Below are 72,089 nucleotides of genomic sequence, written 5' to 3' on the forward strand. Positions count from 1 at the left end.
CAAAGAATACACCTTTTATTTATCCGGTAGCACTGTCGTTTCCAAAATAAAAGCACAGGCCCGCATGTTTTGTCCACACAGGTGAACAAATTGGCTGAAGGGGGGACTTATGGAGGCCGCCACTTCCAAATTCATGACATTTTTTGTCTCATAATGTTTGAGATTTTTGGAGAAAAGTTCTGTTGTGATTGACGTGAAAATGAGTGAATGTATGTCATGTAGTGCATTTCACTGTTACAGATGCCAACATATGGAACACTGATGGGACATCAAATAGTAATAATTTCTACACAGGCGACAAATTAAATCAAAAAATTAACATAAAGTCCAAATCTGTAGCTTTTTAGTTCCTATCTTGTAGTATAGCTGATTTCATCCCACTCGAACCGTCTCACAGACTGACACATCCTTTTGATGATGCACTCAGCGGTAAAGACATTTCAGACCACATCCCTGTATTTCAACTGACTTCAGCAACTGGTGGCATACTTTTATCAAAAGTGGTGGTAATTCATCGAAGCTCCTGTGAAAATTCCATCTCGATGCACCGATGGTGACATTTCCTTCACTAACCCCTCTGATCCAGAAAAAGGACTGAGAGATTGGATTGGAGAGGCTTCTTTGCTAGTGTGGGTGGCACTCACTCAAAACAATAATCAACCAGATGAATGTCCGATAGATACGATTACTGGTCATTTTCCCGCCTTGCGTAGATTTGAAGCTTGTACATCCAGAGAAGAAGTCACCGTCACCTTCAATGACTCTGCAGCAGGTCGTGATGGAATCAAGGCCAAGCTTTAAAAAGAAGTAACGTAACTCGTGTCCTCTAGGTCTCTTTGAGAACCAGGACTGTCCTGAAAGACCTGGAGGTTGCAAAGGACAATCGGTTATTTAAAATAGAGGATCCGAGCCTTCCACTAATTACCGGCCAGTTTCTGTCCGACCTTGCTTTTGCAAAGTTTTGGAATATGTCGTCTATGAAAGAGTGTTAGATGACGATATGTATATAATATGGACTTCGACAAAATCCCTCAACACGCACGACTCTCACAACTTAAAAAAAATCTCTGCAGCTTTGCACAATAATAAGTTCGCAATAGGGATATTCTCGGATTTATTCATTTCCAAACTGGCGATGGCCTTCAGGAGGTTGTTGTCAGTTGTCTCAGTGACTACAGATCAATATATACCTATAAACGGTTGTATTTCTCACAGGATCAAGCTACACTGTGGAGTTCCTCAGGGGTCTATTCTTGGGCCATTTTGTATCTGTGTAGTTGAGTTTGCTTGGACGCCTGATTCTGCATCGCCCATCCTGTTCGCTGATGACACAATACTGTCAAAACCACCGATGGATCCAAATGAATGAACCTTCCCTGAATGTCAACAAAATCCAATTTTTTTTTTATCATTTTCAGAAGTAAAAGTTATCCACATGAAGACTTTTGGCATCATTAGAAGAAGTTTGTTCACTGGTAATTCAGTCCAGTCTTCTAACACTGTTATACTTTATTGAATCCACACTAACTCGCTGGTTGGGTTAGAATCAGGTGACTGTGACGATCATACATCCACATTCCTTTATTCTCATCAAACCACTGATTTGTCACCTTTCTGTATATTTGCTTACATTGTAATGACAGGACTCAGCTAAGTCCACACAGACTGGACACTTTAGTGTTTGCATGATGCTGCGACCACACAGTTACACACAGGCCTCACAGAGTGTGTAAATCTCTCCATATATTGGCCTTATTAAAGGAGGGAGCAGGTGTGACACCACCCTGCAGATGGAAGATGATTTGTGTTCGCTCACCCTCACAGAGAGCAGGACAGACTCGTCACCAGCAGCCGGATTAATGGAGCAATAATTTATTGATCTCTTGTCGTAATTAGCAGTGAAAACAGGATGGTGGGGTTACCGTCAGTCAGCTGACTCTGATGTCATTAAGATATAAGACATCTCACTCTGCTGATGCTGTGTGTATCTTAAACGTTGTTGGAGATGCTGAATTTGAGGATTCAGCATTAAAACATATTATTAGTTTGCCACGTGTGTGAAACAGACAGAATATTGCAAAAAATATCACCTCAAATTAGCACGAGATGACGTTTATGATCAGATTTGACGCACCTGTTTATCCCATAAATGTTTTAAAATGTTTTAGTAATTGAAGTTTATTATTTATAAATATACATTGTCAAATATTCAGGATCTCACACTGTGAAAAAACTCTCAGATATTTATATTGTCTTCATTTGGAAATGAGAACTGCGAGCAGCGATATCTCTTTAGCACTGAAAGATTCACATCCAGTAACAGCGCATGGCATACAAGTACATTTACTCAAGTACTCTGGTTAAGTACAAATTTGAGGTACTTGTATTATGATACTTCATACTTCTGCTCCAGTACATTTCAGAGACAAATGTTGTGCTTTTTACTCCAAAACATTTGTTTGATAACTTTACTGACAGCTTACTTTGCAGATTTAGAGGATTAATAGAGAATATAATGGCAGTATGTAAAGTGATGAGTTCCATCTTCACCAGCTGCAACATTAAAGTGATGTACACATGAATGCATCACTAATGCACTAAAATAATGTGTACTTTTGGTGCTTTAAGTATATTTTGATCCTAATACTTGAAAGCACTTGAACCAGAGTGCTTTTAATCTGCAGTACTGCGACTTTTACTACAGATCTGAGTACTTCTTCCACCACTGCCTGCATCACATGACGCCACAAGCAGAGGAAGACATAGAAAACTGTGTGCGTTCCCTTTAAATGAGGCTCCTTACATTCAGCACATCTCCAGAGTTACACCACGAGCTGCACCCATTTTTCAACAGTTGACACTCTTTTTTTCAAGGCTTGATCATTAATCAATGTGATCTGCATCATTTCTTCATGAAGTGTACCTGTAAAACAAATGAACCACAAACAGGAATAAAAAAATCAGTGATCAGAGGTGAGAATTTGTCCAAGTGTGTGTAAACTGCTCCCCCTAGCGTCACAACAGTGTACCTCCATCCATCAAAGCTGTCCTCTGAGACGGTGACGTCCTCTTGTTTCTAACTCAAAAGGCTTCAGTAAAGTTGAGTATTTTAATTATTTATGATTTAAGTGTTTCCTCAGATTCACATAAATGAAATAAAGGAGATTTTAAAGTCAAATCACAGACAGTTATGAAGCTGTTTCCCTCTCAACGAGACAAAACTGAAAGATTATGTTGTTTACAGTAAGAAATGGATTTCTATAGGAGGAAATGTGTGTGTGTGTGTGCGTGCGTGCGTGCGTGCGTGCGTGCGTGCGTGCATGCGTGCGTGCGTACTTATGTCATAGCTTGACATGCAGGGCAGAAAATTGCTGCCAGGAATTCAATTTGTGGCTTTTGAAATTAAAACCTGCACAGCAGCTTCAGCCCAGGTGGCAAAGTTCTGGAGGTCTGGGTCGAGTTCAGATGTATACATCCTAATGAAGGCTCTCATACTGTCTGTATTTGTGTCAACACACTCCTGTAAATGTGTGTTTTCTGCGACGTGGCTGCCATCGTTGAACTCCTTGATGTTCGGTGCAAAAAGAAAAGAAAAAGGAAAAACGGCCACTGAGGATACCAGACATGAATGTTTAAGAAGCACGGCTGTTCCCATGTTCTCTGGAATGACCTGCTGCCAAAGATTCACCCATCCTCACACACACACACACACACACACACACACACACACACACACACAGGCACACACACACGGCAGGGCATATGACTGTCAGCGATGACAGATGTCCTGACAGTCTGGGAGTCTGGAGGCATGGTCGTGGTGGTCGCCCTGCAGGGCTTTGACACACGATGTATCAGCATACATTACACACATGGCGCACTAATGCTGCTCTATCTGCTCCCTGCCTTTTGTTTGCAACCATCGCGGCAGAGGAGTCACGTCCATCTTCACTTTTTCGGTCAGGAGGAGGGCGATTCCACCTGTTCCGGCCTCTCCGGTCGCTCCAAACAGCACGTCTGTAAAGATCTTTGTGTTTCAGCCTTTAGATTTGTTCGGGGCCGAGTCTCATAGCTTGTGCCATCATGCTTTGATTCACATTCATGCATTTACACGCTGTCGTTGAGGTAAAAGTAGCACAACACGTGTGGTGGATAATTGGCTGTGAGGCTGGAAGACAGTGGTGTAGTCCTTCAGTCGTTTAGTTTCCTCTTACATGTGATGGCTGCTGACTGAAAACTGAAGAAACTGACCCCAAAGACACTGAATCAGATTTTTGCTTTAACCTTTGTGCCGTTGCTTCTGTCTTTGCAAACAGAACTGTAGTGCTTTTATGCAATGGCATTAATATCTGCAGGTACCAGTAACATGATGTGGTGCAGTGTAATGTGACCTCTTTATTACAGCATCACTGACGTGGCTCGACAAAACCCTGCAACAGAAAATCAGTTTATGTTTGACTTTGCTCACTAACTGCCTCAAAAGCCTGGAAAAAAGGTGTTAGATTGATTGTTTATTAGTATTTCTACTGGTTATTCCTGGTATATTTTGTTTTGGACATAAAAACCTAAAAATGAGGTTGTGAAACTAATCTTTATTACCTTTTCTTGGATCTTCTTAAAAAATATGCAGCCATTTTCATCTGGCTTATATGACTTTGTGCATCCATAACATCATAATAAACACTTCTATCATCCATTCACTCTTTAATACAGCATTTTAAGATACAAATTCCCTTTCTGTGTCCATCAGGACCTCATTTTCTAACCTCATCCAGTCACATCATGTCCTGAAATTACTCAGACTCAAGCTGCAGTTCAGCTGTTGGCCACTAGGTCGCACTAGAACACCGCAGAAAAGAGATGCAGGCCGAGAAAGGAGGCAACAGCACGGAGGGAAGAGCCTGGATGTAATGAAACGGACTGTGAATGTGAGCGATGGATCCTGACTGAACCGCAAATATTTGCAAGATCCAAAATGTTATCAGAATATTTTTTTAAAATGACATTTTGGCATGTCACAGTAGGAAAATCACAGGCGTGCGTATTAAAATGAATGACGGCTGAATTCCATTTAGCTGCTTCAGTTTCAAAAACAAATCAAAATATCTGCCGCTCAAGACAACACAAGTAAGCCCCTCATACAGCAGAACCCTTCAATCAGCAAAGCCCAGTTCTTCATCAGTGTTTCCTTTCTGGCAGACGTCCAGAGACAAATCTGATGTCCACGGGAATTTGGGAGCCATTGCTGGATTTTTAAAGATGAGGGAAAGATAAAATGACTAAATGCTAGCTTTGCATCCCAAAACAAAAGTGCTGCATCAATAAAGCCCGAGACAGGAGCTGCACCAAACCCCATTACACCACATTAGAAACGAAGTGCAGCGTCCACCTCAGAGTCCCTGAAGCAGCAGAGGCTGATCGGCACTGAATGGAGAGCAGGGCGCTCCTGCCTCCCCGGATGTTGGACAGTCATGCAGGTTTGAGTGAGTTGCAGTAGCCTGTGTGTGTGTGTGTGTGTGTGTGTGTGTGTGTGTGTGTGTGTGTGTGTGTGTGTGTGTGCTGACGGAGAGTGACGGGGACAGGCAGGACGGCAGCTGAGGAGAAAAGGCCTCGAATGTTCCTGAGACTGAACGGGATCAGGACAGAAGAGGAAGAGGTTTTAGCAGAGAGGCAGGGGAGGAGGAGGAGGGTTACAGCTTCAGAGGGGAGGCACTGAAGGGATGGGGCTTAGAAGTTAGCACAATTTGGTATTCGTGACTGTGGGGCTCAGTCAGCAGGAGCTAAAGTCCCCCTGAGACCTCAGACTGTTTCATTCAGTTCTATAGAAATGGCAGTATTCGTTGCATGCGTGTCTGGGCTGAGCATGTGCATTTCCAGTGTGTGTTCTGGATGTGGAACCAGGCTTCCACATATCCAAATATCTGCAGCGCACCGAAACGATTCATGGATTTAATTAGATTCAGTCATGAATGCGCGATACCGCACGCTGGAGTCTGGACTGGAGAACGGCGGAACTGCAAATGTGCTTAATGTGCTGATAACAGAGTGCCACACTGTAACACGATCAATAGGCCCGCGTGAATAATGCATCGGCCGCCCCGTCACATTATGCATCGCTGATGTCAAACCTGTGATTCATTCTTGTCCGTTTGTCAATTTCCAGAAACTCCGGCACAGGCGATGAATCGATTTCATTTTCCAGCTCATTTTCTATCACGCTGCTCATTATTCTGATGCGGCCTCATCCGGGACGTTACGCGTTCATCAGGCAAGTAATAACAAACCAAAGTGCGACTGAGTTACTTTCTGAGTGCGTGTTTGCATATGGATGTGTGTGTGTGTGTGTGTGTGTGTGTGTGTGTGTGTGTGTGTGTGTGTACAGTATGTACGTTCAAGCTTGTTTTTTTTTTTTTTTTTTTTGCTGCTCATACCCTCCAGTGAGATGCAGCAACCATCAAAGAGCCAATTTAGAAAGCTGCTTTGCCTCATGCGCATCACTCTGTGACATCCTCAGTGGTTGAGATGCATGAGTTTGATTATACATCAGGATGATTCTTCCACATGAAACCGATGAAGTTCCTCCCAGCAGCCGAGACTAAAACGTGCAACTTTAAAAACTAAAGCGAAATAAGAGAGCGGGCTTCATCTCTGGTCTGGCAACTGGCAGAAAATGCGTTCAATTGAATTTTTAGATGTTAGTTTAGCTCTTACGAACTCGTTTTTGTACCAGAAATATTGGACTTCCTGTCATTACAGACTGCTGAGTATAAACATGTCAATCAGCCTCCTGTTGATGAGAAGCAGGATGTGTGTGGATGCTTGTCAGGCTCCATCTTCTTCACTGTGGCTTGTTGGAGCGTTGCAGCAAATATATCCAGGAAACCACCCGAGTCAGGAGCAAAAAAAAGGGGCTTAAATATCAGAATGAGAACTTATGAAGCTATAATGGGCTGGAAACTGGTGCTGAAGTTTGTTTTTGATTTTGAGAGATGAGTTTGGATCATGATGTTCTAATGAGTCGAAGCCTGCAGCTATGAGCGGCGCTTCTTCTGCTCCTGGTGCCGAGAGCCTGAGTGTGCTCAAGAAACTGAGAGTGCAGAAGTACAAAGGCAACGCTGGCTTTTCATACCCGAGAAATGATGATTAGAAGCAGCACGGGGACTATCAGCGAATCATTGGATTTGGTTTTCGAGTCGAGGAAATGTCAAAAAATAGTGAAAAATCTCTGTCTGAGCAGAGCAGAGGTGGCGTCTTCACGCTGCTCGTCCGAGTCTCAAAAATATCCCATTTGCACTGAGAGAAAAGCAGCAAATCCACACGACTGACGAGGCAAACAGAGAACTTTGCATGATATTCTCAGTCAGCTGACTAATCAGATAACTGAATAGAATTACTGGCAGTTATGCAGAAGTTTGGTTGCATTGCGCAGAATGTGTTTTAATCATTTTTGGCTTTAGCTGCTGCAGGTTTGCTTCGCTCCTTGATTCTCACGTCATGACAGAAACGCTGTTGTTGAGTGTACCGACTGCACAGTAACAGGCAGCAGACAGCGCAGCGCTCCTCTGACAGTGCATCGCTGTAAGAGCTGAAAAACACATCAGGTGAAACCATAATTTACCGTTTGTCATCATGCATTCTTTTTGACATTTTGCGGCGCGTTAGCGGTGGCTCAGCTTTGTCCCAGCATCATAAAACATTGACTGCAGGTGTGTTTATTTGGGGGATAACACCATCTGTCAAACCAGACCCAACAATAACACCACCCGTGTCACTTCCTCCCTTTCTACCACGATTATTTCTCCACCTGAGGCTTCACTCGCATTGATTGAGGGTGACAAACCGGTGCAGGCGTCACTGTAAATGCATCCTGTCTGATTATGTGTTTTTGCGCTGCGCCGTGAACGTGACCTCCTTTTAAATGACTGGAATATTAAAGAGCGAGCAGAACCTACGGAGCCCGGATGGAGACGCCAGCAGGCAGCTGCTCCTCGCTCTGTTTCATCGTCACATTTCGAAATATAAATAAGCAGAGAAACCTGACAGAAGTCGCTCAAACTGAAAGAAAACACACATGCTCAGGCGCACAAAGGAGGCTTTTGAACTGTTCTGTAGGTATAGCCTCCTCTCACAACATGAGAGAGGAACTCTGACTTTCTCTCATTCTAACACTGTGAACTCGTATGGATAATTCACCCTCGCCGGCTTTGATCCACGCTGCCTCTCTTTAGTCTGCTTCCTCGTCTGCCTCCTTCTGCATGTACATTTATGTGTGTGTGTGTGTGTGTGTGTGCGTGCAGCATCTTTAAAACCAGAGCAAATAGTAGAACACGTAGCAACTGTCTTTATTGAACACCAGCATTTTAGAAGGTAGGGATTTAACATATATATAGTTGAAAGCCTACAAGAAAAGTAATTTAAATATTTATATATATCTTTACAAATGTTCATGAGCGAGTCAGAGAGCTCGTGTCGGCTAAACTTGCGATCTGGGGAGTGTACAAAGATAGACATGCACAGGGAAGAGTAACGACGGCAACCGCAGAGTCACCTTTTACAAAATGGCTGAGTTGGACCCTTCTCTCTCTCTCTCTCTCTCTCTCTCTCTCTCTCTCTCTCTCTCTCTCTCTCTCTCTCTCTCACACACACACACACACACACACACTCACACTCACACACACCACGTTGTGTAGCCCACCCCAGGCGGTGGTGTCACTCTCACATCCAGAAACACTCTTTCTCTCTGTCGCCCACATGGTAAACACAGGAGATGCAGCAAACATGGCACTGATTGTACGGCGTAAACAAAAAGAAGTCTGCTCGGTGGGGCTCAGGTGCTCTCACAGGTACAGAGAGGGGCTGGAAAGGTGTGTTTTTTTCAGTGTTTGCATGGATGAAGTTTAGGGTCAGGGCCATTTTTTTTTTTTCCAATTTGATCTGTTAAAAATGTTTGGACGGTGATATTCTTTCAGTTCAGTCCACTGAGGATTGAAGCAAAACCAGACGTTTGGTTGGGAACGACAGATTTCTCTCAATAATTTGACACAAAGTAGATTAAATGAGCCTTCAGGGGACAAAAAAAGTGTTTCAGTTCCTGAATTCTTGCAGAAAATCCAACCTGAATCAGCAGGATTGAGATCAAATTGCCCCAAACACACAAATGCTGTGTGTGTGTGTGTGTGTGTGTGTATGTGTGTGTGTGTGTGTGTGTGTGTGTGTGTGTGTGTGTGTGTGAGAAATGTGTGTGTGAAATGTGTGTTATGTTGTGTGGCCTCCCCTGTCCTGGAAAACTGATATCAGCATGTCCATGTGTCCAGAATTAATAAATAAACAAAAAAAAAAAGTCTTGAATGAGTCACATGGTGAGGCTCCTCCTTGTCATGAGACACACACACACACACACACACACACACACACACACACACAGCATGTGTTACTGTCACTCACACATCAGGTTGTCTTGTGTGGGACAGTTCAGGTTAGTGTTTCAACATAAGATAAATAAATGACAATAAATAGGAACTGTCCCAAAGAAGACACAGTAATGCATGGAGATTAACAAATCCTCTCTGAATGCACACACACACACACACACACACACACACACACACACACACACACACACACACACACACACACTCACTCCTAAATGCAGCGCTCCAAGGCACGGGGACCGGTGGGTGGGGGGCTACTCAGTCTTTTCCGTTTTCCCGTCTTTGCTCTGGGGCTCGGCCGTTTTCCGTAGCTGCGTCTTTTCCGAGCTGTTGTTGATCTGTTGGTCGGTCGGTCCGCTCGTCTTCCCGCTCGAGTTTTTGTCCAGGTAGTTGAGCATCTCACTCAGGACCGTCTGGAAGGTGCTGAGAGCTGCGCAGACCGCTGGCGTGCCGAACCCGTGAGTGATCAGGCTGTCGGGGAGGCGGCAGAGACGAGCATGAGAGCAGTGACAGAGCTTTGCTTCATTCAGGTGCAGAGAGGACACAGAAAGCAGCGAACAGCTCGGGCTTGTCTGCAGGCACCTGCACACAAACCATCCTCTGCCTGCATCATGGAGCTTCTAATCCTCCTAAAACAGCTTCTTTAGTCGGGCTAACCCCTGTCAGAGCACACTTTTAATGTCCTGTGATGCTCTAAATGCTGCTTCCAGCCTGTTTCTGCAGTAATTTACAGGCAAACACTGAATACTGCAACTGACTTAGCAGGTTCCAGGCCTGAGCATTGCCAGATTTGAACATATTCCACACAGATTAGAGCTGGATTGATTCAATAATTAGTTAAAAATAAGCAGCAACTATTAAGATAATCAATTAAAGTCTTTTATAGTAATTTTTCAAGCAAACATAGCAAATATTCCTGTTTTACCATCTCATTTGTGACAATTTGCTCCTTTTCTTTGTCTAATGTGATCATAAACACATATGACAAATGAAGGCCTTCAGAAAATTGTGACGAGCATTTTCACTATTTTCTGACATTTTATAAAGTAAGAAAGAAAATAATTCTCAGTTGCAGCCCAGTTTTGCAGGTTTATTAAGCAAACCCAGATCTCCTCTATCAAAATGCTCTTTTAATGCTATTTGAATCCAGTACTGACACACAGCAGAGTCATGATGTTAAAGGCAGCAAACGCTTTAAAAGCAGCACAAGACTGCAGGGTAACCATAAGAGGTGAGATCAGCTCAGTTTACAGTGCGATCAGCTCTCAGCTCAGACCTTTAATCTGCCGGAGTGACGCCGCCGTTCAGCCTGCGTTCATGCAGCCGAGCTCGCGTCTCGTTTCTCTGCCCGGCGCTCTGCAGCATCGCTCCCTTTGGAGGTTCGATAAAAACTTTTGTATACTCTGCAAAAGGATGACGCCACAGATGTGACATTTCTGCTAACAAGCCGCTGTTCCCTCCTCCTCTGTCGTTTGTGCCAAGTAACAAACTGCACAGCTGCATCTTTGGAAAATGGCAAAGCGGCCTGAGCCAAAACAGGGAGCGGCCGGCTCTGCAAGAAAACTGCCTCCGCTCGCTCGCTCGCTCGCTTTAATGGTTTCAGAATGGAAATAATGTAAAGAAAAGCGTGCATAAACCCTGCATAAAGAGCAGGCGTGTGTTACCTGAAGTGTGTGAGGTGTCTCTGGATGTCCAGGTCCAGGATGGGGGTCGGTCTGGAGGAGCCCAGAGGAGAACGATCTTGGCTCAATAAGTCCTGGAACTCCTTACAGATTTGCCTGACAGACAGAAGGAGGGAGGGGAAGAGGGTTTACCATCTGTCTCCAACTCAGCCGTCGCAATTTGTGCCTTTTTTTTTTTTTTTAAACTGTTTTTCTTCATGCACCCATCCTCATCATCGTGGATCAACCCACACGTGAGTTCCTCCATCAGGAAACAACTGAAGGAAGCAGCACGAGCAAAAGAAAAACAAGCAAAACAGCTAAAGATTCAGCACTGGTTCAGGGTGTCTTTCTGGACTTGATGCTGGATTTGATTTTATTTGGAAAGACGATCAGCTGGAAACGTGTGGGAGCTGCTTCCCTCCAGCACATTCAGCACTGCCTGTGCCACAGTGTTTGAATTTAGTGTAAATGCAGCTCAGTTAAACACGAGCCTGGTGGCCTAACGTTTGGAGCGAATCTTAAAATCCAGTTTAAGATGTTTGAGTTTAGATCTTCATCACGTCTCCTCTGTTGTCTGACTCTCACAAACATCGGCTTCTTGTTGGTTCGCAGCTTTTTTATCAGAGAATTTGTGTTAAAATGATGGATTTTTCTTGCTGCTCTGGAATCGATCGCGGTTTTCACCTGCACCCGCAGCCCTGAAGACAAACTCCAACTTAAGCCCGGACCTTTTGACCTGACGGGCCCGCCGCGACCAGGAAATGAAAACACCGACGTCAGGAGAGTTTCAGAATAAAACCCACCGTATCCTGCCGGAAACAGTTTGAGCAGCTCAGTTTGTGTGTGTGTTTTTAAGTCTCACTTTGTAGCCAGGACCATTTTCTTGCGTGCGCTGGTTTCTTTCGGCTCGCTGTGCTGCCTCGCCAAATGTTCCCCCACTGCCTTGCTGGGAAACTCTGTCTCACAGGTGTAGCCAAAGTCCCTCGCCAGGTGGAGCGCCTCACCTGAGCAGGAAACCAGGAAAAACACAGGTGAAACGAGCCTTAAATGAACATATCTGAATGGTTTTTGGAGCGTTTTTCGGATTAAAGGGCCTCACCTTCCACCAGGGAGGTGAGCAGCGTGACGTTGGCAGCTTTCCTCCGTCCTGCCGGCAGGTTGAGGCCCAGACGGTCTAATTTCTCCCGAAGACACCGGCCTCCGTTCTTAGACTTCGCTCTGTGCAAAAGGAAAACGGCTCTTTTAACATCGCACTTTACACTTTCGAAGACCAGGTATCATCGCTGATCATTCTTCACTGAACCGAAACCAGAATAAAACAACGTGGCCTCCTTATTCTACAGAAGTGTTTAATTAAGCTGCAGTTAAGGATGGAGGAATATAGATTTGCTTTGATTTGACAAAAGCATAAAATCAAAGGGTGTAAAATTAAAACATGTCACCTGATTACAGATTAAATGTGCTTTCTTTACAGGTAGATAATGGCTGCATGTCCCCTTGAGTTTCCTCTGTCATTTGTCTGTCTCTACACCCAAAGTGAGAAGTTCTATTTTGGAAAACGGAGGAACGACGCTCGCTGTCACTTCTTCATCTTTAATACAAAATTATTAACGCCTGCGTTCTCACTTCCTGTCCGACAAAACTTTAAAGATCCTTCAGGGACATTTGGAGTGAAATTTCTGAGGGGTTTCTAACGCTGCGGAGCAAACCAGGGCTGTGAGTGACTGTGACACGATACCATCACACACACGTGAAAACAGCTCAGATCTGATGCTGCAGGTGTGATTTATTCTCCTCCAGATGAGGATCAACACCTCTATTTGCACTTTTTTTTTTTTTTTTTTTTTGCTTTGTTGATGCCTCATCTTGTAGGACCGGCCATATTCTCTCTGCTCTCTCTCCTCTTCCCCCCTTTCCCTTTCTCTCCGCCTCATCAATAATACAGCGCTGGCAACTCTTGCTTTCCCCCCGGTTCCTCTGATCCTGGCATGCTTTGGCCTGGTCTCGCCTCCCTCTGGCTCCCTGGGCATGGCGGCGCGTGCAGCCTCGGCCCCTCGTTCGCCTACAATAGCCTTTGTGGAGGCTACTGTATATCCTGTGTTTCATCTGAGGGCTACAGAGACTCGGGCAGCGCTCGCCAGTGTTCACCAGCCAGATTTACACTTTAAAACCAATGTTTTCTCTCTATCGCGCTCGCCTCTTGACTTCAGTGTTAGTTTGCTGTTGTAACAGAACATCTTGATTAAACAATGTAAAAACAGCAGAAAACATACATCTCTCAGTCTCACAGAGCTCCATTTGTCATGTCTTTGCCCACAGTTTGCTGATTTCTGAGGGCGTATTTTGTCATTATTGGACCCTGTTGGGTGCTCCCCGCTGTTCTCCACCTATTCACCATTACACACTTTAATGCAAATATAACCCCGCTGCTGCCAGATGGACTCAATGCTCTTCAGGTTTTGTCTATCTCATTTTCCACATATGAAAATTGGTGCGAACAATTCAGTGAAGTTAACACACACTTGAACGTGGAGCCATGAAGCTGCACTGAGATGAGACTGAATCTGAACATTTAGCATGAAACCCTGATTCCAAAAAAAAGTTGGGACGCAGTAAAACTTAAATAAAAACAGAATGCAATCATGCAGTGATCTCCTTTATCCAGTCACGTGTTCACAAAGTGGTGAACCTCGCTCCATCCTCGCTCGTGAATCACTTTTGAACCACCACCTTTCATACCCAATCATGATCCTATCACCTGTTACCAATCAGCCTGTTTACCTGTGGAACGATCCAAACAGGTGTTTTTGGACCGTTCCACATCTTTCCCAGTCTTTAGTTGCTCCTGTCCCAACTTGTTTGAAACGTGCTGATGCATCAAAGTCAGAATAAGCAGATATTTACGAAAATCAGGAATTGGAATCAGGGTTGTACATGTTTCGTCTGTAAGTCAACAAATCAGTATTCCCTCGTGTTCCCTGTGTGTGTTTGCACTGACCTGCGCAGGATGCCGCCCAGTAGGGAGGCGTTGAGGCACTCTGGTGGGGACAGTCTCCTTTTCACCTCGGCGATGGTCACTTTGTACTTGGAGGTGGAGCTGAGCAGCGACAGTCGGCCCGGTACCGAGCAGAACAAATCTGTAGGATTCACCACGCACGTCCCCCCTGCACACAGACACAGCAGCCCCGTCAGAGCGAGGCTCGGCGTGGACGAACGGCACCGCCGTCGTCCCACAACCGTTAGCTGAGACGCTGGCAGAGCTCGCATGTCAGCAGAAGTGACAGTGAGGAGTTAGCACAGCTTCACGTTAGCCTTCAGCTTCAGTGGAGAGTCCACATCTCTGCACACACAGCCTCTGAAGCTAATGTAAATTAAAGATGCAGCCTGTCTTTGTCATATATATATAAAAAAAAGTATCTCCAAAATGTCACCTTTTCTGTTTTCTGCTTTTTCACATCATCCAAAAGGTTTATTTACCTTAATAATGTTTCACAGAACAGCAAACAACCAGTTAACAACCGTGTTATTACACACAAACTCCACCTGTGTTTCAGCTGATACAGGTGTGAGTGCATAATGAGCAAACTATTCCTCTAATAATGCTGCATGTCAGGTTTATTAATCCAAGCTCGGGTACACGCACCATTTGTACTTCTGTGTACTACTGCAGCGGCTAATGATGCCAAAACATCAGTTAACATGAACACAGGGCTTCCATACAAACACTGACCCGACTTGAATGACTTATTTAAAGCACATTAAAATAAAAACAGGCATTCTGGATGTTCACGTCCACTGGTTTTGCATTTAAACACACCAGGGCCTTCACCTGCATGTTCAATGTTCAGCCCCAAACAGCAGCTGGAATCAGTCGATCCAAAGGCGATGATGATGAGATGAAGGCAAAAAATACAAAATAAAAAAAAAAGGAAAGAGGCCTTTAGTTTGAGTGATACTTTTGAGTGAATGCTGCAGGTAATAAGGGTTTTGTTCTGCTGCACAAGCTGCAAGAGCGCCGTGCAGGTGCAGCTGCTTTCAGGTGTGTGCTGAGCGGATCCAGTACTGGTCTGAAAAAGAAGCAGTGCGTGAAAGTAGAAATGTAATCCTAGTTCTTTTGCAGAAAACGCTTACATTTGTCGGTAGTTTTTGGCCTTATTTTGCTCCTTTTGTGGCTTTAGCTGTGTGCAAACGTTTCCCTGCTTCTTATTTGAAAGAGTCGCTCACATCAGGACATGACAGCAGTTAAAAACTACAAATCTGCGAGCAGAGCAAACAGGAAGTAGAAGTTTCCACGGCTCACAGTGAACGGCGCACAGATGCTCAGCTTGTGTTAGAAAATCAAAATCATTTAGCAAAGCTGATATTCTTACATTAGCTACCCGTCTGTGCATCTCCAAAATGTCCCTTTGTTAACGAGGCAGGAAAAGCAGCCCTGCTTTCATCTGTGTGACGACACATTTTTCAGATAATCCGACGCATTTTGGAATGGCTTATTTATCTTAAGGAGTGGGAGAATTTTATTAATCCCTCAAAGAACACTTAATCCTTTAGTTTGTCTGAAACGCTCAAAATCCCCAAAACTTGGAGCTGTGTGTTTTTCGCTGGCCCATAGCCTTCATCACCCTCGTATCCTCTTCAGTATAATTTAAATGAAGAAAGAGTGTGATGTTAAATGCACACTCGGTCCATAGAAATGCATATGATCAAGTATCCTCAATCAGCTCTGGCAAGATCAATGTGTTTCACTCAGCGCTCCTTTATTCCAGTTAAATATTACATTTCTATGTACATATATTTATATTCCTGTTTCAGCTCAATATTTGTCTGTATATGAGAAAAGCCGGCTGTGGTCCCAGGAGTGGAAAACAAAACCTTCCATTAATCACCTTCCACCAACCGCCGAGCTGGCTTCATTGTGGACTTGAGGCTCCTGAATGTGTGAATAAATGATTGTGGTTGTGATAGTGAAGGCTCTTTCACATTATTAATTGCATCTGAATCAGTGTTGCTGGGTCCTCCTGGAATATATCGACTGCTCTGTGTAGGCCTATTATTATTAAACTTTCACTTGAACTAACGTCCCAAGCAGCTGAAACGCAAGGTTTCTGTCTGATGTACTGTAGGCTATATTCTATTATTCATCTGCCTCATTATCAAATCTAACAGCAGGGTGTGTCGCTTTGTTATTAGGCCGCGCTGGAAATGATGGAATGAAGAAAAGGATGCCATTTAGGCCGAATAGAACAACGCTGCGGGCGAACTTCGAGCTGCACACGCCAATCTATTCCAGGCAAAGTGGACAATGTGGCCACCAGCAAAGCCTTGAAACGTCCGGCTGTAACCTACATTTTCACCATCAGCAGAAATGTGCAGGCGTCGTGTTTCTGGCCGCAGGAGGCACGCGCACCTGCGGCTTGCCGTCCAGGTGGAGCGCGGCGGACTGCCGCTTCCGCCTTTCATTTCAGCACCTGGACAGCGGCTCGTGCCCCCACGGCGCGGCTGTGACGTCATACAGGTGCGCTGACAAAAGCTTGTTGTAGCGCAGTGGGCAGCGCGTCGCGCGTGGCTGTGTGGGACATGTATTTCACTCAGGCTGTCAAACCTGGACGACTGCAGGTCGAAGGGCTTTGATTGATATTATTGGTTAAACTTGGACTCCTGTGTGTATGTGTGCGTGCGTGTGCGCGTGTGCCGTGCGCGTGTGAAGTCCGGCGCGTCTGCGTCTCTCTGTGTGACACGAACCGGGCAGACCTGTCTGTCAGGCTCACGCGCTCTGACAGGGGCGCGCGTCTCTGAAAGCCGCGGGTTCACATCATATTAATTCCCCTAAAAATGTTTTGATTCAAAGTAGTTTGTATTTTATGTTGCCAAGGGCAATCGAAAAGAGCTATTGCCGGTAGTGCAGTCAGTGGAGCGCGCGGGCCCAGAGGCGATAACGGTATTTAAGCAACGGAGAGTAGCCTCGGGCTGCGGCGCGAGCGGCGGGCGGGATCACACGCGGAATCAAGCGCCTTTTACGAGTTTGGCGCGAAAATTAAAGAAAAAGAGACACGGGCCAAATGTCATTCTCCTCATATTTTAACAACAATGTTTATAGCTCAAAAAAAAAAAGAAAAAAAAAAAGAAAGCCCGCCAATGTCTTGACAGAAAAGAGGGAGGCGCGTGCACGTGCTGTAGTGGCGGGGGCGCGCGCCTGACAGATCGGCTTGATCCGCGCGGCAGCCGTTAGAGCTGAAGTGGAAGAGGGATAGCAGGGTGATTAAAAACACAGACGACTCCTCCTAAGTAGGATCCGCGTTTCTTGAGTGATTTTCTTTTGAAAAAGGTTATGTGAATATTCATGCCGCCAAAGCCGCAGTCAGAAAGAACAACATTAATATGATCTCGGCTGAATCCGGGGCCCCGCTCGGCATTAGCATATCAAAGCGTCCGCCCGAGGCGAGAGAAGCTATCGATACGGGAGCGGGAGGTAAAGCAAAGATTATTGGTTGTGATGGTTGCAGCGGCTGAGCTCAGGGCCAAATACGGCGCACCATTAACCGAAAGTGATAGCGAAGGGATTCCCGCGTCAATCCGAGAGAAAAGCCCCAACACCTAGGCAGAGCTGATGAAAAATTAAAGCCGAGACACAGCCTTCCTCTCTGTATGGAAAACTACACATAGTCCCGACTGAAAAACAGCAGCGGGCTTTGATGGGCCAGCAGCAGATCCACGGCGCGTTAAAGCCCAGACTCATGAGGAAACTGGCCGGTGTGCCGCGTGTGGATGCAGGCCGAGTCCACATCCGCATCCGCCCCCGGAAGAGTCGACCCGAGCCGGCTGCACGGCCCAGCTTTAAAGCGCTGCACGATTAATCCTGCTGTCTCTCATTAAACATCCAGGTACAGACAGAAAGCACAGACAGAAAGCACGAGCTGGTGATTCCTGTGATCGCGGTTTACATCACATCCCACAAATAGATCTAAAAATAAAAATAAGAGCTAATAAAATGAAAATATCCAGCAGAAATCAGTGAAGCAGAATTATAATTATTCTCCCAACAGCTAAATAAAGATTATCTCCTTGATTTCTGCTTTGGTTTCAATTAATTTTCTAACCTTATTTACTGTCAGCCCATCACATCAATCGAATTTAATTTAATTTAATCATTTAAAATTGACATATAGACCTCTAATCAATTACTTTATTAAATGAATCCTCAGACTCTTTTAAGTGTGCACTATAGTCCTGTTGTGACATTACAAAATATTTTAGAGCATGTAAAATTGTGGTTTATATATTAAAAATAAATAATTTGGCTCTTTTTATCCGATTTCCTACTTAAGTTTATTATAACAGAGTGTTAATATCATTAAGGGCGATGTTTGCTGGCTATGATGGATTTATGATCTCAAAATAAGGATTAATATTGAATTAAAATGCAGTGTTTATCTCATGGAAACTAAGTCAGGCCGTCAGTGTGACGATGGAGCCCAAAGGTTTGACTTGACAAAGGAAGCGTTTAACTCTCGTGACAGACTTTAATATGTCAGCGTAACATGCGCGAGCTGTGTCAGGCCTACACGATCAAATCAGCGGCTTATTAATTCATGCCTTTATTGACATTTTAATTCCCTCCAAGTGTTTAGAGTGCGTGGTTTAACTAATAAAAAAAAGTGGTAGGTGTTGAGTGACAGTGCGTTTTGCACCGTCTCTGCAGCGTTTGAACAGGCGAGAACGCGGCGCCGCTGCCGCTGTAACGCGCTGACAGCCGACAAGACGGGAGCGGTTCCGCCTGTTTGTCTGCCTGCGCGCTGTCTTGTCGTGTCGAGCCGGGAGCCGCTCACGGCCTCCGGTGGTGCCACAACAACAGGGAAGAAAACGGGGCCTTACCTCTCCGGATGACGCCCCCCTGGCCGTTGAGCACGAGCCCACACTGCGCCTCCACGGAGCCCTGCGGAGACACGCACTCATTAGCACGAGCGGGGAGGTGAGCACACTTTACCCGGCTGTCAGGCTCCAGAAACGGCTGCATCTCATGGAGCTGATCCAGCAGAGGTGTTTAGTACAAATCACACACAGAAAAGCAAACTTTCTTATTTGGAAGGAATGTTATTTATGGAGTAGCGCAGGCTGCGCGGTGTCAGAAGGAGGAAGACTCCACCTGTCGTTGTCTCGTCACAGCAGTGGCATTGTTGCTGATCCGCTGTTTGTTTAGGTGACACCGTGAATGTCCTGCAAATCTCACAAATTGCTCAGCAGTTCCACTTAAAACGCAGCAATTTTGACCCTTTGTTATGAGTAAAGTCCACCATGAATGATTTGGCCCTCTCAGGTTGTTTAATTTGATTAATTATTAGAAGCCTGAAGGGATTTAAATCCTTATCTGACAAGAAAACCTTTAAAAAAAAAGTCTTAAAAAATAAACATGCCTGTGCAGTAGAATAAGTTTTCCTTTTTATTCTCTTGTATGCAATTAGGCTGATCATCCTGTGACCCCTCAGATGGGTCTTGAAACCCCTTTGCAGGCTTTCTTTGCAGCCCTGTGAAGTTTAGCAATAATAGCTCGCGCACTTCACCTTCCAGCTGCTGAAAACTGGCCCTGTTGCAGCCTCCTTGAGCAATTTTCCAGCGGCGGAAGCCTTTTTGTTAGAAAGTGCGCGTCACTTAGCAGGCTCTGAGTAAAATTGAGGGCAGGGTGGAATAAAGGATGCAGCTCACGGCTCACCCACAAACGAGCTTAATTTGAAAGGCTCCGGGGCTGCAGGCGAGGACGGCGGCGCTCGTGCAGACTGAGAAATGAGCGCGAGTGTCCGGAGTTTGTTGCAGCCACCAACCTGTTGGGGATCACTCTGCAGCGCGCGCAGGCTGCAGACCAGCACGCAGGCCTGCATGCATGTGTGGAAACCTGTTACCGCCGCCATTTTGCTCCGGATCACACTCGCGTGCTATCAACAATGTCATCAAGAAAGGAGAACACGCGCTTTTTTTTTTTTATTCAGAAAACACTTAATCCCCCGTGCGAGCCTCGAGGCCAGGCCCACGCGGAACCCCCTGATTAAAATAAACCTGAAAAAAAGGGGGAGCTTGTTGCAGCTCCTTCTTAACCAGCTCCTGCTCTGTTTCTTTTCTTCTATTCCGAAGCTAAAGTGATTATAAAATCAATATACAAAACGCAGAGGTCTTGCATGAATTAGCTTAGTGACGGGAGAAAGGTGTGGCAGCTGCTTTTGTTCAGCATGAAAATCTCTTTAACGCGCTCAAAGATGCGACCGGGCTGCACGAGACCATGGGCGCATCTGTTCGGTTCACGCGTCCGCCGCGTGCGAGCTCAGGTTCACGAGCCGTTCCTTTCTTTTTGCCCATAAAGGGTCAAACCTGTGCGCTCTTTATGTGCCAGCAGCTTTAGAGAAATATAGCATTTGCTCCAACAATGAGCAACTTACGATCCTAAAGCTTTGAAAAATAAAAATAAAGGCCACGTTCATAACAACAAATGTTTGTGGTAATAAACTGCATGTTACTGTCTTTATCACGGGATTTAAATTATTACATTTTGCGCAGAAATTGCAAAAATAATTGAAAAAAAAATAATGCAGGCACAATTATAATTCAGTAAACTCGCTGTAATATTTCAGCACAATTAACGTTATTTTTAATTTAATACGCATCATCATTCCCAGGCTTTAATAAAGTAAAAATAAATGCATTAAAAAAAAGAATAATAATAATAATTATTATTATTATTATACATATAATAAATAATCAGATTATTCTTCAAATGTAATAATTTAGCGCCATTAAAGTAATTTTGCTGTTGTTATTAATATTAGTAGTGTTTAAAAATTTAGCAAATATTAAAATACTTTGAGTGTAAGCAGCTAAATTGGATATAAAAATGTGGATGAAAGCGAAACTTCGTCTGGATCCGAGCTGGTAAACAGTTAACTTGACGCAGAGGATGTGTCGCCGTCTTAAACTGTGTTTAACTAGAGTCGTGTTTTAACCAGCTCAGATGTCGCTGCATAAGTAACAAAGTTGATTGACGTTAAGTCGGTAATTGGATAAACTACGGTGCTTTATGGCGCTCGAGCTGGCCATTGTGTCCTGAACCCCGATCCGTTAATCCGCCCTTTACCGGAGAATAGAGCAACCAGCGGCTTTTCTTTGCCTCAGCAGACAGCCGGACACACACACTCACACACACTCACACACACTCACACACACACACAAGAGCCGTGCGAACCCGTTTTCATCTCCACCATTTCTTTACATCGAAAAGAATTATGTAAAATCTGGGTCACGTGTGTTTCTGGGGGGGAAATAAAGGGCGGATTTGACAATAGGATCGTATAGACTGCCAGTCAATTAACCTTTAGAAACGGGCCTGGCTCTCGCGTGGCCCTGACATTTACTCAGCCTGGTGTACAGTCACGTTTGGTTCGGCCCCAAAAATCATCTCAAGATCATCTCCAGTATGATTTACTCCGAAGAAGGACACAGGCAGTGGCTGGGGGGGGTGTGGGGGGGAGGGGGTGGGTGGGGGGGTAACCTACGGGCCAAATGTAATGCAGCCTCGTCAGTGTCAGAGACAACAGACAGATGAAGCAGACAGGCAGACAGACAGACATCTGGCGCTGTCTTTCTGTTCAATATTTTGGAATTGCTGTGTAGCTGGTACAATAGAGGCAGAGGGAGGGGGGTCAATGGCAGGCCAGTGGGGCAGGGATGCTGGGCCTTGTGGCAGCTTTAAGGGTCTTATGGAGCAGTGTTAATAAACCAGACATGAGGAGCCTCGGTAAAGGGGAAGGGGGACAGGGAGGAGCTGGATCTCTGGCCTTCAGCTGACGGGAGACTGTGAACTAGCGGGGGGGGGGGTGACGGAGGCCGCCGGTACCTGCAGGTCGTCCGACGCGGTCGTGGGCAGACCCAGGCCGGCGCCTGGCAGCAGCCTCTGGTCCGGGTGGTGCATGCCGACGCCGTAGGCCTGGGAGCCGTGTGACGTCATCAGCGACAGGTCATGGCGCCGGTAAGCGTCGAGGCAGCCGAGCTCGCGCCGCTGCTGCTCGTCCAGGCACGAGGACTTGAGGGCCGAGCGCGCGTTGTGCAGGTTGATGAAGTCGGCGGGCTCCCCGTGGTGGATCTGCTGGTAGTATTGGCCCGAGTGCAGCGAGTTGAGCCCGTAGGCCTCCGGGGCCACGGCCGGGTGGGAGTGCTGGAACTCGTAGTGGAAGGACTGGTGGTGGAGGGGCGTGTACTGGTGGTTGGCCGAGAAATAGGGCGAGGCGAACTCCGTCCCCGCCGGCGCCGGGTAGGTGAGCGGGGAGGAGGAGGAGTAGGCGACCGAGGAGTTGGCCACGGACTCCAGGCAGCCGAGCTGCATGAGCCGGTAGCTGTTTGATCCGTCGTGACGTATCTACAAGATAATAAAGAGACGGGGAAATATATGAGCCGTGTCATTTAGCATCAGCCGGTGTCTCCTCTCTCTGCCTCCCAAACACTCCCAAAAACACAGCTCACACACTCAAAGCTTCTTTTTTTTCCCACTTTAAACCACCTGAAGGAGATGTCATTTCCACACGCCCGGGAGGGGAACGAACGCACGGCAACAGGAGCCATCGGTATTTTTCTCCCCTCCTCCTCCTCCTCCTCCCTTCGGCATGCCTGTCACTCTCTTTGCAGCGTTTTAAAAGTCGTGCTGTTATATATTATTATTATTACCGAGCTGCTGGCAAATTTACTGTCCCGGCTCTCTCGCTCATTGTGGATGGGAGGTGAGCGGAGAGAGACGCAGCGGAGTGTTCCGCCCTGAAATGTTCTAATCACACTGTTACCGGCTCACACACGAGCCTCACCCGCTTCCACACACAATAAAAAGCCCACTTTTTACCGGCAGCTGCAGTCAGATGCACCACTCACTTCTCCATCCATGTGTGTATATGTATTTTTTATTTTTTTTTTAATCCATGCAATACAGTATATTCCAGTTTCCTGAGAGCGGGCGCTTTGCGGAAATGCCTCCGTAACTCAGTTTAAAGCAAACATTATTTCTCCTCCTGCACACCGTCTGTAATTTCACGAATTAAAAGGATGTTGAGGAAATAAATGAGCCTACCTCTGCGTCGTGGACAAGTCCGGGGAAGGTCGCTGACATTGTGCTTTCTCCAAAGTAACCCTTCTTTTTTTTGTTTTCCTCCGCTCTCTGGCCCGATCGAATAAAAATAAAAATGCGTTAAAATCCTGAAAAAGCCGGAGAAATGGAAAAGTCCCCCCTCGCGCGCTCTCGGTAGCGGCAGAAAGCTGGCGGAACGCGAGCGTCTCCCCTCTGCACGGACGGGGCTGGCTCACGGATTTTGTACTTGCAGGGTATTTCTCGGCTGATGTCGTAGGTCCCTTGGTAATATAGAAGTTTTGAAAATTAAGCATCAGCACTGAGGAATGGGAGGACAATAGACGGAGCGGAGCATCCCAGGAGACAAGGAATAAATATTGTATCTTCGCCTTAATAAGGAACCAAGTGCTTCTTTCAACATTTTCTACGCTTTTTGTGGACATTTTCCTTTTTGACCCGTTTGTATTTTCACCAGGTCTTCTTCTCGCTTTCCCCGCGTTACTATTATTATTCTTTCTTTTTCTTTTCTTTTTTTTTTTTTTTACTCACACAGGCTAAGTCGTTTTACAAAAAATGTCCGGATTTTCAACGGAAATGTAAGTTTGCTTTGAAATGTTCTGAAGCCAATTTCGACGATTAGCAGCGGAATAAAAATGGATTTTCGTTTGTTTCTTGAACCGCTGTCGTGAATTCGCTCAGCTTCGATGAGGACTTTCGTTTGGAAACGGGCTGTTTTCGATGCTTTCTGCATGCCTCACATGGATTAAGATGACTTTTCTTTAGTACTGCTTTTAGGCGTTTTTAATACTGCGGTGTTTGTGGATTTCAGAATGAAAGAAGCTCATATGAGGACGCATTTTTCACTCGATTCATTCGATGTGATCACTGCAATAGAGATAAAATATTATCCGTTAGAGAGTTTATGAATTAAATAGCTTAATTTTAAGAAATAAATCAAAAACAGTAATATTTATGGCTTAAAATGTCATTTTTTTTGTGCGTATGTGCTGAAGAGAATCGACGGCTCTGCGCATTTATTTCTTTTTACTTTTTCTTTTTTTCTTTTTTTTACTCATTCATGGAAAACAGCTTTTGCTGAACATTATTTATTTATTTTTCTCGTTATGGTGGGGAGGGGGTTTACTATGAGCGCTGCCTTTGTGAAGAACCGACAGAAGAGCACGAGACCTTTTCTCCTTTCAGATCACTATTCAGTGTGTATGTGTGACCAGAGGCGCGTGCATGGTTGACTCGAAGAATGACTGATGGCGAGTGCTGCTTTCATTATTATTGTGCTCGTTTGTTTATTTGTGCATTCATTTATTGGTATTATTAGCAGTACTATATTATTATTATTATTATTATTATTATTATTATTATTATTATTATTATTATTATTAGTGGCACATCAGAAGTGGAGTTTTTTTTCGGTCAGTCGGTCAGCCTCGTGACCTCTCTCTCTCTCTCTCTCTCTCTCTCTCTCTCTCTCTCTCTCTCTCTCTCTCTCTCTCTCGTTTCTGCCTTTCTCCTCGTGCTGTAACTCACCTGAGCACGCGCCCTCGGGGTGGTCCTGCCCAGCTGAACCGAGCCGTTGTGGCGTTGTAGAGGAAGATGATAGATGTTTTTTTTTTTTTCTTTGGAAAAATTAGATAATACAATCAGGTCAATTCTTTTGTTGACGTTTTTGTGAGATAGTGACAGTCACAGGTGTACAGAGTGTGTGTTCTGCAGCCTGTGTTGTATGGGAGTGGGTGTGCAGCACAGTCTATTGCTGCCTTGCCCTTAGGCCACCCGGGAAGCAACAGGAATACAAAACGAAAAAGCTGAAGCCCAAAGCTTGTGGTCACAGCCTGAAGAGGAGCGAGGGGAAATAAAGGAGAGGGGAGGAGAGGAAACTGAAGGAGGAGAGAGGAGTGTGTCAGATTTCCTGCCATTCAAAACAAACCAGAGAGAGAGAGAGAGAGAGAGAGAGAGAGAGAGGGAGAGAGAGAGAGAGGGAGCTCTAACCCATAAGCCCTAATCAGTCTTGTTTTGGATGTTTTTTTCCTGCTCAGCTGTAACTGTAACCAAAGCGACTCCCTGATATTATTAAAGTGCAGACTGTGACCGCGCTGACGCCGAGACGCCGGGATTGACTCTGCACTTTAATTAAGCAACTATTTCCCCTCCATCTGTTACTGCATGCGTCTCTCTCTGCCCTGTAGTCACTTATAATAATAATAATAATAATAATAATAATAATAATAATGTTTATTAAAAAATACAATAAAAAAGGTAGACATTTTTGGAGCCATTTCTCCAACTAGAATATATATTTATTCCATTTCATGGCTGGTCACAGCTAAAAAATGCCCCCAAACAAGATTCAATATTTTACAAGCTCTTCCTTTTCTTCTTGATCAAGACTATTACAGCTCATAGTTTTGCAGTCACATGGAAAGAAGAAGAAAAAAAAAAAAAAAAGTCCTCATAACAAACACAAACGACCCGGGCGGAGACGCGGGCGGTGCGGGGCCGCCTTAAATAGCCTCCTTTAAAAAGTTCTCAAGGCCTTTTATATTTTAATTAACCGTTACCGATTGTTTAGCCTCGGGGCTCGACGTGAAACCTCTGCACGACGAGACCGGTGAAGGCCGGTTGTCGCACACCAGGTACTGAAAAACGAAAGAGAGAGAGGGGGTGAGGGGGGGAGTCGGGGGGAGAAAGAGAGGAGGAGGAGGAGGAGGAGGAGGAGGGATGAATAGGAAGGCCACCGGGCAAAGAGAGATGGAGAGAGCTTTGGTGTCAATTAAGGTGCTTTATGTGATTCTAAATGTGATCATATGATCATGATTTTGCAAAATTTGTCTCATTTTGGACAAAAATATGAGGAAAAACTGGCCCAAGTGAGGTTTGGAGGGCAGAAACCCACTTAAATGACCGGGAGGGGCACATGATTTCAAGTCTGGGCAGGAAATCATGCTGACATTCAGCGAGGCCTTCGGTGGAGGAACAGCAGCTTAACCTGTTTCCTCTCATATCATCATCAAGACCGGATCAAAAGCCTCCGATTTACCTGAGAATACAGCCCAGCTCTGCAGAGCCAGACTCAAGCAGGCGTTCATTCAGATGTGAAACCTGTCAGTCTGCTCAGGTTTTAAAACGACTTTAAAGCCATTCAAGTGAGTTTCCCGCAACCAGAAGCGATGCAGCCTTAAGGTTCACCCCGAAATCTGCACACTCCATTTACCGGTGATCACTGAGCGCGTGAGACACAGTTAGTTTGTCAAGAGGTTCCGGGGGCGAACGCTGTTAGCTATGTCTGCAGGGTGTGCAGCCACCATCGCCGCCAACCCGAGGCACCAGTTGCACGGTAGACGGTCCTAATAGGGCTTAATGCCGACGAGTGGCCCCGCTTTACCGGGGGCTGGGAGCGCCGCACCAGATGCGCACTGATCTCCGGACAGGGGCCAGTCCATCTGCCGCCTGACGAGGCAGGGAAAGGCCCGAAACCCCGCACAGTACAGCCCAGAGGCGAGAATTTAGATCAGCCCCAAGGTTTGTGGATGGAGCGCTGCTCCTGCAGAGAGCTGCCGGCTCTGTTTTCAGGGTCTTCAGGGCGTCAGTGTCAGCGGCAGGCAGAAATTAAGATTTGGCACTTGGCGATAGCCTAATTTGTGACTGTTATTATTGTAATTTAAGAGTAGAAATCTGAAAGAAAAGTTCCCAATTATCGTGTCAGGGAGAATTAAAGGCCACTACATTCATTTTGCTCCTAGAAAACGATGATTTTTCTCAGAACTAAGTGGACTGACGATCAGTTTCGAGCACTTTTGATGCTACATAATATAACAATAAAAGGCCTCTAAGGCAGCCTAATGCGTATTATTTTCAAAATCCACCACTTTCACTTAAACCAAGGAGTTAATCATGTATAATAAATAAAAAATAGAATATCATCGCGCCACCATGCAGGATGTCTCTTGCCGCTGCCCCTCTTGGATTTACTATGAGTCCTGATTGGTTTAAATGGTTTAGCGGGCCACAACTTATTTATAATAGATCACTATAGCCTGCAGTCATTTAGCCTACCAGAGTGAACCGTAATCCTCTTATAGGCTATAAGGCTTCTTCAAGTCTGTTGTGTCAGACTGTAACACTTACAGCTGGTGATGGTGCATTTAGTGGGTGTAGGAATCCACGCTGAGAGGTAATGGGCCTATAGGCTATACAGGCTAATGTTTATTTCCTATTTGCGTTTTGCAAGAGGCCGTTTGTGTGCATGTGTATCTTCCACCAGTGTCTAATCATGTGTGGTGTGAAGTTCGAGCAGTCAGAGGAGAAACTCAGCAGTGCTGTGTGCGTCCATGCGCACATGTGTTGGCCTTGTTTGTGAGTCTGTTGTGGTTTTTAATCAGCCCCGGTCAGACACCGGCCTCATATGGCCATGAGCGTCCGTTAACTCGGTCCTGCAGTGTGTGTGTGTATGTGTGTGTGTGTGTCTGTGTGTCTCTGTGTGTGTAGGCCTGCACCTTTCCAGCCAAACCAACGACTGGCATAATGAAGGCGAACCAAAACAAACGGCCCAGAAAGATGTTTGTCCTCCATCAACAGTAAAAGCAATTAAGAAAACGGTGTCTGACCTACATAAAGGAAGCGCCTCGGAAGGAAGCACAGGTTAATATGCTAATATGGATCTGCTAATTGTGGGGATTTACTTGTCGGTTTGCGGAGGGGAGGGGCTCGGGGCGTCACTGCCTTGTTTAAGCCTTCAAGATTTGCAGCAAATTAATTTCTCCCCATGCAGTGCGTGAGGTGAGGAAGCGGAGGAGGCAGGAAACAGGTGGTCGCTGTTAAATGGACAGTCAGACCAGTAAAAAGTCCAGACTGGCAGAAAAAAAATAAAAAAAATAAAAATCTGGATTCCCCCCCCCCCCCCCCCTTCTTTTTCACATGTTCTCCATTATCTTAATTTTCAGGGATTAAAACAAATATCCTTTAAATAGGTCTCTGTCCCGTGAATGCATCATATTAATTATTACCGCCCGGGGGTGACACCCCCTCCTCACCCCAGCCACTCACAAACAGAGCCACGGGACGTTAAGGCTACTTTAAGGACCCCCCAGCTCCTCAGGAAATTCAGAGTTTTAGAGAAAAGTCCCTAAATGCTGGAGAGCGACGTGGGCGCAGCCACCGGGTATCATCGCCGGTTTGTGTTGTCAATTAGCGCCTTTAATTGTTGTTCTTTGTGGCTGTAATTACTCCTGAAGTCAGTGCCGGAGTTCAGTTCAGGGCAGACACGTGTCAGCTGCTGCGAAAACACCGAAGAAAAGGCCAATCTGCTGCCAACGGACGGACAGCCACTCACAGCATATTGGACACATGTAATCCTCAGGCCTGAACATCACAAACAACAAGCCTTCCTCACGTCATCATCATCATCATCACCATCATGCGCGTTTATTGTGGACATTTAAAAAGTGCCCTATTTTCTTTCACTTCCGGGTTTCACATTTTTAATTTTTTCGTTTCTTTTTTTCAAAAATTTGGAGAGAGGCTGAACTAAAAAACAAAGTAAAATAAGGCGCGCGCGCGCAGTGAATGGCTGTTAGGACGTCTGTTCAGGTTTCTGCTCCGCTCAAACAATCAATTAATGGCTGAATGATTAACAGTATGTTAAATAGACGATTACAGCCATCACTGGGCCACAGCCGATGCCAGAAAATTGATCTGTAAAACTTAACTTCAGCAGCTGTTGGATCAGAGGCCTGGTGTGTGTGTGTGTGTGTGTGTGTGCGCGTGCGCGTCGATCGATGTTCATTAACTTCTCTTTTCAAGAGTTTCTGAAGTGCTCCTGAAGATCACACGCGAGCTAAAAGTCTTTTTGACCATTTCCAATCTTTTTTTTTTTTTTTTTTTGGTGATGCACAGATGGGAGGAAAGAGCAAAATGCACTTTCAGATTTTCATCATCTCTTTTTCCTCCTCCTCTTCCTCTCTGTGTTTCCTTTTGAGATCCTGCAGCTTTTCAATCCAGCAGCTGCAACAGACTTAAAAAAAAAACAAAAACAAAACATAAATTTAAAAAAAAAAAAAAAAAAAAACGACTCTTATAATTTATAAATGAATCAATTATCTCACTGGGTTGTGGTTGTTTGGGTGGATGATGTATCTCAGTTGTATCTGTGGGATTTCAGACATTATGTAAATCCATGCCAGTGTTAGAACAGATAGATAAGGGCCTGCGTGTGTGATTGCTTTAGATATGGCTCCAGGCTCTAATGGAGGCTTTCTTCTGCATGGTGAGTTCAATGCCATAAGAGCCAAGTGGGTCTTTGACCTTTTGGCTCCGTTCTCACTGCAGCCAGTTTCAATTGAAGTCAGACTTCACCCTCTAAAAGACGACTGTCATATACTGTATGTACAGTCTGAACGTGATGCGCACGTCAACACGTGAAGGGAAAGTTACCAAACTACCGCAGCCGGTCGGGTTTGGCAGCTTCTTGCTTGCTTCAGTGTTGTTTCTGATGTGATTTTCAGGCTGAAAACAAGCTAACTTCTATAGTAAGTTGGACCATATCAACACATCCAAGCAGGACAACTTGCATGTATTAATTCAGTCCTTGTCACGATGTTATTTGATATTGACTTTTCCGGGGCTGATCCCTGAGTGGAACTATCGACTTATCATCCATCATTTCTACACAACCTGCCGGATTTCACGTCCATCAGGAACTTTGCTGAGGACTCGCACTGCAAGGCCGCGTTTCACAACCTTTCTGGCTTCTGGGTGTTGATTTGTTGCCTCTCAACACTCACTGCATGTTTTTTGTTTTTAAAGAGAAGAGGTCAAGTCATTGTCAGGATAAAAACAAAGATTAGAGGAAAGCAGAATGATGTTTCCTGTGCGTCTCAGTCATCCTCAGGCTGCTGGGGTTTTTCTGGTGACCCCTTGAACCTTTAGGGGCGTCTTATCAAAGCTGCTCTGATCTGCATATATTAAAATCCCTTTGCACATAAAAAGCTGACCATTTACTGACTTGAAACCATCTTATCTATCCCATTAAACCAGAAAAATATGTGGTTAGCGTGCACAGCTAACTCTAGCTGGGTGCATGTGCAGGACAAAAAACTGAAGCAAAGGACGTTTCATTAATGTGGCGTTCAGGCCTCGGTGTGCAGACTTCCTCTCCTTGATTATCTCGCCTCAGCTCAGCTCTGCAGGCTCCTTCCTCGTGATCTCCATCTTCTTCTCTCCCTCTGTTGAAGGTTTTGCAGCTGCACGACCCAACATGTGTTGACTGTTGGTGCATCTTAACCACATATACGCGCTGAAACCAACACAGATCAGCTGTTTCTGAGGAACCAGGCATGAAAACAGCAGCTAAGAAAAGAAAAAAACAAACTTTGCAGTTTCATCACAGCCTTTGTTTCATTGGCCCAGAACCAAGCTCCTCATAATTGAGGCATTCTAACAGTCCGTAACGGTCCTGTGTGAAACGTCAAAACATGCTCTTTTATGAGTGTTTTGTTGTTGTTTTGATGCATGAAACAGTGTTTCCCTTTTTTTGCTGTTCTTTTCCCGGCCAGCAGAGTGCGCCGCTTTGGCAGTGCAGCCTGAGGGGAGATTAACCTGCAGGTCTCTGAGACAAGGAAGGGGAACACACACACACACACACACACACACACACACACACAGATTCACACCCTCTCTCACTTTCAAAGCTAGCGAGTATACACATGCAAGGGGGGCGGCGACGCAGGTTCAATGACTTTGATCGTGTAATTCCTGTGTAATCTCTGTAATCTTTTAAAGCAGAGCTCTTTGAATGTATGGTGTATGCGTGCGAGTGTGTGTGAGTGACAATGTGCATAGTGTACGTCGGTTTAACACGGGGGAGTCGAGGCCCGGACGGCCGGAGAGAGAACCTTTAAGAATCAAACCCTCGGTGTTTCAGTCCGGTCCAGTTTTCTGCTGTGAAGATGTGAAAATGAGCGGACCGTGTGTTTGTGTGTGTGTGTGTGTGTGTGTGCGCCGCACAGACTGAGCTGGAGCCTCAATCACAGCTTCAGCTCCTTAAAAGGGTTCAGTCTGAGTGTCAGGAGGCACCTGGAGACTTCCCACTCACCTGGAGGACAGCATGGACAGGTGCCACGAAGGCGCACTTTGACCTTTTTATCATCATGAAGTTCCATCTGATGTAAAGTCGCTGATGTTCCTCCTGTTTGTCAAATAACAACGAAATGAACACATCCTGTTTTCATGTTTATATGAAATAAATGCAAAATAAATCCTGAGAACTTCAGCTTGGTGTGTTGTCTGTCTGTTTTAAGGAACTGCATCCAGCTGTAAAGCTCATTGTGACCCTGTGATAGGAAACACGAGCCGCTGTCTGCTGAAGCCTCTTAAACAGAGCTTTAAAAACGTTGAGAGTTCAGGCCACGAACGAGTGAAATTATCCTCCAGGAAGAAAAGGCGGCAGCTCACAGATGCTCCAGCTGTTTTTGAGCATCACTTTGTGAAAACTTGAAGAGAGGCCGTTAAAAAAAAAATGTAGTTTTGTCCTTTATGGACACCATGTGAGTCATATACATGTTAAAGTAAAGGTGGAGCTCAACTTCAGGCCAGCCAATGAGCAAGGTGGCATACAGCTGTTGTGACCAATGGAGGAGCTCCGATGTTGGCCATCATCTTATGGAGCATAAGGATCAGAAGTCATTTAGCATTTTTTGGCAGAGAGCGCGGCGAGTGATCCTGTTGGACAAAGCGGAGAGCTGATTGTGCTGCAGGAGAGCTTTGTGTGGTTTCTATTTCCATTTTGACCCATATTTCCCCATTTGAATCCACAGCATTGACAAGCTGGGCACAGTCATCCCTGTGAAGAACAAACCTTCGATCTTCTTACGGGCACTTTATAAATATCTACAGGGGGTGAATGTTTGATATTCAAAGCCATCGTCCTCCCGAAATCCATACATGGCTTTTAGGCATTGGCCCTTATTTGACAGTCAAGAGTGTGCAGAGACAGGAAACGTGGAGGTGGAGGGTGAGGGGTGACGACATGCAACAGAGGGCCTGTAGACACGGTCATGTGGTGTACGCCTCACTCACGAAGCTGCAGGGGAGCTCCAGAAATGCATTGTCCTGTCAGATCTTCTCATTTAAGTCAAGGAGAGACTGAATCTTCCAAAATGTCGAACGGGCGGTGCTTGATGAACTCTGGTTAACGCATACATGGACACATGATATCCCAAGCAGAGAGTATTTAGCGCTGTCACGCTGCCGTCACGGCCTGCTGTGCAGAAAGCTCGACAGTGAACACAACATCAGGAACACAGTGACGAAACTGTCAAACGAACACTTATCGTTAGAGACCTGTGATGAAAACCGAAATGAGAAAGCTCCCCCTTCGTTTCAGCATGACCAAGGATTTCCATTTTGTCCCTCACAGACCACCATTAGCAATATTGATCCCCCCCCTTCTGTCAAACTCAGCTGTCTCGCAGTGTTGGCTTTTTAGCCTCTAATGCTTTTGTTTATCCTCAAACGCAACAGAGGCAGATCAGAAACAGATGAATCGACGCCCGGGTCGACGCCGCAGAAGTTGAAAGCAGAGTTAGTCAATTACAGCAGAGTCCTCCAGCTCTGAGCCTTTGGTCGGCCATAAGCTGGTACGCTGTTTCCTTAAGTCGCCCGCTGCCGGAGAAATCCTGTTTACTGTGTAACAGCCAGTGTGGATGTCAACCGCAGCGTATACGCATGCACCTGAGATCACAGGCCTGCTGCTTTATGGCAAGACAAACAGCCACATTACACAGTCACACACCGCAACACACAGGAAACACACCACAACAACACTCACAGAAGCATATTGGGTGCGGGGGGGGGGGGGCTGTGAGTGTGAGTGTGAGTGTGTGTGTGTGTGTGTGTGTGTGTGTGTGTGAGACAGACTTCTCCTGTATAATTACCAGGGAAGTCTCCTGATGTGGAACCTTTGCTGTTCTCACAATGAACCCATTTACCGCTGCAAACCATCAAACACCTGCCAAACGCACACACACACACACACACACACACACTCAGATGCTGATGGTTTACATATACCAGCATGCACACACACACACACACACACACACACTCACACAGGCCTAGAGAAACACACACACACGCAAACCATTTCAAACGAATGCAGGGAAATAAACAGAGACGAGAGCACACAACCCCTTCACCCCTCTGGGAATTTTACTATTCTGCACTTCTCTGCTTCTCTCATCCCTCTCTCTCTCTCTCTCTCTCTCTCTCTCTCTCTCTCTCTCTCTCTCTCTCTCTCTCTCTCTCTCACACACACACACACACACTCTCTCTCTCTCTCTCTCCCCCTTTCTCTCTTCGTCTCTTCCTCTGCTCCTTTGTCTCCCTGATTATGCAGTCGATCCCAGGGTGCGCTACTCACTGAGATCATCCACCTGTCAATCTGAAGCACACACACACACACACACACACTTTGCACACACACACACACACACACACTTTGCACACACCATTCCACCAGTGATATTGATACAGAGGAAATATTAATGACTTCACTCACCTGCAATACACTGTTGTATCTTGCACTTCTGTGCACTTCCAACACCGGGCCATGCAATTCATCAAGACGCAGTTCTGGAAACTTCCACTCAAAAAAAAAAAAAAAAGGTGGTGAAATAACACTGAATGCTTTGTCTCTGAACACACACAGACGTGTCAGAAAGCGTCACATCAAGTGGTAAAAATGCAAGATGGCGTGTAATTGTAGCGCTTCTTCGGCACGTCGTGTTGTTATTGGCACTTTGGCGTACGTGTGTTTTTAGGAGATTTGGGATGGTGCAATCCCGAATCACATGGTTTTATTCAGGAGTAAATATGACGGTAAAGTCTCCACATGCAAGGAAGGACCGAGGCAGTGATATGGACGAGGACGAATGTGAGGTGTGAGTATATCGTGGTGGTATCTTCTCCGTCTCGGCGTCTCAGTGCATGTTGGATTAATCACATGCATATTTAAGTGTGCTGTTTATTGTAGCATGTCTGCGTTTGACCGAAGCGCTGCCCCTCACGTGAACTCCTGAGCATCCTCACACCAGGAGCGTCCGTCAATATGTTGAAGTATGAAGGAGCAGAGCAGCAGGCTCTCCCTCTTAATTCGGGAGGTTTTCTTTGCATCCGGCCTTTATTCACACATCTTTATCACTGAAGTTTCAAAGCAATCGAGGTTCCTGAAAGACGACTCTGAGGCTAATAGGTTAAAGATAAAGATGGTGGTGATCTAGATTTTTGTTATTGTCAGTAGAAAAGACAAAAACCTGAAAATTACTGAAGACGTAAATCCTCCAAATTGAAAATATACCTCAAAACAGGTCAAATGATTTTAAAGACCAGGTCATCTGCATTTAACACTCAAATTCTGCAACAAAATCACTTCAGTCCGATGGAACTGCGAGTGGATTTGCTCACCAGGCATAGAAGTGAAGTCGAAGTCGAGTTCAACTTCGATGAACTGTAACTCGCCGGTTTGTGCCGTTGACCAATAGCAAGCCATCTTGACACCGTTGACCTTCGAGGGAATCAAGAGGCGGAGAACAGAGGAAGCTGTCGTAGCTTATTAGCTCTCGTTTAGCCTCCTGTGTCAGAGTATGAACTGCTGCACAGACGGTCTGCAGACAGTTATGAGACGACTGATTTAAGCAGCTATTCTGGTAGCATCCGAGCTAACAAGCTTGCTAACCCTTCAAGAGCTCTACCGGATCAACTGATGTGCAACCATGAGAGGAAAATGTCAACAGAAAGAGGTTCAGGGAGCTGCTGGCATGTTTGCAGCTAGCTCGACAGCTGCGGTAATTTACTAAGTAGCCGTGCGAGTACGTCGGACATGACCACCAGTTGATGTCTGCCAAGGTCAAGAAGAGACCTTCATTAAAGGAAGAGGATGGCGAGTCCTGCTTCTGCGTACGTGAGGCAGCAGGCGTGTCCTTCACCTTCGTCACATGCAGTCGGTCTTTGTTTCAGAGCAACAGTGCACAGCAGACGGACGGACGGACGCGTATCATCTCGCCTCTATAGCTCATTTCATTCCTCTGTCTCACTCCATCACTCTCTGCGATCCTGAGGCCTTAGCCTCATGTGCTCTGATGGTAGAGGTTACCATGGCAACGGAGTGGTCTTGTGGCCCTGGACGCACGCACACAGGCGTTCGCTCTTCCTCTCTCCCTCCATCTCTCCCCGTATCTTCATGCATACATATTCGGAGCTACAGGTGCCCCCAAAAGTATCATCCTTCCTGATTTTGATTGACACACTCGAGGGGCGGCGGATCACAATTAGTGATGGTGCTAATTTCCCACAATGCCCTGCAGCCACTGGGCACCCACTGCGCCCGCAGCCAGCTCATCAATATTCATGAGCCATCTGATGAATATGCAAATGCGGGAAAGCGGCGGTGTCCAGGTGAACAACCGCAGCTCACCAATCAGAGGCTGCCGTGCGCACTCCACATCCAGGGGTGGGAGACGTGGCAAGAAACGGAAGTCAGGGCATCAAAGGCAGCTCGTCGTCAGTGTGATTTAATTAATGTACATAATGTTGATGCTAAACGCTGAGATCTAAATTAAGACTAACCTTAGTATCACAAATTCTATCAAATCCGAGGTTTAATTTGCTGATTTTAAACCAAAAAGTCTGCTTTAGTCTGTAAATAATAAACTCCCTTTTTGTAAGTTTAGCTCCACATTAATTGGATGATGATAGGACACTTCATCCTACTCTTCTAACCTCACATAACTCAGACTTCAACCTCAGCCTTACAAACATAATTTCAACCTTAAATATGGGTTTATTCTAACTGATCATAACATATATTCTGACTTCTCATCCCAACATTTTGAATTGTAAATCCAGCATTTACCCCGATCCTATCCTTTCTCATGGATTATATGTTTGTCTGATTCTTAATCGTAATTTCTTGGACTATAAAGTCATGTGATCTAATCCTGGTTTGAACCTCGTGATCTACAGGCTTCACTTTAATCACAACCTTCATCTTAACTCCTCTACAGACGTTCTATGTAATGTTGTTTTTAAGTAGATGGAAAAACTGATATAAATTATGATTGTGCCACGAAGGCATAAGCAGATAAACATTAAATAAGTCAACAAACATGTCGTCTTTGAATGGATTTCCTTTCAAACCACAGCTGCTCTTCTATTCTCAGATGCTCAACTGTAAATAAAGATGTAAAGATTAGACTGATAAATAAGTGGAGCCGATAATTCAGCCAATAATAGCTTATCAAAGGTCGCTCGAGCTAGTAAGAAGACATCGGAGGTCAGTAATTCATAATCGAGGTAAGAACAATATCATGTTGCAGACGCTTCAAAAGGGATCATCAGCTTTTTTAAAGTCTCAAATATCAACATTAGTGTTGGCTTGAAAAATACAGTGAGGGTCTGATTCTTCATTGGTCTCTTTTTATCGGCAAAGCATGCGCACACATCCAATCTGACTCTGTTTGACTGTAAGCAGGAAGCAGATTTTGATCAAATTTGTTGGACACACAGCAGAGTCAGAGATTGATCTGGAAGTTCAACCATTAGGAGATATTTGTTTTGTTTTGTTTTTTGCCAAACTATGAAATTAACAGAAGCACAGGCTCGATTTGAAGTCCTCAGGGGTTGTCGTCGTAGAGAAAATCCAAATCACTGTAATGAACCGAGGTGACAGGCCTGACGTCTGTGGGCGGGATGTATTTTCGCACACAGTTGCTTTCAGCCTCTGCTTGCTTTGAAAACAGCCGCACTTAATTGTTGGAGGTTCGGTTCAGAAAATATTTATCAGTAGAAGTAGTCTGCTAACCCTGCAAGAGCACATGTCTTGTTATTACACTATCATATGAAAGTGTTTTTGCTGTTTTGAGTGGTTCAAACATACAATCACGCACACACACACACACACACGAAGCCACACCGGGAGCTGCTACGCTGCAGATCTGGGAGAAAAACCAAAGCGGACAGATCAGAGCGGAGATATAATCAACCATGAGTTCTGAGGAAAAAGCATTTCGCTCCTTCCTTCCAGTCCTCCTCTACCTCCTCTCATCTCAACACCATCTTCCACCCCCCCCCCAACCCCCATCCGCCTTGTGTGGAGCTCATACGGCGGCTGGTGGTGCCAAACAGACCCAGATCAGGGTCTGAATAGACAAAAACCGGCTCAGGACCCACAGCACAAACTCTGGGATGGGGCTCACGTCGAGGCAGGCGCTCCGGTGCAGAGTTCAGCTAAACCAGAAGGTTTATTGCTAGGTGTGTGTGTGTGTGTGTGTGTGTGTGTGTGTGAGTGTGTGTGTGTAGGTGTTATTGAGAAGCATGGCTTTCCCCTGAGAGATCCTCCATTAATTGTGAAGTGAAGGAGCCTGAGGGCGACACCAGGGACCTCCATTAAACACAGACAGGCAACTGACAACCTCTCTCTCTCTCTCTCTCTCTCTCTCTCTCTCTCTCTCTCTCTCTCTCTCTCCCCACTTTCTTTTTCTCTCACCCCTCATCCCCTCCCTCATTTATCCTCTAAAATTCAAATTCACATTCAAATTTAAACAAGGTTCATTGCCATGAAAGGAGCAACCTAATGTCGGCAAAGCAGCAACAACACACAAAAGAAAATAGTTTTGTTGATTCTGGGAGGCTGCAAACAAGGAATGTATCATCTAAACGTCGCGTGCATGCATAAAATATCGGATTTTCGCAAATTCTGAGCAGCAATTACCCTCGTTAAACGGCTTTTGTTGTGCAGGAATCTTCTGCTTTTGTCTGCTTCCATCAGCTGAGGTTGAGTCAGGTTTCTAATTTCATCTGAAACACACACACACACACACACACCTCAGACTTCTACAACTCAAGATGCCCCAATTTATACTTTTAAAACATCTCACTCTTCTTTAACTGGCTTTTTATTGCTCCTATTTGTCTCGTTCCACACTGCAGCTGGTAAGTCTGCAGTCAGTGCAGGTAAACTTTGAGTCCTCAGAAGCGAGTTGAAACTTACTAATGGTGCTGGTTCTCTCCTCGGAGCCTGCCCATACTATGGGTGCTTTTTGTAGCCGGGCTGTGAGTCCCTTATGAACTTATTTCCAGAGCAGGGTAATTATTGCAGGTACAACGCCTCAGGATGAGTACCTGATTCCCAACAGGATCTGTCTGGACTCCTGAAAAAGCCCATATTGAGATCTTCTCCAAACTGCCAGTCAGCAGCTAGATCTTCACCACAGGAAGCTCTGTTTTCTCGTCCCCCCGGTGAATCTGCTGCTTCTCCAAGTACGATCTCTGCTCTGAATATGAAAATGCTTCAAAAATGGTCACCTATTATCTGTGGCTGCTCTCATTTTCATCCTCTTTCAGGTGTTTTTCCTGTGCGTGCGTGTGTGTGTGTGTGTGCGCGTGTGTGCGCACGTGCATGTGTGCGCGTACGAGCAGTGAGGGTCGCCAGCCACTAGAGGGAGCAGCAGTAGTGTGGAAAAGGCTCTCGTGTGTCAGTCCTCACTCAGCCCATCCATCACTTTGACCATCACACACACACTCAGTACAGTATATGTACATACTGCTGTAGGCAAATACCAATGAACCTAATGGAGTCCACCTTACCTCTGATTATCAATGAATTTGCTGGGTGAAGCCCTGATGTGCATTTTATTCACGTGCACAAACACACACATGCACTCACTGACTCACACACACACACACACACACACACATATACACATACGCTATAGCAGATGTTAAGGATTAGTGTGTGTGTGTGTGTGTATGGGTGTGTGTGTGTGCGTAGCCTCAGGCACTGTTCAACAATGCATTATTCCTGAGTGCACCAGTTAAGAGGGGCACTCCGTCTCCATGGCAACCACCCCGGCTCTGATGTAAACACGGGGGTAGCTGAACGTCAACCCCAATAAAGTGGAAGATTTGCCCCCCAGTTCAGGCACAATGGAAGACAACGACGGCGTGCCGGAGTGTGAGAACGTCGCAGCAGCTCCTGGAGCAGCGCGAGGCTCGTCTGCTGAGGGCACCGCGGGTAAAACCGAGGTCAAGCGGATGTTTCTGTGAAAGCTGCGTTTTTCACACCACGAGTGAGAGTTTGAAGCTCTGCCAGCACAAACTGAATCTGAGAGCCACTCGTAAAGGATAAACACACTCGTTCCTCTTTTAATCTCAGCCCGGTTAACCCAAAGTTTGCTCACAGCGTCCCGACAATCTCCGTCTTTAATCCTCGGTGTAAAAAAACCCCAACAAAGCCACTTACTTCCTGGTTAACATCTGAGGGAACCCTGCTTTGTTATACGATGCAGACGGCTGCCAACTTTTGGCAGCCTGCAGAGAGAATGGTGGATTTCTGGAGAGATTAGTATAATCAGTGGAGTCCCACCGGGGCTAAATATAGGTCGACCAGAAGCAGAGAATCTAAGCTAAGAGAGGAGTAGCTACTGGTGGCCACGGGCAACGTTTTGAGGCAATGTTGCAGGGCAACTGTGACCAACAGTGTGTTTTTCATTATGCCTCTTTTCCTTGGAGCCTTCTGCTCAGCAGTAATCACACTGAATGTGTCCCATTTTCACTCAGCTGAAGGGAACACAGTCCATGGCCGTTACCACACAAAGCTGCCCGCTCTTCATGAAAAATACATCGTTAAACACAGCGTTGATCAACCCGTTGCATTTACTGCAACGAATTACTGCTGTTTGATCAGAACTAGAGGCTGTCTGAGCAGCGAGTCACAGAAGACAGCTCTGTTCTGAGCCGCGTCTGCAACATCCTGCGTTTAGCGACTCTCAGATCGCTGGAAGACGCAGATTTGTTGCAGGTTCGTCATCTTGAGACGGATGAAAGCCATCAATTGCTCCCATCACTGAAAGCTGATGGGAAATTCTCGTGTTTTCCCTCACGTTTGCATCTCTGATATGTATCTTCAGAAACAAAATGTAGCATCTTTAAGTGCAAATGAGTCCTCCTGCAGGAGAAGAGCGGCTTTAATTCTGTTCTGGAGGAAAGAGGTAAATAAATATTGTCTGATGTTGTGTCATCTGTTCTTATTATGCTATCAAATTCAGTTAAAACACACAGCATAATACTATTTTGGCGCGGTTGTATTTTACTGTCCCATTTTCTACCATTTATTGTATCATTTCCAGCCACACCGGTGTTGAATACTCTGTCGTACTGCGACATGTGAAGTGAGGTGAAGTGTTTTGTTTTTTTTTTAAAGCATGAAAAAGATGTTTCTGCTACACAATTATGTGTATATTTTTCAGACTTTATTCCTTTTTTCTTGTGATTTGTTGAATCATTTTGCCTCCTCGGAGCATTCTGGAGAAAAAAATCCCTCCATGGTTGAACTGGTGACAACAAGCATGCAACCAGCAACTCGGGTCATAATTAGACATTTCTGCATTTAAAGCAGTCACGAGCTGAAAAGGCTTTGAACCACCTCCGTTTTATATCATACTGCATTATTTTTATTGGTCATATCATATCATGTAGCCGTTACACAAGTAAGAATAAGAATATAAAATAAAATAAAATAGATAGAATAGAAATATAAAAACTGTAAGTCATAATAATGTGATGAAACACAATAAAAATACTGTTTACATGCCTGTATCAACATCTATATAAACATAGATATAGCCGATAACCTCAGTGTTGATAGTCCAAATATCACCAAATTTGATGGCCAACATTCATTACAACCCTACAGCATAGCATAGCATAGCATAGCATACAGAAGAGCTTTATTAATCTATGTGTGCAGATTATGACATTAAAAACAAAACTACAGAGCGGACCACGACATAAACTTAACAGTTTTGATTTATTTCAACAACAGCTGATCGTGAGGTTTGTTTAGAAAAAAAAAAAAAAAAAAGGAAACTGTTCTGTGGTTCCCCAGAAAACAAATAGCTGAGTGTCGAGTGAAACCCGCCAAAGCCAGCATGTCATGTCCACCACCTCATCCAGGCAGAGCCATTATTGTCTGGAAGCCACACAGGCAGAAAAGTAGGGGCGACGGGGGTTATAATGCTCATGAGTGTGTTTATAAGTGTGTGTGTGGATCCTAAACTATCTCTCCATTGGAATGGGTTCTTGTGTGTGTGTGTGTGTGTGTGTGTGTGTGTGTGTGTGTGTGTGTGTGTGTGTGTGTGTGTCTGACAGCTCAGATGAGGACTGGCTGCAGGCAGCTGCTTTGCTCGAGGCCACATTCAGTTCCGTCGCGCTGCATTAGTCCCCAACCAACCTGTCACCCCTAGCAAGAGAGTGATAGCACGCAGCACACACACACACACAGACGCACACTGCACTAAACATTTACACACATTCATCAATCACCCATTTCCCATGTGCTCATGAGCGGCACACAACACATTGACACTTGCAAAGTAAAGCTAATGCAAAGATTATTCCTCACTTTATCCCGCGTCGATCGCACACGGCGCCGTCGTCCACGTTAGCACGAAGCTGTTTATCAGTTAGGGGGAAAGTGTTAATCAGAGCGACTTTAGCTAAAGTGCAGTGTGTGTGTGTGTGTGTGTGCATGTGTGTGTGTGTGTGTGCAGTCCGTCAGTGCTGATATGCTAGTGAGGGGGACTAACCGGAGTTGAGTGGAGTCTTTTGTAGCGCAGGCGAGGCCCTCAGGCACAGCCCCAGACCTAGATCCCCCCACCACCACCACCCACCCACACATCCACGTCTCACACACACACACACACACACACACACACACACCACATGCATATGCCCTCGGCCGTCGTGCTGTAGATCTGATGTGACAACTACAGTGGGGCAGACTTTCCCACCATCAGCCTGCGTTTCGACGGGATGTGACCACGAATGTATGAAAGTGTGTGTGTGTGTGTGTGTGTGTGTGTGTGTGTGTGTGTGTGTGTGTGTGTGTGTGTGTGTGCGCGCAGCCGTGGTGGGGTGGGGTTAGTCGAGGGGTGCCATAATGAGGCTCGGTTTGGTGGGACAGATGTTGGGATTCGGAGGGCATCGGTTGAGACAAGGAAGTGATGGTTCATTAGTATAAGAATCTCTCTCTCCCTCTTTCAGCCTGTCTGCTTCCTTGTGTTTTTCTGTCTCTATCACTGCCTTTCTCTCCCTCTCTCTCTCTGGTATGATTTCCTGTGCCCGGAGCCACTGACAGAGGCAATTCTTCCCCACTCTGCTGCAATGGTGCATCTCTGATTAACTTTTTATGACTCCACTATAACAGCCAGACACACACACACACACACACACGGAGGCCGACGCCGGCTGGAGACGCAGGCCAGCGATGAGATGAATCGACCGAGAAGTTTGCACGTTGGCTCAGCCGGGCTAATAGCCTGTAATGGAAGCGATACATGGGCGCGATCGGACAGGATGGAGAGCTGCGGCCCGGCGAAATGCAGGGGAACTCGTTTTTTCTTGCCCTCAGTCGAGTGCAGGGTGGTTGGGCAACAGTGCTCGTGGAGTTGCTTCATCTTAACTGTGGTCACGGATGAGAATCTAATCTGTAATAGATTTTTAACCCTCATTTTATTGCTCATTGCTGGTTGTGCTGACGTGAGTTTTAAGATTTGGAGCGTGAGGCATGGACGTAAAGGGGCTCAGCATCAGTCTCACAGGTCGAAGTCAGTTTAGAAAGAGCCTGTATAACGTCTCCTGTGGCTCTGGAGGAGTGATGTCACTCAGGTGTCTTGGCTGAGGTTTGGAGACTTCAGATTAGAAACAGGAAGTGTGGACTTTGAAAGATGCAAGTTGCATTATGGGAAGTGTACGATCCAGTGCTGCTGGAGCTTGACCCATTCGAGGGAGTGCAGAAATCTCAAGACTTGACTTGTCTCATATAGTCTCAGACCTGACCTGGACTCGGTACAAGTTGAGACTTTTCTCTGACTTGCTTCAAACGACTTGAGACTGAGAACTTTAATTTGCACTTGTCTCAAATTACTTGAGACTAGACTGAAATAACTCGACATGGACTCAAAACTCGGCCTGGACTATTTAAGATAAGAGTGAGACTCATTTTTGAGACTTTTTCTGATGAACTCGAGACTCGTGCTCGTCTCAAACGACTCAGAACTTGACTTGAAATTACTCTGACAGATTGAAGACTTGATGCTCTGACTTGTCTCTGATGAGTCAAGACTTGACTGGAGACTCGAAACGACACGATGGGAGTGGGACTGTCAAACAATGAGCTGTAACTCTACATTATGTATTCATGCACTGAGATACAATGAAGAGCTTTGTAACATTCCTCTGATGGCAAAAAAAAAAAAAAAAAAGCCTCGTAAGAAGCAGAGAGAAACAGGAGCTGACTGAGAGGGTGGAGGAAACTGACGGTGGTCAGAGCCCAAATCAGTCAGTGGAACAGGAAGCACCGCTACATCACCACAGACACGAGCAAATGGATGTTAAGTGCGCTCCACCTGTGGTGCCAGGAGTGACCCACTTCCTGCCCACATGTTCAGAGACGCTCTCACAGCTCACCCTGAAGCTCGAAGCGTCTCATTTGGGGATTTCAGAGTTTAACAAGCTGATAAGCGGTCCATAATGTACATCAGCGATCATGTCTGCGTTGCATTATGCAGAGGCGTGTTTCTGTTATCAGACAAAACATCGTTATAAGACAGTACAGTTCAACAGCAAAACAAGCCACAACCAGGGTGTACATTATCCAGAGTGAGCATCCAGGTGAATCAACACCTGTCTCAAACACTTTCAGCAAAAACTGAACATTCAAACCTTCACGACGGCTGGATTTAACGCAGGACTCTTGTATTAGCCTGCATCAGTTTTAGCTCTAATAACCTCAAACTGAGTGTCAACACGTTGAATAATATGTGTGTTGCATCCTCAGTACCAGGCTGAAGCACCTACAGCTGACTGATGGTGTGAAGCTGAAGCTCAGCGTTGAATGATGGACTTTTAAGAAAGAGAAGAAACGATCAGAAACAGGTGCCTCCTTCAGGAACAGAACAATCCAAAGCCTGCTCGTCCGCCACCTTCATGTGGGCTCGCGTTGTTTCTGCTCTGCTCTCCTTGTTCCTTCACGTGCAGAGAACCCTCGTCTGCGGAAAGCTTCTTCATTCACTGTGTTTTCTGCTCGGGGCGGAACATAAAAATAACACAATCATAAAATCCACATAAAAGAGTAAAACAATGCAAATAAAAGCACGCAACGGCACGGCACGGGCGGCCATTAAGACAAACTGTCCTGATGGAGTTTGTCGTTTCTGCCTCCTCTCCTGGCGTCTACCTGCTGAATAGGCAGCCGAGTGTTGTCGGGGTATTGATGAGTTCAGCCATTTTGTTTTTTCTCCGGGCGAAACTCTCCCTTTCATGTTTCTGATCAGAAAGAAGGAAAACAGTTATGAATTAAACATGCGGCCGTAATACCTCTGCCAAATCCATACCTTACTGCTCAAATGTGTGTGTGTGTGTGTGTGTGTGTGTGTGTGTGTGTGTGTGTGTGTGTGTGTGCTGGTGGTTTCCAACAATGCTTTTTGAAGTCTGCTTTCTTTATGATTCTCCCCTCCGCCTCATCTGGAAACTCGTCAGGCTGCTTTAAGGCTTCCAGTCTGATTTTCTGCACCTTAGCGGCGGCTAACGCTAACAGGTCGTGTGAATATGTGAGTGTTGTTTCATGTAACAGGTTGTTTTCAGTTCAGCCTCGCCGTGGTGGGACCTCACCTCCCCAAAACACACTGATTTGCATTTTTCGGTCCTCAAGAACAATTTCAGTCGACAAAAAAACCTCACCAGGAGGTCCATGGAGCAGCAGCTCTGGAGCTTTCCGTTGTATGACGTGATCTTCATCAGCAGATGTTGTTGTGTGGAGCTGCAGATGTTTGAATGTGCATCCCTCTGAGCGCACGATGACCGGGAAAATTCACCTTTTGACCTTTGAAACAGCACAATCTCACAGCGAGCTCCATTTAGCAGCTGTTCCAGAGCTTTTGACCACATCCCACAATCCTCATCAGCAGACAGAAGCTAGATACTAGATACTTTGACCTCCATCCTTACTTTCAGCCTCACTCCTGCAAATAAAGCCCGACAGAATCACCCAATATGAAGGTGTTTCCTCAGGATTCACATCTCATCGCAGCAGATCTCCACACCCGTGCGTTCGATCGGCCTCTGGTGTGCAGGAGCGTTCTGCACACGCCGCTTCTCTTTGGCGTCCGATAAGTCAATCCCTCCTCTTTCTTCTCCCTCCACCACCCTCCCGCTAATGAGGATGATCATCTGTCGCATTCTGCTTCCTCCAAGGCCGCCTCATCGCTTATGCTGAGCGTGTGTTTCTCCATGTGTGTGACAGAAACACACACTTGACCTGACCTGATGCTGCAGGTGACTGAACACCTGCAGTGGGACGAGCCTCACCCCACCGCTGACCCATGAAATGAACGAATGAAAATACAGCAAAAGATGGCGGAAAGAAGGTTTTTGGCCTCAAAAGCTAAAATCTGTGGATTTCGCTGCTTTGTTGATGAGAAATAAGATGATTTCATAAGAAGACAGTACAGAAAACGTCTCTATAATGTTGGAGCAGCATCAGCCTTTCAAAGCACATACATAAGTTCATCTTTGTGTGTGTGTTGTGTCCATACTCTTGCGTTGTGTCCATGTGTTCCTGTGTGTGTGTGTGTGTGTGTGTGTGTCGTTGAGTGCTATGCTGTGTTGCATCTCCCCGCGGTGGAGATGGAAGGCGACACGGCGGGCTGCTCTCTGTCAGAGGAAGGCGAGTGTTAATATTTAACCGAGGGAGGCTCTATTTAGAGCCTGCCGCCTCTCCTCCTCCCCGGTGGACAGCACGACGCCGATGCCAACCGGCGCCGTTATGGAGGAAAGCTGTAGGACGCAGCCGCACGTCACTAAGTCTCCCTGACAGAATCAGTTTGCAGATGAGCTTTAAAACGTGTTGCGCTGTTTCCCATGCCTGCGTGTTTGTGTGTGTCTGTGTGTGTGTCTGTGTCCTGAAAATCTCTAATTTAAGAGTTTCTCCTCAGAGAGACTTGCATGGCATCCCAGCATGCTTTGCACTTGAACTCACAGGCCCATTGCGGGGCATTCAGGTGCAGTAGTGCTCCCCAAAAGTGCCAAAGCCCCAGATTGAAGCATTTCTTTCACCCCCACAGTTGTTGTGTTAACCTGAGTTAACCCGAAGTTTCACAGCATTCAACTCTTCTTCGTCTGCGCTTTTTAAAAATCAGATGTGCCGAGCAGCGTTTCCTCTGAGGACATTAACACACACATACTCCATCGTATCCTGGTTTTGAGTGTAAAAGGCCGTCCACACCAAGAGCGATAACTGTAATAAGGATAACGTTGAGCGCTCCAGCTGTGTCAAACCTGTTGCTGCTGGACGTTGAACCAGAAGAAGAACCAGCTGTCTCCTTTTGAAAACTTATTTTACTCATGATTTAGCGTGAGTTGACATCAGTTTGATGGTGTCCTGGCGATCAAACTTCAGCGCTTAAGACCGTTTGTCTCAGGTAAAATCATGTTTTTCATGTGTCATTTGCGGCCTAATATTACGACACGTAAGCCTTTAAGAAGCTGTAAACCACAACAGCCAAGTCTCCTCGTCTCTGTTAACAATAAAAACATTTAGCACTGATGTCGAGGGCGAGCCGACTGCATCCCAGACGGCTTCATCTTCACTGCGTCTTTAATAATCATCTGCCATGTTGAACATGATGCCCTGCAAATTAGGATGGATTTTGATTGGCTGTCAGTGTTTCTGTCACTCATCAAATCGTATCTCCACTGTCGTCGTGTTACAGTCGTGGTGTGGACTCACCATCCACTTGCGGTTTTTAACTCAATGTAACTCAAATTGTTTGATACAGTTCTCGTTCTTTAACCTGGTTTTGGTCATATTTGAAACCTAGAAACCTACAGATTCTCCAAAAACTCAGTCATAACCAGGGTACCTGCCTCTGTCAATCACATTTCTGTGCTTGATGATTGAAGCATGACCCAGAATTTTAGACAAATCCCACCAAAATAACAATATCTGAGAGTTCAGGACAGCAGATGTAAGACTTTTCACATACTGGCCACAGACTGAATACCTTGTGTTGCAGGTGAATAGTTAAATATACAGACACTGATTACTAAAATATCCACATCATTGCTGCTGGATGGAAACCCTCAAATGTGTCATGAATGTCAATAAAGATGGTTGGTTTTTGGTGGACAAACTCTCAGAAGCAGAAGCTCACAGAAACATATTAAATGTTCAACTGAAGTTAAAGATGGAAAACCAGATTTGGCGCTCAGGAAGTCTTTATGGAGCCTGCTTATTACTTGTGTAGTGTCATTTTGGAAACATATTAATGTAGCTGCAATGAAAACATTCATTATAATGTATTAAAATGTTCTCATTGACAGCAGCCTGATGCTCATCTCACACCGTCACTTCTTTTAGCGTTAGCTTTAAAAACGAGTCTTTAAGTCGTGGATCAGTCGTTCTGGAGGAATGTCTGCAAACTGTGGAATGCTGGGAAGTGGAGGGTGGGTCGGAAGTGGCCTCTCTTAACCTTTGACCTCCAGAGGGAGACCTTTTGTCCAGCCCTCCACAAAAGGAGGAGTTTCTGAGCTTCAGCGTCTGCTGTGGGACGACCGACCCCTCCCTCCCCCGCCTCCCCCGCCTCCCCCTTTTGTTCGGAGCACTTGTAGGCATATGGGTGTAGGGTGTGAGGGTGTGTGTCTTTTTATCCTGAAGTGTCCTTGAACAAATTTCATCAGACTCTTTATCTGCTCTGTTGACTGTAAATTGTCAGCTAACAGCTTCCTATAGCCTATGTGGTGCTTTTGGATTAAAAAAAAAAGGCAAAGGGATGAAAAACGGCACTTTATACAGACATGCATATATTTAATTCTGCATAATCTATAACAAACTGCATTAATTCCATCAGTATACCAACACACTCATTGCTCTGGTGTTCTCACTTCCTGCTTTAGTGTAATATTAATTCCTTCAGTTCTGCTTTCCGTCATTTCAAAGTTACTATTAAAACTTCCTGCAGCTGTTTCACAATAAAAGTCACCCAAAGAGCAGAAAAGATTGTTCTCCTTGAACTGCCTGCAGGATTTTAACAGATGAAACTGACAGAACCTTAAAATATGAAAATAATGATGATGATGATGATGATGATGATGATGTGTCCTGGAGTCCAGCCCTGGACCTTTGTTCTGTATCCTTTCTCTCATGCCTCATATCAAAAACAAAGGTAAAAACATTAAATAATACTGACAAAAATGTATATGTATATTCAAACACATCATATAAAACATGATAAAGGAGAAATGAGGCAGGCCTTTGTTTGAGACCTGCTTCTCTCTGCAGCTCAGATAAAGACAAAGTCCAGCTTCAACCTGTGATTTTATGTTATGCATAACAAACATAGCACCTGAACGAGTTTTACAAGTAATCAGAATCCTTTATTTACACAAAATCAGCTTGCAAAATCCTGAAATTTACATTTTTTTTTTATAGATGCGCAGACGCTAATCTTAAAACCTCCGTGGATCAGATTTCTCCAGTGTGAGCGTAGCTTCTATGTCCAGTTATCTTGAGACTTTCAGTGATGCCAAATGTGCTCTAAAGTCTAGTGGTCACTGAGGCAGTAGCTGCTGCACCCCCGAATACCAAATTAAGAATAAATCCTGCTGAACTTGACTAATATTCAAGGCTAGCTCTGGCAAAGTTAATTAGCAGATACAAATAAAGCATTTCAAACGTGTGTGTGCGAGGGTGTGTGTGTGTGCGTGATCTGATGGGATCAATAGTGGTTTGGGAGGCCCAGTTGGCAGCTGCTGAGAGCAGGAAACAGGTGCAGACATGGCTGCTTGATGTACAAGGCGACTGAAATGAGATGAAACCACTTGACCCCCAGAAGAACCAATTAATTACCCAAAATCTCCTGCAACAGCGAAACTCCGAACAGCTCGACTGTGGCAGATCAGTGAGGAATGCCTGGAACCCACCCCCCAAAACACACACACACACACACACACACACACACACACACACACACTCCGAAGAAGTTTCCACATATCTGTTTGAATAGAGAGAAAGACGATAAAGTTAAATGAGAAAAACCAGAACAGTTGAAATGTTTGCTACCTTGCAGTTCAATGCATTTTTCAGCTAATGTTGCACAAACACACAGAGAGAGAAGAGAGAGAGAGAGAGAGAGAGACTGATTTTCAACAGACCTCTTCCTGAGAGTATTGTGGAGCAGCTGAGATGTTCGGCATGCTAATGCTAATGCTAATTATGCAACTGTGTGAAACTGGCAGCAACACACAAACACACGCAGCGGCACCTCAGAGACACACACACACTGGCCAAATGTACAAAACAGAACATTTCCATTTCTGCATCAGCTCCATCTAAACGACACAGCTTCAGTCCTGCTCTCATGTAACACATTCGGCTCTTATAACCCTCAGAGCAGCTGCTTGATTCCCAAAGCTCGTTTATGGTTTTTAAGTTAAGGTGCAAACTTTACACTAAACGATCATGTGACTCTAGCTACTTCGATACTAAAGCTGTGTCGATGTTGCACCACAAAGATGTAAAGTTCGTCATTAAGTCCAAACTAACCAAAATACTGTCGCAGGAAATGACATCTGGTTGCACCCCAGATTCCACCGAGTGCGTCTCTGTGGCTTTGCGACACATTTTGTTCTGTCCTCCACGTGGCTGCAGATCCCAGCGATCGCGTTTCAGAAGCGATGCCTTCTGCTGATTTGGTCATTTTTCCTTGATTTTTGTGCTCCTACGAAGTGGCTTTGTAGCTAAATGGTTTCCTTTGTTGTCTGTTTTTAGTGTTTTATTTTGAAAATTTACTGGATTGTCTACAGCGTTCCTGCATCTGACTTCCTGTCTTGCTCCATCTTCTCTGTGCAGACTGATGTGTCGTCCATCAAAAATAGACTCGACATTGAATCTCCGTGGAGCAGAGCGGACAGTCGCCTCTGAGATGCTTCTGAAATGGAGACGGAACGTGGTCGGCATTGATCTGCTTCTTCCGACACGTCGCAGACAGAACGCAGATGTTATGTTTGGAGTTTAGAGGTAAGATTTAAGATTCAACTATTTCAGCTGCAACCCTTAAAATGCTTATAGCACAAAAACTCTGTCCTTCTTTTTCTTTGCTTGATATCTTGATTTATATTGTATGGCGTCATCAAACCATCATCTAAAAGGGCTAAATTTAGCAGCAAAATTAGCTCGTTATAATGCGTTGCCGTGGTCATCAGCTTGACACTTTAGCATCAAACACACGCGCTTTCATGCTGGTGACAAGTACCAAACTGCCTGAACTTTGCTGTGTTGCGCCATTTTCTGTAACTTTGCTTTGCCAGAGTGTGGTACAAATATGTGTCTTGGTTATAAAGTGTTGGATGACTGACTGACCGTGAGAGCGAACATGCTAGTGCTAGCATTTGGTTCACCAGCTAACGTAACTCACCAGCTAGACGGACGAATCGTCACTACATCATCAAGCTGTTAGAATTTGGCACAATTATTATGTGTTCTTGAACAAATCCCTGGTTTTTGGTGTTCCAAAAAAATCTGTGTGATTGTCTGAGAATTTCTCGATGAAATAGTTTATATCGATTAAAATTTCTGTGCATTTGCATTGTTGTTTATAATATGAGGATCATTATACCAGAGAGATTAAGATTCTCCTTAGTATTTAAGTACTGGGGGAAAGAATTTGACTTTGACAAAGGTTAAATCAAATGCTGTTACGTAACTTTAAATTTGAGCATCGTTCTCAGCCTTCAGACCCTCGAGTGTGTCAATCAGCAGTCGGTGCATCCAGCCGGCTGGAGGAGGATCTTTGAGGTGTATAGATATCAGGTGGCCTCTCCTCTGAAGCACCAGGCTAAAATTTTGAACGCTGCCCTAATTGAGTGCCCCTCCCATGGTCGGCGTGGTCCTGGTGTCCCCCCTCTCGGGGCCCGGGGGGCCGGTGTGGCCGTCTAGGGGGGCCTGACCCCAAAACCCTGCCTGAGGCGCTGACTGCCACCAGCCTGAACCCTCCCTAACCCCCAACTAGCTCACTCCCCTCTCCGGCTTTCTTTCTCTGATGCTCTGCTCCTCTCTGTCCAATTGGCTCTGAGCTACAGACTTCTTTTGTCTGTCCTCATTAGAATACTGATCCTGCACACACACACACACACACACACACACTCATTTTTCTCTAATTGCAGTATCATTAGTCGTTCCATTGCTAGCCAGATGGTAAACAAAGGAATCTGAAAATTAAACAGAGAAAACGGGAATAATTTCAGACGTGTTTAATAAAATAAAATCTGTAATATAAATAGAATGTAATTCACCTCGAAGGGCTTCGTGAACTGTAAAGCATCAACCTGCTACTACTCACACACTTACGGCGCAAATTTCCAACGAGCAAATCTAATTTCTTGGTCCTCTGAACACGAATCACCTCACGTGCGCTGACACAGACATCAAACAGGTATTGTACCGGCACTGCAGCGCGAGGAAAGCTGCGTCTTTGTATTCAAAATAGTAAAAGTCAAAGTGAAATACAGAGAAAAGTCAGATATTCGTTTCACTGCTCTCATCTCAGAGTGATATCCACCGCTGCGGTCGTGCGGTGGGTCTTTCCTGGCGCAGAAGGAGGGGCGTTTCATCTCTCTGATTAACAAAGGAAGACAGTTAGCATGAGCACTGATGGCCACCATAACTAAACACACACTGAAAATGCTGCCAGCATGCAGCAGCCTCCACAGAGAGACAAATTAAAACAGAGTCATTCTGAATGTTAGACCTTTATTGTTTTTGTGGCGTCCCCTTTTTTAGCAATTCTGCACCTGAAGCGTCTTTTTGTTCTCTTGTGGGGAATCCTGGTGAAACGGATGCCGATAAAGAGAGAATAACAAATATGGACACATTCAGTCTTTACGCTCACAGCAGGATTCATTTAAACACACAAAACTGTGTATGTGCATCCAACAGGACCTTCACACAGCTGCAGGGTCAAGGTCAAATGACTCTGTGACAGTTCTAACATTAACACTGATTTCTAAAAACACATATTAACTTGGAAGCGTGTAAAAATGTAAATCTCAAGACATTAAGGAGGGTCCTGCCTGAATCATGAAAATGAATGACTGATGATATCATGAAAAACGAAACAAGAAACATAAAAGGTTGATCAAAACAATAGTGAAAAGTTGAATCATCTCATTATATTTCATTTCCTCTTTGTCACAAATGAATGTTTCCATCTGTGACAAGCTTTAAATATGCGTCTGATATCGTCCTCTAACACAAAATCTTGGCTCAGGGTTTGTGGACATGACAGGTGCTTTTCATGCAAAACATATTTCAGACACATCCATGTTTGTCTGCGCTTCAGCACCATAAAAACATGATCTGCAGTGATGCAATCAGAGCTTTTCATGACCCACCCGTCGGAGGGCTGCTGGCAGAAGTCACGCTTACAGACAGCATCATCACTCTCAGACACAAACAGGGAGAAATCGCAGCTAACGGCGTGCAAACGAGCCGGTCCCTTCAAACCTCGCTCCTCCATCCACCGGCAGCTGTCCGTCATTTTGACTGGCAGCTCAGAGGAGGGCTCTGACGGGCAGATGAGAGCAAGGAGCCGATCTCTGCCTCAGAGGCAACAGCGGCAGTCCTGTGTTCTCCTGCCCACCTCCCACCACCTCCTCCTGCTCTCCTGCCCGCCTCCCACTGCCTCCTGCAGGCCCTCCTCCCTCCTCTGCCTGCAGCCAATAAAAAATGGACATTGTCTCATGGAGGAAATGTGTTGTTTACAGGGGCCGGGGCGCTCTCGCTGTCTGCCTGACTGGCTATTGTTAAAACATCAAGGCGGGATGAGGAAGCGCAGCACACGAAAACTTGTCACCAAGAGCAACAGCTGCATTCAAGAGCGTCACTCTAACATCTGTAAAGCTGTGAGAAACTTCACGAAACACTCCTGCACCGAGAGGCGTCAAGCCGCTGCTGCACCTCCTTCTCCGGGCTCACTTTTCTTCCCTCCTCCACCTAGAAACTCTTCTTTTTCACCTCTCCATCTCCAGGACCACCTTCATCTTCCTTTTGTGGACCCTCACCTCACTCCTCAAGCCCTACCGCTCTCTCCAGGACCACCTTCAGCCTCTTTTGATGGACCTCTCTCTACAGCACACTGCACCTCGCTCCCCAGGCTCACCTCGGTCTCCAGGCCCACCTCGTTCTCCAGGCCCACCTCGTTCTCCAGGCCCTCCTCATTCTCCAGGCTCCCCGTGGCCACTTGACTTTCCAGCTGCCTCTGCAAGCCCAGTCTTCACTCCACAGGCCCTCACTAGTCTCCAGGCTCCTCATGCCCACAGCTAGAGTCTCTTTGATGTTGCTCTCCTGGCAGACAACATAGGGGTTGGTGGATGGATTGCTCTGTCTGTGTGTGTGTGTGTGTGTGTGTGTGTGTGTGTGTGTGTGTGTAGAGAGAGAGAGAGAGCAAACACACTTGTGCACACAGGCACAAACACTAAAAAGAAAAAATCACACGTGCACAGCAGCTATAAGACGAAGGAGCCTCACTGGTGTCTACATATGTGTGTGCAGGTGTGTGTGTGTGTGTGTGTGTGTGTGTGTGTGTGTGTGTGTGTGTGTGAACCGTACTGGAATACACTCTTTTCTTGTTCACACACACAAACACAGAAAAAAGGCAAACATGAAAAGGACTGGGTGATGAGCGGCTGACAGCAGCTCGACCGGCTCAGCTCGGCCTGGCCACAGTGGGCGGGACTTTGTATGAAGATTGACACATGTCATCACCAATAAGGCTCCAGCCCGTCAGCTGTCAAACCACACCGGGCGGGCTCGCAGCCTCTGGGAAAAAAAAAAATTATAATCAAAAGGTTTTCAGTGGAGCATTTACAAACAGGATACAATCAACGCAAACTAAATTATTTGAAAACTGCACCAAAATAATGATAAAAAAAAAAAGATTAAAGCAGATTTTAAGCAAAACCCAGAACTCTAATGAAATGTTTCCACCACTCTTAACATCTATGGAAAAAAAGTGTGGACAGCCTGGGTTATAATGAATTCTGACATTTCATGTGAAGGGTTGTGCAGGAGGACTGCAGAGTTTCTGAGGAAGTATTTAATTTTCAGAGATCCATCAAAGATAAGACTTCATTCATCCCGAGAGCGGCCAAGTGCAAACACGAAGAGAGCAAATGTCAAATACCAGTAAAGGTGCGAGTGTAACAGCGTCAATAAACACATATCCGAAATGTTCTTTTATGTGTCACGTTTCTGCATCGGAAAGGAAAATCAACCACAATCCTCAAAACCAGCATCTCAGCAGCACCTGACAGAGCGGGAAACACTCCATGACGCTCACATGCAAGCTCAGCTTTATTAACAAAAAAAAAGGACGTTCACGCGGTGCAGAGAGCAAAAAACACACACATATACAACATAAACCCACAGGAGGAATATCTTATCTTTAAACGTCTGTCTGCAGGGATTCAAACCTGTGACACAGATCTTTTGTTAAACATGGAAATCCCCTCGTGTGATGAACTCTGAACCCCTCAGCCTCTTCGTCGTCTACTGTATTCTCCCTGAGGTCAGTGCACCGTGTGTCCGCTGAAACACGCTGTTACACACTGTGCCGGCCACAATTCACTCCAGTGCACCACACTGTACTCACCACACCGAAGGCTTTCAGCTGCCTCGTCTTCATCAGGGAGGTAGACTCCAGTTTCCTCACAGTACAGCTGATCTGTACTATTTTCACTCCCACAGGATGCAGAGATTTACAATAAGTGACCAAAGGTACAAAACAATCTTGACAGCTTGATCTGTAAAATCTGCACACTGTGACCTGCAGAGGAAATATTGCATGGACGTGTGAGGCTTCGACTTACTGTTAGACTCAAGTACACACAGCAATAAACATGCACATGTTTGATTAACCAGCAGGATGCGATAAACAGAGCTGAGATTACAGTGAAGCACAGGGAGAGTTATAGGTATATTTGTACATTTACAGGCACCTTTAGGCCTTTTTTAAAAAAAATGTGAATTGTTTGTGAGTTTTTACACCATCAGCCAGTCAGTAATGGTTCACTAATACGTCACTTTATTTCAAATTGTCTTGTAATCTAAGTATTTTGGTGGTTTCAGTGGATTTCGTGGGAAAATGTTTCTGGTGCACAGGCCGAGGTCAGACGGTCATTTTATTACTTGCACTTAATTTATCCCATGCGGACCGGACTGATGGTCTCTAACCCGCCAAAGACCCCGTTAAAACTTTGCAGAGCAGTCCTCCAGTGGTCGGCTTTCTCTGTCCTCTGTACTTCAATGAGAAAATTTGCATTGCAAATGACGTCTGATGAGCTGACCGCTACCAGCGCAGAGCTATGATGGCGGTGGGGTTGCTGGCCTCATCCGAGCACTCTGGAGGCGATCTCAGGTCTCCGCTCGACGCCCATTGACATTCAGCGGTGACGCCTGATGTGCTCTCTATATGAATTAAAGCCAAAGTCAGAACAATTGCGTGTCAGTATTCCTGCAGTGTCTTGTGAGAGACACCTCGGCTCTTTAAAGGAACATTTTGCTCCAGTTATTGCTCTTCAAGGGGATTACGCTTTTTATAGAACTATAGGAATTCACTTACTTCTCCCTCAAGGGGTACTACTTAAATGTCATTTTTGTCAAGCAGATTATGACAAACTTTAGACTCCCGCGTTAAATATCGCGTGTCACAGCTCATCAACCTTGATGTTGAGAGCAACATTAGAAGCTCTATAATGATCAAATGTGGGTTTGATTCGAAATGAGACAACAATGAGGCGCCGTCAGAGGAGGATTCACATGCTTTAGCTTGCGGTTGTTGCTGGATGTACGGCCTATGGCTGGCAGGCTGCTGCTAGCGCTCTGCCAGGCAGATGAGAGCCGGGTTAATGTTGGGATTTGTTCCCTAAAGCTCTGACACAGAGGAAATACTGATCAGCTCTGCCGTCAGCCTCAAGACCTGCTAATCGCTAATCAGCACTTACACAGCCTCTGTCTGACTCACACACACACACACACACACACACACACACACACACACTCACAGGTTGAGCTGTGACAGTATCCACGTCCTGCTGTTATGTCTGTATGTTTGTGCGCAAAGATGAAATCTTTAACTTTTTAATTTTTCACTTTTTCTGTTCTGCACTTTTGGATCTTGAATATTTCATATAAATCCAGCAACTACAAGCAGCCGAAACACGCTGCTTCAATTACTGAACTGCAGACTTCATCCTGTTGATGATCAGGAAACGATCTTCTTCTCAGATGAGCCTGAATTCTGTTTTTACCCGTCTTAAAGGCACCGATCAGAAACAGGAGCATCCCAAACCTGAAGCAGCTCATTTCAAAGACGTCTTTTTTACCACCAGCCCACATCAAATACCCTGCAAACACAAACAGTTTAAGATGACAATATTTAGGTGATACAGTCTGTGGTCTGCTATTATGCACACTGTGTGTATTTATGTATTTATCATAAACTTTATGCCGTCTGTGGGGGAACTGCTGCAGCTGAAGCTAAAGGGGGACTTTTACAATTAAAATGAAACACAGCCTACGTTACTGATGACAGAGCTAACAGCTGTAATAGAACACATTCTGAAACCTGCACAGAGGCTGGATCTCATGTAAATTTGTGCATATTTATAAGAAAACTGAACTACTGAGGAAAAAAACAACATACTGTCGTAGTTTTTCTTTCATCACTATAAATGTCCAGCTCTTTTTTTGCAAACTTTTGCAAAGTTGCAAATTCTAAAATGCAGGTTTTGCTAGATTTAATTTCCTTAAAGTCTCTGCCAGAAACACAGTTGAACCCATAAAACCACTTCGGTCCTGGACCTCAGCGGCTCCCTGTTTGATCCAGGTCTGACGACAAACTGCTGCTCAACTCTTGACGGAGTCGCACCGTCTTGCTTTGCAGAACTGCTCAGATGTTACGAGCTCGGATCACAGGATGCAGATTTTCTCATTATTCCAAAGATTAATAAGCATTTTCTTCCACTGCTACCCTTCATCCTTCTTTAGTCTTTTCTATAATTAAGCACATATTTAACACAAATAAATATATAGAAATTTGACATTGTTCTTATATTTTATCTCTGAATTTGTCTGCTTTCTTTTGTTTGTAAAGTCCACTGAAACACTTGATTTTACACTCAAAATGCACTTTATTTACTGACAAGTCAACAAATGACACTTGAATTCAGAACCATCATCTTTTACACTGTTTAAATCTTATTGAATTATTTTTTCAGTGATTTAAAATTTGCATTATTGCAATTTTTTCAGTCTTTATAATAGTTTCACTTATTTCCTTCCACAGGCAAGATGCACAAAACCTGAAGGCAGCGCAGTGTGACGACCAACTTACTAACATATATAAGATTAGATAAAACTTTATTGATGCCATGCTGGGGAAATGTACTTGTTTACAGACAGCAAGAATAAAAAAAAGAGGTAGAAAAAGCAACAAATAGAGAATAAAAAGAATACAAATAAAAGCAACTATATTTGAGTACATTACATACAAAAGAGGATAAAATAACAATATTGCCTTGTGAGAAAGGTTCAGTCTCACAGTGGAAAGGAAACATCAGACTGAAGGTGCTGCTGACACAGAAGATGTTTCCACTTCATGGTTTAAATGCTGAATTTTTACTCTAAATTTTATGGCCTCCAAACTTCCATAACTGCCCACTGAAATTTCCCTGGAAGCACAGAACGACATGAACATGTCAAAGCCCATTCACGCGCGCGTCTGTTGGATTTGACTGAAGGTCTGGATAACGCACGCGTGACAAAGAGCATCACATCCATTAAGGCAGAGGTGGAGCGCGCGTGATCTGTGCTGAAGAGGACGCCATGCAGCCTCGGCATCAGCGCGTCCACCTGCCAGTTCCCTCCGCTTAATTCAACATCTCAATCACATCCAATATCCACCGCTGAGCTCACTCTCCGCCGCTCCCCTCCAAATCTCTATGATCAAAATCCCACCTCAGCCATTTCAACCGCCTCGACCACGCGCAGGTACTTCCTGTCTGTCCCACCCCCTCCGCCCCCTCCACCCTCAGATTGGACCAGTCATATAAGGGGGTAATGTGGGTATTGTTCTGGGCTGGGCCGGCCTCTTCACAGGAACATTGGATTCTGTTTGAAGTCGTGATCCGGCACGGCCGACTCACCTGCAAGATCAATACGCCGGGTTCAAAGCTGCCGGCTTCACAGAGAACACACTCTTATTAATTTATAGAAACTTCTAGAAACTTTGTCTGAAGGGAAAAACCAACTCTGTGTGGTGGAGAGACAGGGGGAATTATTAATATACCTGGAGAGAGAAAGAGAGACGGGGGGAGAGAGGCCGACCAACCATCTTCTAACACCTTATATGAATATTTAAATGAGTTCCTGTTTGATGTGGATTGATCATACAAAAAGTGTGTGTGCGACTGTGTGTGTCGGGAGGAGACAGATGGATAAGGAAGATGGTTAAAAGACTCATTAGATGAAGAACAGCGGTGTGTGTAGGCGTGCGAGTGTGCGCATGTGTGTTTAACTCATTAAGGGAGTCTATTTGAGTTTTCCTTTGTTGTCAGATTTGATGATTTGGGGGAAATTTCCAGCCTTGGATTCAAAGCATTCCTGTTCGGCGCTCCAAGCCCGCGGCGTCAGGGAATGAAACACTCGGCATTTATATTTAATGATATCAATTTATCAACAGGAACAATCTCAGGATGTTGGCTCAGATTTGATTCCATGTTCCCCTGTTTTTACCTGAGGGACACACGCACACGTTTTCTCATCGCCGTGCCATTACCATACTGCTCTCTTTCTCCCACATCTGCGTGCTGATAATAACCAACAACTTCCTGACAGTGCAGTTCAAGCCGCGCGCGTGCAGCACCGCAGAAACACCGAGCCTGTGGTGCTGAGGAGACGGGAGCGGTTTCCACGCGCCGCATGCAAACCTTACACAACAATGATGGAGTTTCTCATTTCTGCTCAAAAAACTAAGTTTTAATCTCAACTTTATTTATTGACTTGTAAATCTTTGCAAATTATACTGCATGAAAGCATCTTTTAAGAGAAAAGGCATCAGTTTGGAGCTCTGTGATGATGTTTATTCAGCTTTTCATGTCCTGATAAATATTCCCACTTTAAGGAAAGTGAAAGCAAACAGTGGCTTCAGTGATGCCATTAGAGAATCCATAAAACGACAGATGATGACAAAACAACCGAGCCAACAGCTGTTTGGGCTGGAGTACACATGCTGATTTATAACTGAGGTTCAGGAGCATTTTATCAAAACTGAAGCCCCCATATAGCATCCTTTAAAAATATGTTTAGGATATCTGTTTTGAGTTGAAAGCGACTCATTTTTGAAAACTAATTTCCAAGCGACAAGCAGCCGAGACAGACAGCAGCAATGAAAGGTCGCAGACAAGACGAGACAAAATGAGTCAAACTGACACCAGTGTGGCGTTACGAGAGACATCAGATTCATCGGTTTAAAATCCCTGTGAGGACCAATCAGATGGAGGGATTTTAGCTGCCTCACAGTCATTCTGTGCACAGTTTGTAATGTGTTCACGGCACAAAACCACGCAGACTAAAAACATTTGGATTTCTGAGTGTGCTGCTGATAGATGCTATTCTCCCATAATGCAATGCACAGATGGAAATGGAGCTGGAAAAGCATTGTGGGTGGTGGTTAATCAGCACCAGGAACACCTCAGATGACTTGAATCAGTATTAAATATTTGTATTTGGCGATCGTCGTCCTTTGAAGTGGTAGATTATAGTGAGTATTTACGTCATTACGCCCACGTGTTATTTTACTGGGAATGAAGTGTAAATCATATTATGTCACAGACTGAAAGTTTGAATGAAGTTTCTCGCTGAAGGAGACAGTGTTCAGACTGTGAAGGTTTTGATCTGATTTCAGACACAGAGGAAGAGCATAGTCCAGCGTTGTGCAGTCGCAGTGTTTTCGATGTGCAGCTCCAGCTGATGTGACGCGACACTCTGAAGCAGAAATCTAATTAAAGTCCTCATCTGAAGAAGCTCCAAGTCAAAGCCACACTGCATTAATCACAGCTGTCTGGACCTCCTCCACCTCTTCATCCTCCTCCTCCTCCTCGTGCTGCTTTAATGTGCTGGTCTGTGTTGGTCGTGGACTTCTAGAAGTCGTGCGTGTGTGTGTTGCATATAAAAGCTCCTCCATCCTCGAAACCAACTGAACTCACACAAGCTCAAAGCAACAAGGTTCAAGAGTGCACGGTTCAACTGCAGAGGCTGAAAGTGTGTGTTAGATGGAGATGCTTAAGAGGTAGATATTACATGACTGTGTAAATGTGTGTGTGTGTGTGTGTGTGTGTGTGTGTGTGTGTGTGTGTGTGTGTGTGGATAGAAAGTCCAGTGTGCAGGCCGATGCAGTGAACTCTTGGGAAGGCAGAGAGAATCCTAAGTCAGTCTGCAGAGAGCGAGGGCTTTCCCTTTCAACTAGAGCTCCCCTGGACTCTGCACACACAAAACACACAAAACACACACACACACGCAGATACACTGTCTTGTACGCATATCCATGCACAGACAAGTAAAAACACACATACACTGACAGAAGCACAAACACACACACACACACACACACACACACACACACAGGGGACATGAGGAAGTGCACGCACAGACAAAAGCGCACACAGGATATTGCTACACACCCAAACACACACACACACACACACACACACACACACACACACACACACACACACACACACACACACTCTCTTTTAGTGTCTCTCAGTAGCTCCTCAGTGTTTCATCTGACAGCTTATTCCCAGTGTGGCTCCACTCTGTATTCACCCCGGATCCCCTCAGCACAGACACCCTGTGAACACACACTCCCAGGTGGAGAGCGGGGGAAGGTGACCTCGGTCCTCACACACACACACACACACACACACACACACACACACACACACACACACGATCACACTCTCAGCCCGACAAAAACAAATTCACAAAATTCAAATCAGTGAAATTCTTTCCTGCTGCTCTCGGAACGGTGGAATTTCCACTGTGTTAGATTCTGCATCTTCTTACCGACGCCGTCTCCGGCGCTCTGCAGACGCTCAGGTGACATTTTCACTTATCTGGTTTAGTTACAGCACGAGATGAAATCTGAAAGGCTGAGTTTGCTTACCTGAAACTGCTAGAAAAGAAAATGCACCAAGCTGGTGTTTCAATGATCGTGTGATTTTTTTTCCCCTCCTTTAAAACACTTCTACCGTATAACTTTCAAAATATGGCTCATAAAGATTCTGCCAGCCTAAAAACTGTGAGAGCAAATCTGGTTAAAATACAAATAGAAATTAAAAAAAACAAAAAAAAGAAGAAACTTTACTTCCTGTATAACAATCATTAATACAAATATACAATAAATGGTGCCTGAAGTCAGATTTAGGAGGATTACCCTCCGTAAACATCTTGAGAAAAGGTGCATTTTTTTCCTCATAGGTGCTTCTACAGTGCAGCTTTGATATTTCTGAGATGTATGTGGAGGTTTTATAGCTGCAGTTCAGTCCTTATTCTAAAAAAATCACACACAAAAAACACATATATGTCACAGAATGCACTCGCAAATGATTCTGGTTGTCAACAGCTTCAGAGTTCATAAATATAAATGAGTTAAAACATCATCAGGTGTTTTTCCTCGTTTCATTTAAAGCTGCTGAAATCAGTGGTTTTATATTCACAGAGCGTCAGATGACAGAGTAATGAAGAGAATTATCACTTGTCGCTGCAGCTGCCTTCAGCTCAAAGCATTTCAGCGTCTTTCAGCTCATTGTTTTGGTTTTGCAGGCACAGTTCTGTTTCGGTTCAGCCTTAATGCTGAGCTAAACAGAACCTTTCCCTCAGAACCACGCAGAGCTAAGAGGGGAGTGAATATTGGACATCCAAGTCCCGATGAATGCTAATGGCGCTCCGTGTCTGCCAGAAAACTGGTCATATCAGCTTTCTAAGGTTGTCCCTGCAGAGCTGAACCAAGACCTGAACGACTTTTCCAGAAAACCTAAAGACTCCTGTCGTGCCCTAAAGCGTGGAAGAAGAAGAAGAAGAACAGGAAGTGAGTCTCAGCCCCCGGGTTGGGTCTGTTCATCCCTGCCCTCGAGCCCAGGCTGAACACATCAGAAGTTGGTCCTGATCCATTTTGAGAACCGCACTGTCCTTAAAACGAGTCTAAGCGGAGCTGAGTGCTGCTGAGCAAAGCTTAGCTTGTTTCACTTTATCTGTCCCTCGTGTGGTTTGGACGCATCATCCAACCCGAAAAACGGCCGTCTGTGAAAGAAAGTTATTACGGCGGATATTTACGCATATTGTTAGGTGGCGATGTCTCAATCAATGGAGGTGGTTCATGCAAGGCGAGCGTGACCCCTATAGTCAGAATTAAGCCGCAGCTGGAAAATGACCTGAATTTACCTTTTAGCTAATTCCTCACGTCCAAAATAGCTGTCGTGAGACGACGCTGCACAACACTGGCCTGAGCTAGTTTTTCTCTTAAGCTCTCAAGTTTTTCTTGCTTCAGCACATTTTCTGAACCTCTGCTGCAGCACAACACAAGCCGTCACTGACTTAAAACAGTAAATCCGCCTGTCGGAAATAAACGACGGCATCCACGACTTCCAAAACAGCATGGCCCTTCATCACTGCTTAGGCCGAGGCAGTGGAAAGGAGCTGTGTCAGTATGACAGAACATACTAACATCGTGTCTCAGAGCACCATTTTTCATTGAGACTAAGTAAAAACCAATTTCAACAGCAAATTCACAGGTTTCTGTTCCAAACCACCAAACCAGTCCTTTACGTTCTCATTCCTCCTGCTCCTCCTCCGCCTCTTCCTCCTCCTCTCTCTCTCTCTCTCTCTCTCTCTCTCTCTCTCTCTCCCCCCCCCCTCCCTCTCTCTCCTTAGGTTTCCCCTCCAGCGCTTTGGGAAGAAACCCAGCGTCAGGCAAACCGCCTGCATCCCCTGACAGTGGGTGACATCCTCAACCTGTGTGTGTGTGTACAATACATGTGTACACGCACACACATGTATATGTGTGTGTGTGTGTGTGTGTGTGGGTGTGTGGAGTGTGTGTGCACATTTTTGATAGAGAGTGAGAGAGAGCTGTGGCTAGCCCTAAACCATCAGCCTAGCGGCACTACAGTAATAACCACAGGACTCAGTCACTACCACAGGCAATGTGTGTGTCAGTGTGTGTGTGTGTGTGTGTGTACTGTAGGTCTCTATATGTGTGTTTGCCCATGTGGTCATGAGTATATTGATCTATTTGTGCAAGTGTGTGTGCACGCACTGGTGTCCATGCTTTCTATATTATAATTTCTCTCAGTGTTGCAAGTCTGTGCAAAAGAGTTTGTGCTGCTGTACACACACACACGCACACACACGCACAAATACGTGTGTATTGTGTACGTGTGAGTGTGTGTGTGTGCGCATGCGTGTACAGCGTGCATGCAGGTGTGTGCGTGAGTGCACACTGTCTCATTTAGAAGCCTGTAGTCCAATCACGGCTCACTTCTTCAGCCCTGCGTCTGTCAATCCAACCTCAACAGCGACTGGTCGAAAGGTCCAAAACCATCGCACAAGGTCACTGCAGGCAGACAGACAGACAGACAGGCAGGCAGACAGACAGACAGACAGACAGATAGATAGAAAGAGAGAGAGAGAGAGAGAGAGAGAGAGAGAGAGAGAAAGTGCTTCCAACATCTGCATACAAAATAATTTGGCTCTAAATATATGCAGAGAATGTGAATGATATCATTTTCAAAAAAGAGGAATGGTGAAATGAGCCTGCCCTCGATTGCCTCTCTCTCTCTCTCTCTCTCTCCCTCTCTCTCTCTCTCTCTCCCTCTCTCTCTCTCTCTCTCTCTGGTTGCTGCAGGGTTGATTGGAGGTTTTGTCACGCCTGCTTTGACAGGCCGGGCAGAGCTCAGGTCCCAACGGTTTGGCAATTATCCTCTAACCCAGCAGCCTACTACTGCACGAATGCGCTAACACACACACACTCACACACACACACACTCACACACACATACATGACCTGCATGTCAATACGTCAGAGATGGGGAGACAGGCTGTCTGTGTTTTCCATCTCCTTCTCTTTCGCCCTCTCCACATCTGTCTCTCTCTCTCCCTCTCTCTCATTAGCCGGGTGCGTTTTAGAGGGGAGGAAGGTGTGAAACTCCGGAGACTCTTAATATTCCCCTCTAATATACAGTCCATCTTAAGCCATCCAGGGCCTGAACTCACGCACACAAGCACACATGCACGCACACACATATATCCGCACACACTCCGTAATCCTGGGAGATCAGAAGGGCTCCTCTTCCTCTTGCTAAGTAGCGTTGGGCCCGTCTACAGACCCTCTGACAGTCTCTCCAGCTTAGCAAATGTACAGCAGCTTGTCAAGCACAGGAAGTAGCTTAGGCTCTGGAATTAACTTAAACACGCACTTTAGAAACATGGAGGAAGCGGCAGCAGCATCCAGCCTCGTGTTAAACCTGCGATGCAATTTGTAACTTTATTTCAAATTTTAACAAATCAATAAGATCTGCTGTATTCCACATGACCAGTCTTTGTCTGTGTGTGAACCTAAAGCTGTGTCCCAGTCACATGTAACACAGTAATACTCCCCCTGTGTGGATTCATGTTCACAGCGTGTTTCAGCACCTAATGCACAAGCATGCACGTGCATGTTTGCAACACTGCTGCCTATTTTTATGAATAAAAACCTCACAATTGCATCCAAACTGGAGCTATTGTTTCTGCATGTGTCTGCATGAAATATTGAAAAAGAAATATGTGAACTGCGTCATATGTGGAGCAAACATTTTCAGGATTAAGGTAATGCGGTAAAAAGTGCAGCAGAGGCAACGTTTCTGTGTTTAGGGTGACTTTGTAACATCTGTCCAGGGACTACAGATGAAAAACAGCCTTTTGTTTATTAATGTGCACCGTCCCTGTTAAATAATCCAACAAATAAGTAAGAAAAACGAAAAACAAACAGAAGACTTAAGAGCAAAACCTGGCTTCAGACAAGCTTTTCATAGTTAAAGCCTTTGTTTCTGTCATGTATGATCAGTTTGTTGTTGCCAAGTTAATTGCTGAGGTTTGGGGATGTAGCAGCGTCGCTAAGAAGAAGTCCCACCAGACGCTGCCATGATCACTGATGTCAGCAGTTCACTCGGTGAGTTCAAAGTTACCATCAGTGATTGAAATGATGACAAAAAACATGAAAATACGACCCAAAAAAAATCATTCAATAATGGAAATAAGCAGTAGTTGTAGCCCTAACTCAAAAACACCAGGCAGCTTCATGCCTGACTGTCAGTGCCGCTGGAACACACTCAGGCCAGCGGTGCTCCAGATGTGGCGATGAAGCCGAGGCGACGACAACAGCAACAGAGGAAAGTGAAACAAAAGGGCCGAGGAGCGACACAGAGTTAGCTTCAGGTCACATGCCGCGCGCTCGCCACTTTGCTGGGTTTTCCATGTCGAGAGCTGGTGGTGCTGGATTATCCCACAGAGTTCATCAGACAGCCCGTCAGGATGAGTGACAGGTGCAGCGGTGGTGACAGAGGGCTGGATTTACAGCGGGGACAGCAGCTGAATGTTATTAGCTGGCTGCCAGGAGGGAGCAGCAGCAGAGGTGAGACGCTGAGGGGTCTCGTGTGTCTTTTACATCTTGTCTTCAAGCCTTTTATGTCTCTTGTAAAGCAGTTTCCATTTCCAAATAAACCGGCCTTGCTTTGCTTTGGTACTCAGATTGTACTCTTACTGTATCTTATAGAATAGTTCTCTCACTTTTTGAGAGGTGTTTTGTACATTGAGAGCGGTCACAGGTTTTCCATTTGACTCTTTTCAATATGAACACAGAAGAGATCCAAGTGAGCACAGTGCTTTTTCACATCAGATCGGTGAGTTTTAATCATATTCAGCTGTTTTTGCATCTTATTGTCCCCAGCTGGAGTTCATGGTTTACCTTAATTACATGGAGATATATTAGCTGAAGCTCAGGAGCAGGTCAGTAAAGGTGTACCTGTTCTGCGTGATTTTTTCCTCGGTATAAAGTGCTTTCACTGAAAACCAGAACCTTGTTTCCAAACAAAATTCCATTCACTTCCAAAGGGAGTGGAGGCAGAAATTTCCCTAAAATCTCTCTCTGTGACAGGATGGACCTGGATATATAAAACTAAAGCTACCTGTGAGGTGAGATACCACTTTGCATAAATGCTGTGAACCATGTAAAATGACTTTTTTTTATGTCACTCATGGAGATGAAACTGAGCATTTACACAATGTGAAAAGAGGAGCCGTAAGAGGTACAAAGGCTGGCCAGAATCCAAAAGGAGGGCAGACTTAGTTTCCAAATTATGTTTCAGGGTGAGAATAAAGTCCAGTCATGACTCCTGGCATAAAAATGTAAAATCAGTTTAAGTAATCTGTGTTTTTTGAGTGAGCATTCTGGAAGGAAACTCGTCATTTCTACTGTTTTTACGTGACACTTTGTATTCTGACTGCTCACAGGAAATATGATGAGAATATTTAACTACAGAAAATAAATGAAAGTTTTCAAAAAGACTTATTTCTAAACCTTTCCTGGTGCAGTTACTGATAACAATGCAAATATTTAGTGCAGTGAAAGCTCTTCCTGTCATGGCTTCATATTAGAAGCTGGCTGAGGAATCACATCAGCAGCTGCAGACTTCCGTGACAGGACGTTTCCCACCTTTTAACTTCTTTAATCAAGTTGTTCATGTTCCTTTTCCTTTTTTGTGCTTTACAGCGTGGCACCATCACTGTTTCTTGCTCAGCGCCCTGGGCGGCGTAATCGTCAAATCCATCAACACACTCGCCTCACATCAGATCAGCACGGCGCTCTTTGAAGGAGATGGACGTTGTAGCTTTATCAAACAGACAAAGCAGTGATCTTCCCTTCCGGCGTAAAGCAACTACATACACCTTACAGCAACAAACGCCTGCGTGTGTGTGAGTGTGTGTGTGTGTGTGTATGGAAGCAGAACAAGTAGATGGGTGTAATTTCATAGGTGTGTGTGCTTGAGAGTGTGTGTGTGTGTGTGTAGGCGGACCTTGCCTCAAGCTAAAGTCATTGAACAGTTAAGGAGTTCCTGCTACACTCCAGGCTAAAGCTGAAATGCAACCGTCTGACCACGCGTGAAATTACCACCCTTTCATGAGTTTAAACCACACACACACGGACACAAAATTGGACATGGACATTCCCACATGCACAAAAATACTGTACGTACAGTATCTGCACCCCCGCAACAGACAGGCAGACACACACACATGATAAAAGCGTGTGAAGAAAGCATGTCATGTGGTAACATGGCACGGTGACACCGAAGTGCCTTAGAAGTGCTAATAGACCTGCCACTGCCATACTGTGTGTGTGTGTGTGTGTGTGTGTGTGTGTGTGTGTGTGTGTGTGTGCTTCAAGTCATTTTTGGACTGTATTAACATGTGGAATATCTTTATTTACACACTGTAGCAAGCAGATGGAAGGAAAATAAAAAGAGATTATAAAAGAACACAAAAAACTTACCAGATAAAATATCAAATGAAACAAATTTAGCTGCCTCAGTGTCAGGGTCCTGCTAACATGCATGCTAGCTCGCTGTCAGACTGTCCTTGCAGTGACCGCAGCATCGTCTCTGCTGCCATGTGGTTAAAAGGTCAGTCCTGATCCTCTGCTTTGCATCAGATCGCCACAATATTGGAGAAAGAAAATTGCTAAAGGAGAAAAAATGGTCTGGCTTTTGCATTTCTTTGAACCAATCACAGTTGTCTTGGGTGGAGCAAAGCCCAGGATGCAGCGATGGTGCCTTTGCAAAACAGAGGTGGGTGATCTTTTTTCGGTTGAGCCCTGGAATTAAAAAGACTGAGTCCCTGCAAAGGAAAGGGCAGCTAGCTTGTTCACGTTCATACCACTAGCAACCAGCTTATGACAGCTTTCCACTTTCAGCATAGATCAGCGTGTAGGCTGTTGTTGTTTCCTGTAGGGATTTTCAATATGGTAACACACAGATACGTATTGTGTGTTGTATTATATAAATGTGTAAATATATATACATGTCAAAACTACCACTAGAACTGAATCTCACTCTCAAACTGAACCCAGACACATTACTGCACTGGTTTGGGTTGTGTTTCTGTAACCGGCGTGGTTTGTGCGGTAGATGGAAAATGATTCAAAGCTCAAATTCAGCCCTGCAGACGTCCAGGTTCTTTTTTCTGAACACTGCGTTGGTTGACAGTAGGACTCAGTGTGTATGAAGGCCTACACTGCAAGCTACGGCTGCAGGAATGCTACCTTTGTTGTAACGGAGACGCCGATACTTTAGCAAGCTAACCAAGCTAACCGGGGGCACACCTGTCCTTCAGTGCTCTGAAACCCCAGAGTCCCTCTTGTTTTGGAGCAACCTTGGCGCCTCGGCTCGCTGTGTTTGCTTTTTCAGCACTGTGTCCACCATTTCTGTAGCTTCCTTCTGAATCCGTGCTGCTCACAGTTTGGCACCTGGCTGCTAGCTTTTTAAAAAGTCCTGACCTTGCCTGCATGTTGGTTGCACTTCTAGTGGCTCAGAAGTGATGATTGAGAGGGATTGCTTACATATGATTTTACATATTTTAGGATGCACAGTATATATTTAAGTCTATATAACTAAAACAACTTGGTTAAGGTTCCAAAAATATCTAGATTTAATAAAAGTCATGATGACGGCTGCTGCTACATGTGAGACAAACAAGAACCCAGACTGACGGGGTTAAAGACAAACACAACACCAGGCAACCGCCACATGCTCACTTTTCACTGCGCTGCATTAAAGTTTCACTGCAGTTCCCACTTAACGTCAATCTTTAATGCAGAATAGCTTCACATCAACACAATTCGGGCTGCAATCAGAGGACGAGCTCGCTCACTCTGATGTTCCCGTCTCCCAAAAAGAAAGGAAGTGAATTCTGTGATCTGGAGAACAGGAGTCACTTCGTTTGACAACTCAAATACTGTCCCTGAATTCATCTCCCGAAGCCTTCAAGAAAGTTTGCAATTTACAGTTTGTGCTTGAGTGATGTTGCATACAGTGAATTCATTAGAAACCATTTATTTATCCTGGCAGAACAAATCTCCAGCCAGTTATCTGAGCTCCGGTTGACTAAAGGTTTTCCGTTAGCTCAGCCGCTAACTGATTTTGAACGTTCAATAACACTCAGCCTGTCGATTGACACTAAAAACTGCTCAGATTACTCACACTGAAAACTCAATAGAGAATCCACTCATGGGTTCTATACACAACCTGTTTATCTATCTGCCAATCAATCTATCAATCTGTGTTAGGCCTCACACACATACACACACACACACACAACCCCGGGTGCCGGTTTAGTTGGGTAATACAATCTCAAGCCTTTCGCTCGGCAGTGTGTCATAGTGCATTATCCCAATTTCAGATCACAGTGAGCGTCATTTAGACACACACATACAGTATGTACTGCTTACACACACACACACACACACACACACACACACACACACACACTCTGAGCCATCACAGCAGTCGTCAGTTAGATTTGGTTCTTTTGAAGCGGAGCAGAAGTGCGGTAATGTCACAGCCTTGGGCGACAGACTGCTAGCACCCTGACACCCATATAACTCCCCCACTCCTCCCCTGCAGCTCACCCCACCCCAGCCCGCCCTCCCCTCGCCAAGCCCGCCCGCCCGCCCACCACCAACACCACCTTCCTGAAACACACACACATGCAGACTGTCACGGCACATCTACCTCCAAACTCCTGCTCAGCCTCTGTGTTTTTAATATCTCCGTCTCAGATAGTGTGTGCTGTTTCCAGAGGAGCGCTGTCCTCTGCGGCTCAGAGACGGAGATTAAAATCTGTTTCCAACATCAGCCGGGCGTCTGCAGGTGGCCTCATACAGCTGTTTTCATATCATCAATTTGTAATTGCTATGTCATGTAACTCTGGGTTCATCGGGTTAAAGGCAAAGCAGCTGGATGCTTCAGAAATGCTCACAGAAATTAAAGTTTAACACAAACATAGACACACACACAACACAACGTAGATCTATATGGTAACAATCAAGGACGAAACCTTCGGTCTGACGCTGATGGGACCGAATGACAACTGGCAAAACAAAACAGCACATTAAAGCAAAGCACTGATGGTCAATGCTGCTCATCTGGAGGCTGTGCCTGTACTCGCTTCTTCTTCTTTATCACAGCTACGGTCTTATTTTCGTCGTTTGCGTTGGTTTTAATGACGTTGTACGTCTGAGTTAACTGCAGAAATGATGGAATCACTCAAAAACAAATCTCTTTGGTTAGTTTAGGCTTAACATAAGTTGACTTTTGGTTCTGGATTTGACACAAACTCCAGTCTACTGGGTCAAAGCTCTGTGTTTTATCCATTCATCTACCCTGACCTCCTCCATGCTTGCTCTTTATGCTACGTCACCTTGCTCTGAACGGCTGAAAGTTTTGCATTTGAGTTTACATCAGAGCTGAAAGCATGGTGCATCTCATCCAGACGCTAAAGGACACCCTCTGCATCTGTAGGAGACACTGAGGGTTGTGACGGAAAGTCTGTATTTGAGCTTTCGCTGCAGCTGCACAATAAAATTGCCTTTTCAAAGTCACTTATTATTACAATTCAAATTTCCTCCTTTGCAATATAAGACTCATTTAAGTTCCTCTAGTGAAGTTCTATGAAAGTCTGTCTACAATAGGCTTACTGTGATCTGCAGACGTTAGCATAGTGAGAGCTGTATGTTAGCAGTAATGATCGTTTTACTGTAAAGCTTATGCGAGCTCCAATATCAGCCAAGTATGTGGCACTAAGCTGCTTTTCACTTGTCTTCTCACCTCTGCCTCCACAAACGAGCCAATTTGGGAAATGTAATGTTAGTGCCCAGGCGGCGGCCGGAGCAGCAGGAACTGTTGTGCCTCTGACTGTGTTCGCAAATCAGTGGACGCGACATATCGACTGAGAGGTTTATTCAGTTGGAAAAAGAAAACCTTGGCGCTTCCAGTGGATTCTCCTCGGGTCCCTGCATCGGTCACACTCCGGCTCAAGGACGATGTGTGAAAACATTTGGGTTGAAAGAAAAGATTGTTTCCAGAAAATGTGTGTGAGTGTGTGTGGCAGCTTTTTTGTATGGATGAGCAGTTCTGTGATTGTGTGTATCTTTTCCTTTGTGTGTGTCTGTTTTCAACCCGCAAGTGTGTGTAGAGATGTGCATTGTAACTCATGCATGGATGTATATTACTTTGTTTGCAAGTGCAGCTATGTGTGTGTGTGCGTGGCTATGTGTGTGTGTGTGTGTGTGTGTGTGTGTGTGTGTGAGATAGACCATGGCCTGAGGTCATATCTGCGTCAGGCGGCTGCTAGAGCTCAGTGCCGGAGCATGATCCCCTACGCCTTTAATTAGACACATTAACATACACACACACACATACAGTACACGCAGACAGAAATACACACACACACACACACACACACACACACACACACACACTTCCTCACTCTCTCACTTCATCCTCATCCTCTCTGTCTCTCTCTCTCTCTCTCTCTCTCTGCCTCCCACAATAGGCTTGTTGCATGACCCGAGGCTATGCCGACCACACCACATTAAAACCTGGACTAATCAACCTCATACTCTCATGGAC

At 45.2% G+C, this 72,089-nt stretch overlaps 1 protein-coding gene across 1 annotated transcript; it reads right to left on the bottom strand.

Annotated features, from left to right (window-relative positions):
• Positions 1 to 8,355: 8,355 nt before the first annotated feature.
• tfap2d (transcription factor AP-2 delta (activating enhancer binding protein 2 delta)) lies at positions 8,356 to 23,388 on the bottom strand. Its single transcript, XM_076756456.1, has 8 exons — positions 23,190 to 23,388; positions 21,972 to 22,490; positions 18,968 to 19,028; positions 14,094 to 14,259; positions 12,195 to 12,313; positions 11,958 to 12,099; positions 11,096 to 11,209; positions 8,356 to 9,902 (listed from the first exon to the last, which is right to left on the bottom strand). The coding sequence occupies exons 1-8, from the start codon at positions 23,226 to 23,228 to the stop codon at positions 9,686 to 9,688; spliced, it is 1,377 nt and encodes a 458-aa protein (XP_076612571.1). The 5' UTR covers positions 23,229 to 23,388; the 3' UTR covers positions 8,356 to 9,685.
• Between the last annotated feature and the right edge of the window lie 48,701 nt (positions 23,389 to 72,089).

Source organism: Chaetodon auriga, chromosome 18, assembly GCF_051107435.1.
Source record: "Chaetodon auriga isolate fChaAug3 chromosome 18, fChaAug3.hap1, whole genome shotgun sequence".
NCBI classification, from domain to species: Eukaryota; Metazoa; Chordata; class Actinopteri; order Chaetodontiformes; family Chaetodontidae; genus Chaetodon; species Chaetodon auriga.

Bases quoted from the DNA above. Each gene is read 5' to 3' on its own strand.
- tfap2d (XM_076756456.1), bottom strand. From the start codon at position 23,228: ATGTCAGCGACCTTCCCCGGACTTGTCCACGACGCAGAG. The intron at 22,491-23,189 runs GTAGGCTCATTT...ATTATCTTGTAG, and splicing joins GACTTGTCCACGACGCAGAG to ATACGTCACGACGGATCAAA. The intron at 14,260-18,967 runs GTAAGGCCCCGT...GTCTGTGTGCAG, and splicing joins GGGGGGCGTCATCCGGAGAG to GGGGGACGTGCGTGGTGAAT.